Source organism: Desmodus rotundus, chromosome 5 (genome assembly GCF_022682495.2).
Source record: "Desmodus rotundus isolate HL8 chromosome 5, HLdesRot8A.1, whole genome shotgun sequence".
Lineage (NCBI taxonomy): Eukaryota > Metazoa > Chordata > Mammalia > Chiroptera > Phyllostomidae > Desmodus > Desmodus rotundus.
The window spans coordinates 10,674,185-10,738,040 of NC_071391.1; the positions used below are offsets into that span (position 1 = coordinate 10,674,185).

At 39.6% G+C, this 63,856-nt stretch overlaps 6 protein-coding genes and 1 non-coding gene across 8 annotated transcripts in view; all 7 read right to left on the reverse strand.

Annotated features, from left to right (window-relative positions):
• The window catches only part of LOC128779158 (olfactory receptor 5AP2), a 3,578-nt gene extending 774 nt beyond the window's left edge, over positions 1–2,804 (reverse strand). The window contains exons 1-2 of the mRNA XM_053925402.1: positions 2,760–2,804; positions 1–1,622 (exon numbers count right to left, since the gene is read on the reverse strand). The exon at positions 1–1,622 is cut by the window's left edge and continues 774 nt beyond it. Coding sequence (XP_053781377.1) covers positions 259–1,197 — 939 coding nt within the window. The 5' untranslated portion in view covers positions 1,198–1,622; positions 2,760–2,804 and the 3' untranslated portion in view covers positions 1–258. The remainder of the gene's footprint in view (positions 1,623–2,759) is intronic.
• An 8,907-nt stretch (positions 2,805–11,711) lies between these two features.
• Positions 11,712–12,545, reverse strand: LOC128780806 (olfactory receptor-like protein OLF2). Its single transcript, XM_053923680.1, has one exon. It carries the CDS (start codon positions 12,543–12,545, stop codon positions 11,712–11,714), a length of 834 nt encoding a protein of 277 aa, XP_053779655.1.
• A 10,268-nt stretch (positions 12,546–22,813) lies between these two features.
• Positions 22,814–26,646, reverse strand: LOC128780990 (olfactory receptor 5AP2). 2 transcript variants are annotated; one of them, XM_053924982.1, is made up of 2 exons: positions 26,544–26,646; positions 22,814–25,405 (listed from the first exon to the last, which is right to left on the reverse strand). In XM_053924982.1, the coding sequence occupies exon 2, from the start codon at positions 24,978–24,980 to the stop codon at positions 24,045–24,047; it is 936 nt and encodes a 311-aa protein (XP_053780957.1). In that variant the 5' UTR covers positions 24,981–25,405; positions 26,544–26,646; the 3' UTR covers positions 22,814–24,044. The 2 variants fall into 2 exon arrangements, with proteins under 2 accessions (XP_053780957.1, XP_053780958.1); XM_053924983.1 differs by lacking the exon at positions 26,544–26,646 and adding an exon at positions 26,365–26,395.
• Positions 26,647–34,815: 8,169 nt separating this feature from the next.
• LOC112302684 (uncharacterized) lies at positions 34,816–38,575 on the reverse strand. The gene is made up of 3 exons (XR_008426927.1): positions 38,451–38,575; positions 37,161–37,310; positions 34,816–35,275 (listed from the first exon to the last, which is right to left on the reverse strand). It is a non-coding gene; the product is annotated as an uncharacterized protein (transcript).
• LOC139440236 (olfactory receptor 5AP2-like) lies at positions 35,298–37,146 on the reverse strand. Its single transcript, XM_071221617.1, has one exon. It carries the CDS (start codon positions 36,883–36,885, stop codon positions 35,950–35,952), a length of 936 nt encoding a protein of 311 aa, XP_071077718.1. The 5' UTR covers positions 36,886–37,146; the 3' UTR covers positions 35,298–35,949.
• Positions 38,576–46,236: 7,661 nt separating the features above from the next.
• LOC128780831 (olfactory receptor 8U9-like) lies at positions 46,237–47,161 on the reverse strand. Its single transcript, XM_053923853.1, is given in 2 exon segments — positions 46,237–46,942; positions 46,944–47,161. Coding segments are annotated over 2 exon segments (924 nt in total).
• Positions 47,162–56,786: 9,625 nt separating this feature from the next.
• LOC112302683 (olfactory receptor 5AP2) lies at positions 56,787–60,607 on the reverse strand. The gene is made up of 3 exons (XM_024558235.4): positions 60,432–60,607; positions 59,143–59,288; positions 56,787–58,897 (listed from the first exon to the last, which is right to left on the reverse strand). Exon 3 carries the CDS (start codon positions 58,877–58,879, stop codon positions 57,941–57,943), a length of 939 nt encoding a protein of 312 aa, XP_024414003.2. The 5' UTR covers positions 58,880–58,897; positions 59,143–59,288; positions 60,432–60,607; the 3' UTR covers positions 56,787–57,940.
• Between the last annotated feature and the right edge of the window lie 3,249 nt (positions 60,608–63,856).

Here is a 63,856-nt window from a genome sequence, read left to right on the forward strand (position 1 = left end):
TCTGTGGGATATATTTCCATGAAGAGAGCAGAGTAATACATAAAGACCTTCTTTACAAAACTAAGAGTAAACCTATTACGTGTCTTTAGTTTGAAGAGATCAAGATTAGTGATGACTATTCTCTGCATTCAATTTAGGCAAAAAAGTGAATAAAATAACGTTCAGAATTATATTTGTGAGACTACTGAAAACTGTGTCATACTGCCTACATTTTAATTCTCAACAACTCTAAGTAAATATTTTTTGGTGAACATGTTTTCACTGAGAACATAATTTAGTGAAAATGACTTTTTTCAGGGCACCGTTTACATCCTTATTCCTCAAACTGTAGATCAATGGGTTTAACATGGGGATGACAACTGTGTAGAAAACAGAGGCCACTTTGTCTGTGTCCATTGAATAACTCGAGTTGGGTCGGAAATACATGAAGAGGAGTGTCCCATAAAATATAGCCACAGCGGTTAAGTGGGAGGCACAAGTAGAGAAGGCTTTGCGTCTGCCCTCAGCTGATGTCATGCGAAGGATGGTAGTTATGATGTAGCTGTAGGAGAGGAGGACAGTGATGACGCTGGACCCCACAACACAACTACAGGAAACAGTCAATGCTATTTCACTGGTGGTTGTCTCTGAAGCAGAAAGGGCAAGTAAGGGTGGGATGTCACAGAAAAAGTGATTGATGATATTGGAATTGCAGAATGATAATGGGAAAGTACAAGAGGTGAAGATTGCCATATCTATAAAACCTGCAGTGTAGGCAGTGGCCACCAGCTGGAAGCACACTCTCCTGGACATGGTCACTGTATACAGAAGGGGATTACAAATGGCTACGTAACGGTCATAGGCCATGACAGACAGCATGACACATTCCACAGCTGCAAAGGCACCAAAAAAGAACATTTGAACCAAACACAAATTATATGGGATCCACTTTTGCTCAGATAAGAAATCAGCCAGCATCTTGGGGGAGACAGTGGAGGAGTAGCAGACATCACAGAAAGACAGACTGCTCAGGAAATAATACATGGGCGTGTGGAGCCGGGGGTCCATGCTGATCAGCAGGATCATCCCTAGGTTGGCGATCACAGTGGTGCCATAAACCAGCAGGAAGAGCACAAAGAGCCCCTGCTGCACATCCCGCCTGCCAGAGAGTCCTAAGAGTATGAAGTCCGTGAACATGGTGCAGTTCTCAACAGCCATCGCTCAGGTTGGCAATACCTGGTTGTGGAGGAAGGAAATGCAAGTGGAGAGCAAAAGCATCTTACTGTGTTAGCAGTTAAACTGCTGGTTCTTTCTATTTGTCAGCAGTTAGAAAAAGAGCTCAACAATGTACATTCTCTTTAAGTAAACTGACTCTGCAATGTTTCCAATTTAACATGAATTGATAAATTGATAATGAACAGCTTACATTTGTATTGCACTATACAGAATATGTAGCACACTTTGATCCAAATTAAATAATTTTATTTCTATAGCAAACTATGTAGTGTTTTTCCATCTTATAGATTAAGAGATTGATGTCCTCAGAGTCAAGCAAGTTGTTCTTAGAAGTATTTGGTCCAGAAAACCCACATCATATTACAAGGTTGTTTCTGTTCCTGATGTAGTATAAGTGTTGTTATATTCTGAAATAAAAGTGCATAGAGAAGTGAGAGATGCAGGTAGCAAAAATATTTCATTCTCTCCTCATTATCCAATATTGTAAGGCAGGCAGATCATGGGCTTCTTTCTTCATGTATTGAGTGCCCACTTCCCCATTATTCCCTTGTCCTGTCCAGACTCAGTCACCAAGGGATAAATGTAGTCTGTGATCCAGGACTCCCAGAGCAGGGAGCATCGGTAGAGGAGAAGTTGGAGGGGTCTCCGTGGGCAGTGGGTTACAGGTCACAGGCTGGAATATGTAGGGCTAACTGTGTGCCCTCTGATAGCACTACTTGGGGAGGTGTGTTGGGACCCGACAGTAGGCATCCTGGTAGCGCAGGTGACCCAGAGGCAAGTGTGGATTGCTGTGTGAGACCCTCCACTCTAATCTGCTAGAACCCACTGAATCTATTCACCAAAAGATCAGATGTGCAGGATACAAGGTAATGTCTCATGTGTGCACAGTCCCATAACCTCAGAGAAACTTCCATCTGAACTGGGCCCCATCCAACTGTCTAGACATTGTGACATTGCTTGACTCTGTTCTTGACCCCCTTTCTCTTGAGAATCTCTGAAATCTGCTTTCCTTTGGTTAAAAAAGTCGGTCCTTGGAAGACCAATTAAATTCTATGTTCTAATGTTATATTCTACACAAACCAGGCATATCATATATAATATAATATGTGACCTTTTCTATTCTGTGGAAATCTGAGAAAATGGAGCAGAATGTAGAATAGAGAAAGAATCACATCTGAATAACGATGTAGTGATCCACATGCAGGTCTCCAAAATTCCCCTCTGGACTCATCTAATTATCTGTGCTTGTAGAGACATTTCTTTCAAAAAAATTCATTTTCAATAAAAAATATTTATAAAATATGTAAAAGTACAGGTAAGAGAGTAAAAACAAAAAATGTCCAAACACTTTCATAAATAATACATTTTATTCTTCCTTGCCATTTATGAATGTCTTTAAAATAATGAGATTGATAGAAGTAAGGAAAAGTTTGTATACTATTTCTTACTCTCCATTAGTTTTATAACATGCCTTATGTCAAATAAAGATAAAAAACTAAAGAAATCTAAAATAGAAATGAGAAAACCACAATAAAATCCTCTACCTGTTCCATATCCCAGACTTCTTTGTTGCCTGCTTTTTGTCTGCCAGAGGGTTCAGCACTGTCCCTTCAGTGACCTGGCTTATATCACCCTGGCTGTGTGTGGACCTGGGTGCTGGTCTCTCAGGTACAAGGGACAGGTATAACAAGATGTTGTATCATCTGTTATTCCCTACAGGCTGGTGATTGAGAAAGAAATATGGACCTTTTGAAAATGTTGCTTTTGTTCCTCCCTACCGTATTGCCTTGTGTTGTACTTAGCAATAGTAAAATGAGTGTATTGAGGGCTCTTTGCATCCAGCTCAACAAATCTTGTCCAGGTATATGGTTTCCATCTCATAATTATCAAAAACATCCACTCAAGTTACACACAAAGACACACATATACAAACACTCTCATTAAATATTTTTACAAAATAAACATTTTTGTAAATATAGACAAAAATGACTATAATCATAGTGCTTAGGGAAAAACAAATTTTGTCTATTATAGGATTTTTAATATTCAAATAAAAATTACAGCAGGATAAATATTGTTCATATGCAAATAGTTATTCTGAAAAATGACAATGCAGACTTTTTTACATTAATTATTCATTTTTTTTTGCTAATATCCTCTAGGTTTACAGAGAATCTTTATACCATAAAATTTTGGTATGTATAATTAAACATATATAATTTACCATAGCTAGGTTCTTCTTTAAAATAAATTGTAAGAAATGAACTTTAAGAGCATATAAATATGACATTAAATAAAGCCCATTTTAGTCTTTTTAACAGAGTGAGATGTTTTATGTTGTGTAATAATCACTGTATATTACATGTTTTGATACATACATCCTGAGTTGTTTCTAATAAACTCAGTATTTGATACAGAAATTGAAACCTAGAGGTAATAAGTAGAGTTTTTTACAAATTTTCATTAAACTCATAAAAGTTGCTCAAAATAGGTGTCTTTTGAATGTTTGGTAAAATTCACCTGTGAAGCCATCTGGTCCAGGACTTTTGTTTGTTGGGAGATTTTGGTTACTGCTTCAATTTCCCTAGGTGTAACCTGTCTATTCAGATTCTCTGATTCTTCCTGATTCAGTCTTCCAAGATTGTGTGTTTCTAGGAACTTATCTATTTTGTCCTGATTGTCCAATTTTTTAGCATATAGTTGTTTGTACTACTTTCTTACACCATTTGTATTTTTCGGTATGGAGAAGAGGGATATCTCGGGCACTATTGGTGAGCTTGCATATTGGTGCAGCCATGGTAGAGAGCAATATGGAGTTAAGTAAAACAATAAAAATAAAGCTGCTGTATGACCCCGAAATTCCATTTCTGGGAATTTATGCTTGGTAATGGCACCAAGGGAAATGAGGTTCACTAGTCTCCTTGTTCCTGGAAACAATATTAGAAGTGGCAACACATTAAAAGTCCTAGAGGAAAACAGGCAGGAAAATCTCAGATATCCATACAGCAATATTTTTACCTACATCTCCGCTAGAGCAAAGGATGGCAAGGAAAGAATAAACAAATGGGACTTAATCAAAATAAAAAAGTTCTGCACGGCTAAAGAAAATATCAGCAAAATGAAAAGGGAACCTACCACATGGGAAAATGTATTTACAAATGATACCTCAGACAAGGGATTGATCTCAAAAATATATAAATAATTCTCAAGACTCTACTTGAAGAAGACAAAGAACCTAATTAAAAAATGGGCCAAGGACCTGAACAGATAATTCTCCAAACAGGACATACAGAGGGCCCAGAGACACATGAAAGGATGCTAGCCATTAGAGAGATGCAAATTGAAACCACAATGAGATACCACTCCACACCAGTGAGAATGGCCACCATAACCAATCAGCAAACAGGTGCTGGTGAGGTTGTGGAGAAAAGGAAACGCTAGTGCACTGTTGGTGGGAATGCAGACTGGTGCAGCCACTCTGGAAAACACCATGGAATTTCCTCAGAATAGTAAAAAACGGAACTGACTTTTGACCTGACAATTCCACTGCTGAGGTTATGCCCTAAGAATCCTGAAAGACCAATTCAAATGAAACTATGCACCCCAATGATCGTAGCAGTACAATTTACATAAGCCAAGTTTCAGAAGCATCATAAGTGCCTATCAGTAAATGAGGGGATCAAAAAAGCATAGTACATCTACCCAATGGAATACTATGCAGCGGAAAGAAAGAAGGAGCTCCTACTCTTCATGACAGCATGGATGGATCTGGAGAGCATTATGCTAAGTGAAATAAGTGAGCCAGTGAAAAACAAATACCAGATGATGTCACCTGCAAGTGGGACATAATCAACAATACAGACAAACAAGCAAAATATAACCAGAGACATTGAAATAAAGAACAAACTGTCAGTAACCAAAGGGGAGGGAGGGGAGGAATAATGGGGGAAATTGGGGAATGGTCACCAATGAACACATATGAAGAATACATGGACAGAGCCAAAAGGGGTAGGATCAGGGTGGGGGGAGGTGAGGGGCAGACTGGGAGGGAGTTGTGGGTTGAAAATGGAGACAACTGTACTTGAACAACAATAAAAAAGAATGTTCATATTTTGAATAAGACATATTTTCTTAAAAAATACAGTAATCATTTATAAGCAAAGAGACACATTTTCACAGAAATATTCCTTAAAAGTTGCTCCATTATTTTACAAGAATATACTGAACTTTATGGTAGACAAGGCAGACTGGAAATAAGCATTTTATAATAATAAATTTCTGAAGATTCTTATAATCTAATGGTGCATACATTGATTTGTTTTTTGGAGAACCTTTTTGATATGCAATGTACATGATATTATTTAAATTATAAGTATATAGCAAGATATATTTAAAAATAAATACCCTAGTAACCAGGACCAGAACAATAGACAGAACACTGCCAGAATCACCAAAGCCTTCTACTCAAGGATGTCCTTTTTAAAAAAAAATTATTGATTTGTGTTTAGAGAGAGGGGACAGGAGGGAGAGAAAGAGGTAGAGAAACAAGCTGTGAGAGGGAATGAGCAGTTGGTTGCCTCTTGTACTCACTCCAACAGGAGACTGTACTTGCCACCTGTGTCCCTGAATTGGAATCAAACTGGCAACCTTTCACTTTGCAGGTGACACCCAACAAACGGAGCCCCATCCATCAGGGCACCAGAAATCCTCTGAAGTCTCTAGTCTCTTCAAGAGAAGGAGTAACTACATTTTTGGTTATTATCACGTTAGATTAATTTTAAACCAAGCACAAGCAGACACCTAAAGCATGTGCTGCTGTAGTCAGTTACACACTTGTTCACGTTGTTGCGTTCAGTTGCAAAGATGGATCCCATTGATGTACAGCATAGTTTTGTACAACTATATCGTTATTTTTTCATCTACTTTAACGTGCATGGTAGGCAGTTGAATTGTTTTCTCCTCTGTTATTACCAATAATTTTAGTGTGAACACCTTTGTAATACCCTTCAATAGACACCAACACCCATTTATCTCTATATAAAACCAGGAGTTGAAAATGTGTGTGGGTGTGTATGTAAAATTTATATTTATTAAATATCATCATACAGTTTTCTATGAAGTCTGCCAATCCACCTGGCAGTAACACACTGCCCTTGTGTGAGTCCCTTGTTGAACATCCTCACCAGAAACTAAGAGGATCTTTTCCTTTAATTGCACCCATTGTTTGGAGTATTTGATATTCCCGACAACTAATAGAGTTGAATATTCACTTTTATAAAGTGTGTCTCCTAGTGCAAATTCAGAATTGAAGGCCTGTTAAGGAGACCAGCTTGGTGGTAGTGGGACTCCCGCATCCCAAACTCTCTGTCTGTCTGCCATCACTGCCACTTCCAGTTCAGGTCTGACTGGCCCACAGCTGTAATGCATTCCCCTGGTATGAGTGTGTTCCCTGACATCTGCCATTGTCTCAATCATGCCCAGTGGGTATGTGCACTGATAGACTCATGTTACTATAATCCAGGATGCAGTGACTTGAATCCAGAATTGAGATCATTCATTTTTAAACTCCTCATTTGATAGAGTGGAACCTGAGGTCCAAAGGGAAGATTGGTTTGTTGAAGGTCACAGGTAGAGTGAGTAGGGAGGAGACACCCTGGCTGAATATTGTAATTGCTTCCATGGTTCTGAGTGTGTTTGTGCAGAAGATTTCAAGCTCAGTTGAGTAAACTGCCTCTTCATATGGAGCCACATGCTTATAGATACCATGAGAATTATTTCAGTTTTGAGTTAACAAATTTTGCTAAGCAGATTTTTTACCACACAGAGCTGTTTGCTTGGATTATTATACATAGACCCTTTGTCCTTGGTAGTGATTGTGTTTGGAGGTATTGATGCCTGAGCGGAAATAAACAGGTATAGTTAAGGATTTGACATGTAACACCGATTAATTACACACATCACTGAGGGAGACTATGCTCAGGAGCCAGACATGGGAAGAGAAACCTACAGATGTTGGGACGACAGTGTGGTTGTCTTCTGGGGAAACAACCCTACTGAAGTTAGGACTGTAAGTTGAAAGAAAGTATATCTAGTGTGTCTGAAAAGAGTCCAGCCATTATTAATATAAGAATATTTTGTGTCACATCAATGTAACTTGTCAGTGAAGGAGCTTGGACTGGAATGGACATGACTGAACAATGACCAGTTCCCTGCACTAGTCAGTGGGGCAGTAGATGCCACTGAGTGAGCATGTGTGCTTTTGGCCATCACATTCAAAGTGACTGAGCCAGTAGAGCAAAAAATCTGCATCAGATTTCATGTTAAGCTGATCATTCCTCTGTGTTAACAGTTCAGATGACTGTGAAGGCTGCAGCTATGGGCAACAGGTGATTGGCAGCTGCATCATGAAAATGTGGCCCCTGGTGCATGATGTAGTGCATCATGCAGAGTTGTTTGACTAAACATCTGACCCCTCCAGCCCTGATTTGACACCCTGCGACTTACGGATTTTCCCAAAACTAAAATCGTTTGAAATGGAAGAGATTTCAGACCCTCAAAGAGATTCAGGAGAGTATGAGAGGGCAGATAATGGCCATTGGGAGAAATGTGTGAGGTCCTAAGGTGCCTGCTTCGAAGGGAATTGAGACGTCACTGTTGTATGTACAGTGTTTCTTTTATCTTGTGTCTTCTTCAGTAAATGTCTCTATTTTTCATATTCCATGGCTGGACACATTCTGGGCAGACCTTGTACACCTCAGGAGAGTTTGTGTAGAGGGAGAGAGGCTGGAGTAGTGAGGAAAGCCTTCTGATAGTGAACATGTATGTTGGGTTATAATCTAGATTACAGTACCCTTCAATGCAATGGAAGCTAACTTTCCAAACAGGGACTTGTCTGTGTAGATCAGTGGTGAGGTCAGGCTCTGGCCAAAGTGAGGTTTCAATAGAGAAGAATGGAATGGTGACCTGTGAGGGATGAGAATCAAATGTTTTTTTCTAAACCCTGAGCAGAAAATGTCCAGAGTACATGAGTTCATTGTAATAGATAAATACTGGTTCCTCTGTAGCTAATTGTGTCATTATAGGCACAGTCCTTGGGATGGGGACAAACAGAACACCATGAAGTGAGGTCCACTGGGAGTAATGATCTGAGCTCCTTTCTTGGCAGTGTGGGGTCTGGGATCAGACTGGTAGAGTAGGTGCAGGGATTTGGCCTGCACATGGGAATGGAGTGGCCAGCAGAGGTGGCCATGAGAAAACCTCTACTCAGCTCAAAGAGTGAAGGCAGGGTCAGGAAAGGCAAGTTCTGAGGTGGATTGCAGAGAGCCCCACACTCGCTGAGGCAGGGTGCACACAGGAGTCTGACCGTGGGGTGAGCAGGCTCCACTGCAGATGAGGGTGGAGCCTGGAGACTTCCCTTCCTGACACGAGGCCAGGAAGGACACGGTCTCTTCTTTCAGCACCAGGGCTTTAGCTCCTGATGAGCAGATGGTTGGCTCTGTATGATCTTAGAAACTCTTTTCAACAATCATAAATGTCTGTTTTTAAATATATTTCCCCTCATAATGTATATATTAAGCCTGTGATAAAAAGATGAGGAATTTTATTGTTGTTCAAGTACTGTTTTCTGCCTTTTCCACCACCCTAGCCATCCCACCTCCTCCTCTGTTTCCACTCCCCCTTTTTTTTGGTCCATATGTCCTTTATAGTTGTTCCTGTAAATCCTTCCCCCTTCCCCCCCACTCCCTTTATCCCCACCCCTGTCTTCTCTGGTTACTCTCAGTTTGTCCCAGATCTTATCTTAACCTGTCTCCCATTTGATCATTCTCTTAAAATGAAAATAAGACACAAACGGAAACAAAAATTCAGATTTGCTGACTATGTGTAAAAGATATTATTTCAGTATCTTTAAAGAAAAAGATAAATTAAAAAAGCATGGGATTTTTTCCCCCTTAAACATATATGCAAACTATGACCAACAAATCTAATTTCATACAACACAAATAGATATTAATACATTTAGTAAGTTTTTAATAAAGTAGTTGACAGTGGAAGGTGTTTGGACAAAGATTGGAAGGTCCTGATGTGTTACATATTCTATGAACAACAACGAGATTATTTGGTTTTATAGAAGAAAAGAATTAAGAGTAATAAATATTTTTGTCTTAAAACTCTGTCCAATTTTAATTGAAGGCAAGTTACCTGCTGAAAATTGCAGGCATTTAATGTACTGTTTTCTTCTTATCATGCTCGGAAGCACTTGACACTTAGCACTTCTCATACATTGCAGGGGAGATAACACTGGGGATGAGGACCTGGATGGAAGTCTTCTATCACCCAGTGCTCTGTCCTTCTGGACCCAGAAGAGATATTCTCATTCCCTTCCTGGCAACAAGATAACAATAAATAAGCACTCACTGGAATCTGAAATTGTGTTTTGTTTTTCATAGCTGGTAATTGTTAATTGACTGCAAGGAGAACAGCATAAGCAATTAATTTAATTAAGTGATTGGAATAGCGATGACATATTCAGAGATGACCATTATTAAAGTTGTGTGTAAAATACGGTTTCAGGTTATTACACAGATAAACAGACAGCAAATGTAAATTGTTACAAGTGAAACACTATTTTTTCTTATTTTGGTATTGGACAAATATTTTTGTTTATAACTATGCCTTTACAATTTACCCTGTGTCAATTGGGCAATTCAGTTTTTAAAATTTTGTTTTAATTAGTGTGGTGCTCTGAGCATATCAGATGCAGTTTTCTTCTCCAGTGACCTTGAGGAGGTCCTGGTGTTATTAAGCCCAACTTCCATTCCTGCATTTCTGTACCTGTATCAATAGGGTCACGTCTGTTCTCCACGGTGAGGGCAAGAGGGGAATCCATAGGCTGAGGTGCATACTCTGAGGTGCAATATGAATCTACAGCTCCTGATCCTTTGGATATTTGTTAATAAATTTGGGGCAGAATGATGAGAAATAGAGGTTTCAGAGAGTTCTCTGTATGTGATCCCTGTGCCTGAAACTTATTCAGCCTAGGCTGAAAACCAAGGAGCACTGATGAACTTTGTCTAAGACGCACATACTAGCATAGAATAAAGTAAAATACAGGGAGGTCTGTATTTTAAAAAATTTTGCATCACTTTTGCAGAGGACACTCAGTCATTCATTCAACAAATGTATTTGAGTAACATCCTGGAACAGGGCATTGTCAATAGCAAGGCAGAAATATTAGTGAACAAGACCGGGAAGGGTCATGCATTTATGCAACTTTCAGTTCAGGCTAGAGTTCTTTTGTAAATTCTTATTTACTTACTACATATAATTCTATGTGTAATGATGAAATATTTATAGGGTGATACAGGTGCATAGGAATAAGACAAAAACATATTTTAACACTTAAACTCCTGAATGAGCAAGTTTATTATATCCATTCTTTAAAAAAAAAGGAACCTTGGGAGAGTGAGTTGACCTGAGAGGGGTGGAAGGGTTGCTCTGCCTGTGATGTCTCCCTGGGACTTACCCATGAATACAGAAGGAGGGATAAAAAAAGTCCTCTTTGAAAAATATTAAAGTAAACATATTACTAGTCTCCCTTAGTGTGGGAGGGGGGAAGATTATGATCAGTAATGGCTGCTCCCCACATTTCATTTAGACACAATAATCAGTAATGAGAAACATCTAAAAAGGGCACTGGTGAGCCAATAGAAATGTATGTCAAAATGCCTAAAAATGGAACTGCTTTTTGACCCAGCAATTCCACTGCTGGGCTTACACTCTAAGAATGCTGACACACCAGTTCAAAAGCACCGATGCACCCCAATGTTCATAGCAGCACAATTTACATGAGCCAAGCGTTAGAGGCAACCCAAGTGCCTATTAGTAAATGAGTGGATCCAAATACTATGGTACACTTACACAATGGATCACTACATAGCAAAAGGAAAGAAGGAGCTCCTAACCTTGGCAACAGCATGGATGGATCTGGAGAGCATTATGCTAAGTGAAATAAGCCAGATGGTGAAAGACAAATGCCATATAATCTCATCTATAAGTGGAATCTAACAAACAAAATGAACAAATGAGCCAAATAGAAACAGAGAATAGGAAATAAAGAACATACTGACAGTGACTGGAGGGGAGAGGGGAGGAGTATAAGGGGAGAAAGAAGGGGAAGGAGCAAGCAAAGGAACAGGAATAGAGGATTCAGGGGCATGGGAAATGGGGGGGCATTGACTGTGGAGTAGTGGGGAATAGGGAAGAGGAGAGCAATAGGGAAAAAGGCAAAAAAACCCAAACCCCAAACAACTATAACTGAAAAACAATAAACTAAAATACCTGAACCTTAGCTCTCAGGATCTTCACATAAACGCTTTCGGGGAAAGCATGGCTTCAGTCAGAAATAATTGAGTGGCAACTGCTTTTTTCAGGACATCTTTCACATCCTTATTCCTCAAACTATAGATGAGTGGGTTTAGCATGGGGATGACAACTGTCTAGAAAACAGAGGCCACTTTGTCCGAGTCCATGGAGTAACTGGAGCTGGGTCGGAAATACATGAAGAGGAGTGTTCCATAAAACATAGCCACAGCAGTTAAGTGGGAGGCACAGGTAGAGAAGGCTTTGTGTCTGCCCTTGGCTGATTTCATTCTAAGGATGGTAGTTATGATGTAGCTGTAGGAGAGGAGGACAGTGACAATACTGAACCCCAGAACACAGCTACTGTAGGTGAACATCACTATCTCATTGATGGTTGTGTCTGAGGTGGAGATGGCTAGTAAGGGTGGGAAGTCACAGAAAAAGTGATTGATGATATTGGACTTGCAGAATGACAATCGAATTGTGCAATAAGTAAAGACTGCAGAGTACAGCAGGCTTTGGATGTACACAATGGCCACTAGCTGGGCACAGACTCTTCTGGACATGGTCACTGTATACAGAAGGGGAGTACAAATGGCTACGTAACGGTCATAGGCCATGACAGACAGCATGACACATACCACATCTGCAAAGGCACCAAAACAGAACATCTGAAGGGCACATAAATTATATGGGATCCACTTTTGCTCAGATAAGAAATCAGCCAGCATCTTGGGGGAGACAGAGGAGGAGTAGCAGATATCACTGAAAGACAGATTGCTCAGGAAATAATACATGGGCGTGTGGAGTCGGGCGTCCATGCTGATCAACAGGATCATCCCTAGGTTGGCGATCACCGTGATGCCATAAACCAGCAGGAAGAGCACAAAGAGCCCCTGCTGCACATCCCGCCTGCCAGAGAGTCCTAAGAGTATGAAGTCTGTGAACACGGTGCAGTTCTCAACAGCCATCAGTCATGTCTGGAAATTCCTGGTTGTGGAGGAAGGAAAAGGATGTGCAGTGTTAACATCATCTATCTTATCAGTTAAATTGCTGATTCTCTCTATTTCTCAGTCATTAGGAAAACAAGAAAACAATGCTAGAACTCCATGAGGAAATGACTCTTTGTAAATACTTGCATTATAATGTAAATCAGTACAGGTGAATGATAATATCTCTTACATTTATATAGCATTTTACTAAGTTTGTGGCATACTTTTTCATTAAATCATGCTATTTCCGTACCAGCCTATGTAGTATTTATGGTAATTTTTGTAACTCCTTTCTTAGAGATTAAGAAGTGATGTTCCCATAGCTGAGGCAATTATTCTTAAATTAATTAGTTGAGTAAGCCACATCTTCTGATAAGATTGTTGCTGTTTTCAGTATTGTGGAGCCTGTGTTATATGCTGTAATTGAGAAACATAGTTAGTTGAGAGGTTCAAAGAGTGAATATGTTGTTTTGTTTTCCTCCATTGTTAGAATTGTGGACGGGCAGAGACATGGTGGTGTCTGGATAGAACATTCCCCTAAACCTTACTCACCCCTCATGTCTTTCCAGTCTGCACAGACAGGGAGAAAGATAGTCTGTGATTCAGGAACCCCTGGAGCAGGAGGGTGGTGGTGCTCGGGAAGAGGCTGGAGGGTCGCCATGGCCGAGAGTTAGACTGGAATAGGCCTGGGCTGACCATGCTCCCTCTGACAGCGGCAGCTGTTCAGCAGAGCTTCTGCAGAATGTTTGGGACCTGACTCCCGGCTTGCTGGTCTCAGGGGTGACAGAGAGGTAAGAAAGGGTTGATGTATTTCTGTGCGAGTCACTTTCCTCTAACCAACTAGAATCCACAGCATGCATTCACCAACAGAACAGATATGTCAGTTGCAGGATAAAAGTCCTCATGTGTCCACAGCCCAGTAAATTCAGAGAGATATCATGTTGAACTATGTCTCCATTTCCCTAAAATTGAAATATTGCTTATTGTTTTCTTTTTGTTTAAAGCTTTTTATTTATGCACATTTCAAAGGTAGAGTATAAGATTGAGAAAGGATTGCAAGTTAAAATTCTGGTGAGTTCTACACATTGGAATGTTTTTTTCATTGTTTTTCAAGTACTGTTGTCTCCATTTTGCCCCCATGACTCTCCCCTACTCCGCCCACCTCCCACCTTCCAATTTCTTTCCTCCCCCCTGTCGTCTTTGCCCATGGGTCCTTTATACATGTTCCTTGACTTGACCCTTACCCTTCTTTTCCCCGTCATTCCCCTTCTCCCTCCCCCATCCTTTGTGGTCACTGTCAGGTTGTTCTTTATTTCCATGTGTCTGATTCTATTTGGCTGGTTTATTTTGTTGATTAGGTTCTGCTTATAGGTGAGATCATATGGTCTTTCACCATTTTGCCTCTCTCACTTAGGATAATATTCCCCAGTTCCATCCATGATGTTGCAAAAGGTGAGTTCCTTCTTTCTTTCTGGTGCATAGTATTCCATTATGTAAATGTACCTCGTTTTTTTGATCCACTCATTTGCTGATGGGCACTTATGTTGTTTCCAGCACTTGGCTCATGTGAATTGTGCTGCTGTGAAGACTGAGGTGTATAAGTGCTTTTCAATTGGTGTTGTAGGATTCTTAGGATATAATCCCAGCAATGGAAATGCTGGGTTAAAAGGCAGTTCCATTTTTAGTTTTCCAAGGAAAGTTCTTATTGTTTTCTTTGATTCCTATTTTCCTTGAGTAGCTCTGAAATCTGCCTGTCTTTGCTTTAACAGAATTGGTCTTTCGGAGGTCAATTGAGTTCTATGTCCCAGTGTTCTAATTTACCCAATCAATATATTATGTATATCATAGGTGACCCCTTCTGTTCTGTGAGAATATAGTGACAGTGGAGTGGAAGGCAGGAGAATAGAAAAGGACAATCTGTTTACTGATCTAGTGATCAACGTGCAGTTCTCCAAACCCTTGGCATAAACCCATTTGAATATCTGTTCCTGTAGACAGCTGTTTAATGAAAAGGAGATATTTCTTTTAAAAATATACAAAGTATAGGAATAGAGAAGCCAAAGAACTTATATGTATGACCCATGGGCATGAACTAAAGGTGGGTGTGGGGGGAATGTGGGTGGGAGAAGGTTTGCAGGGTGGAGGGGAATAAAGGGGTAAATTGGGACAACTCTAATAACATAATCAATAAAATATATAAATAAATAAAATGAGTAAATAACATGTCCATAGAGAAAAATTAAAATAAAAACATAAAGAGTATACAGGTAAGAGATTAAAAATAAAAAAATTCTCCCACCTCCTCAATCCATGCTTGCATTTCATTGTATTTCCTGTCATTTATGCGTATGTCTTTAAAATTAGATTGATAAAAGTATTTAAAATTTCGTATAACATTTCATACCCTCTATAGATTTCCTAGCATACATTCAGTCCAATGATGATAAAAACTAGAGAAATCATACACAGACATCAGACGAACAGCAAGTCCAGGTGCACTGACTTCCATGCTCCACCCAGTCTGTCTGCAGGAGGGCTCAGCCCTGCCTCCCCACTGAGCTGGGTTATATCACCTTTAACATGTCTGCTCACTGGGCGTAGAACACAGTCTCTCAGGAATACGGGACAGATACAATTAGTTATATATTTTGTCATGTGGTATTTTTCTACAGGCAGAGTGATTGAGAAAGAACTACAGACTTAAAAGAAATGTTAGGTGTGTTGAAAAACCACCTAAGTATTTTTCCACCAGGCAAACACAAGAGAGTGCTGTACGTGTGGAACAGAAGAGCTCCACTATCGTTGTCTTATTTCCTTGGCGTGTGTGTGGAGGAGGCAGAGTCCTCCTTGGTCATCTCCTTCAGATTCCTCCCCACCCTCCTTTTCCCCTCAGGTGCTCCCTATTTCCAGGGATGCCAGCTACTGCAGGCCGCACCCCCTTTAAGCAGGATCCAAAGGTGATCTTCAGAAACTGGGAGCCCCTGTAGTGTAACTCCCACTCCCCATGACATCCAGAGGATGGAGAGCAACATATGGTCAAAAAGTCGATAATTTAAATTCATTCCCAAAGGTTTTATGTTCTAATAGAATGGCTTTCTTTAACTACATGTGGAGCGGGGAAGATTCACAACGCAAGTTAAGACTCCAGAGCAAACAAGGGAGAAAAGATTTTCTATGTCTACAGGGCTGTCCTGAGATCCCAGGCGACCCCACACCCAGTGCTGCAGAGAAGAGAAAAGTCTACTCATAATCTCTTCCTTCCAGATAATGGATGTTTGGCCCTGAGGCCTGGGTCTCTATCAAACAGTGCAGAGCTTGACAAAGCCACCAAGGAAAACCAGTTCAGTAAGGCTTCCTGGGTCAGGAATAAGGAAAGTAGTGACTGGAGGCTGCTAAAAATACCTCTGATATATATCAGTGAGGTAGCACTTTCTGATGACAGAAGACAATCATTTAATGAAATAGTTTATATGGAAGTCATATTCTTCGCTAATTTTACAATAATATTTTGAAAATGTGTGTATAAAGAAACTGTTAGTGATTTAAAATCTCTAATAGGTTTCACAGCATACTTTCAGTCCAATAAAGATAAAAATGAGAGAAATCTAAAACAGAAATCAGACAATTGCCTACAATCTTATAGTAAATAGTGTTTGATTTTTGAAAACTTTTTAAAGATACATATATGTTAATTTTAAAATGTACGTTTTTGAAAGTTCAAATGTGCCTTCATCCAAACCCTGAACAACAATCAGAAAACTAGCCTTTCAGAGACTGTTTATGGACCGTAACACAATTGATTCCAAAATGGGAAATCATTGTGTATGTTTTTATAAAGTGTACAGAATTAGAGTCTTCTGCTTTCCCCCCTCATGTCTGCATGCTTTCGTTAAGCACTGTGTATGTGAGATTCCCCCGCTGTTCCAGGTGAGGATAGTTATTCATTCTCTTTGCTTGTAGGATTGCAATGAATAATCACACGGAATATTTTTGTGAAATCCCAAATCATGCTACATTGATCATTTTTGTACAGCCTTTGCATGTACATACTTTCTCATTTCTGATGGGTACAAAAGTACTAGGGGGATTTGGGGTCGGCTGCAACAGAAAGCTGCCATTGAGTTTAACAAAGTTGAACTCAGGTTTGAATTCCGTCAGTGGGTGAGAGCTGTAGATGTTCCACATTCAGGCAGGTACTTGGTGTTAATATTGAGAATCTTTCTCATGGTAGCTGATCTTAGGTGCAGCACATACATACAGGAAATATGTAAGTGCTAAGTATACAACTTGTTTTAAAAAATATCCTCGTAATCACTATCCAGACCAAGAAACAGAACATTATTAGAATCACTAAAGCCTTCTACATTCTCCCTTCTTTTTAGTTCTCTTTAGTTCACACATTAGACTCAGATCTGTTTAGAGTAGCTAGAAACTTATGCAGTCTGATTTTAAACACATTTCCGTTGTGTTACAGGGGAACAGTGTGCCAGCTGGATGCTGTTATCGTTCTGCTTTCAGGGTCCACACCCATCTGTGCTTGGGCTTTGTCTAGGTCAGTTGCACTCCTGCCACGTTGCTGTTCAGGATACGACCCAGGTCAGAGGTAGAACTTCCAAGGCCATGGGTTAAAATGGACATATCATTACTACAAGAAGCATCTCCTGTTGTTTTTCTACTGTATTGTGTCTCAGAATCCCAGCAACAATACCATCCTACAGAACAGAGCAGTGTCCTTTTCCTCCTTGGGTTTCCCTAGCAATCTGGAATGTTCTCACTCAAAAGCATTTTGTAACTGCACCTACATATTGAATGACTTCTGGTTTTGTGTAACTGTGGCAAAAATTTAAGATTGCCCTTGCTTCTTGTGTGGTCCTTCAAATTCATGTCCTTGTGCCTGTTTACTAAACAAGCCACTTCCTGTAATTTGACCATCTACAAGGTTGAGCAGAGGCATGTGAAGTTATCAATTATCTTGATAATTGCTGCTTGGTGTATTTGTTCTCCAAATAATTTCTCTGCCTGTCTTTAACATTCCCTTATTTTATCACCCACAACCACTTTATGTTCTTGCATAGGAGCTACAAAAAATGAATTGAAGGCACACACTGGTCTGTCGGTGAATTTTTTCTGCCTTATATGTAAAAGCATTCTGTAATGATGTATATTTTTGATATCTTTCTTTCAGGTGCTATGCTAGTGTTTGGGTAAAGAAACAGAATGCACAGTCCTGAGTCTCAGAGTGCTTGAAACCCCACATTGATGGTAGTGAATAGGGAACAGAGTCATGGATTCATCAAAGTCCTAAGCCACATGATGGTGTATGGACCAACGTAGAGAGTGGTGCAGGGAAGGACAGCCCCTGGAGGATGCCAATGAATTGTGAATTGCAGCCCAGGGATTGAGTCATGAGGCCAGTCCCCTTTGCTTTTTATACCTTAGCCACGCTGGTCTGCATTAAGCTTTTACATCCCAGAGAAAAGACATGGTTTTGTCCAATCAAGGCCTCTCTAATAGCTGATCCATCTGCCTAGAATGCTTCTCTAACTACTTGAAGCCCTCACTTAATTCCCACTTATCTTTTTGATCGCAGGTAATTGTGTTCATGTCAGGAAACATATTTTATCTTCCTTCCCTCTATTTGCTCAATATGCTTTGGATGTTAGTGCCCAGTCCTTTTTCATATGGCATCATTATAGTTTATTATAAATAATTTGAATGATCATTTATCATAATTTGTCACTTCCTCTAGATGATAAGCTTTCTCATTAGAAAAGCTGCAGGAGTTGCTGTGGAATAAAAAGCACAAAGAACTGAACAGAGACTTTGGAAACTCTCAGTAAGTTTTAGAAAATTAAATTAATGCACAAATGAAAGATCAATGTAATAAAAGTTTGGTAAGTAGAAGTCGACAGCATTTCCACAAATAAAGAGTAGCACATATAAATTCAAGGCATAAAAGAAAGCATGGACTATTTAGTAAATGACACATTTTGGAGTGGCTGAAACATGGTATAAATAGTTATTGGTTCATACCAAATGAATCAAAAACAGTTTGTTTTTTGGAACATATATGTAACGTTTGGATATATATTGTAATGTATAACTTTTCAATGGAGCCATTTTTTGTTTCTAAGTTTTTCCAGGTCCTCTTTCACATCCTTGGCTTACAAGGTATAAGTCCCAGGGTTTAGCATAGGAATCACAAGGATGTAAAACAATGAGTTCACTTTGTCCTATGAAGTAGGAACAAACTTGGTCTGAAATACATGAAGCTCGAGTCCCCTGGGAAATGGCCACAACAGTTAAGTAGGAGGTGCTGGTGGAGGAAGCTTGACCCTCCCCTCAGCACAGTTGGTCTTCATCAGTGCCAGGATATATAACAATTAGCACAAAAAATCCTGACACAGTAATCAGTTAATGAAGCGCAGAATTGTGAATATGTCCAGCTGATTGAGCTGAGAATCATCAATATAGCAGAAGGCGAGGTGGGCCATCACAGAAGAAGTGGCTAGTCTCATTTGACCCAAAGGAACATAAGCAGCATATTAACATTGTATTTCCTGAAGCATCCGTAATTCCCACCGTGTGCTCCCCAGCCATGAGCAGGGCGCATACTCTGCTGGACATGGGGAATGTAAAGAGGAAGGGGTTGCCACTGGCCTTGTGCCCATCCAGGGCCATCACCACCAACCTCAGACACTCAGACTTTGTGAAGGTGCAGAAGATCAAGCATTGCAGAGAGCAGCCACTGAAGGGGACTGACTTCTTGGCAAGGAAACCTATCAGCGTTCTGGGTCCAGTTGCTGTGCTGTAGCAGAAGTCACTGAAAGAGTGGTCGCTGAGGAAAAAATACATTGACGTGTGCACCTAGAACCAGGCCAAAAGAAAAAGAACATTACTAGCATCTCAGAAATTGTACCCATACCCATCACAAATTGATGTCCAGTATGCTTAATCAGTTTGTGCGTCTTTGAGGTTTATAGTAGTGAAACCATGTAATTTTTTACACATCTTTGTCAGGCTTGTTCATTCAACATTATGTCTGTAAAATTTCTCCATGCTGTTGCATGTGGAAGCAGTTCATTCATCGTCATTGCTGTGTAGTTTTTGAATGTACGAACTTATCATGAAGTCATTTTCCAAATCTAGACCACGGGTCAGCACACTATGGCACGTGAAGTGTTATTGAAGCTGCGATGCACCATTTCTTTTTTTTTTTTCCCATGGCTTGAGGTACATTTATTTATTTATTCCAATTATTATTGTTATTCAATTACAGTTGTATGCCTTTTCTCCCCATCCTTCCACCCCACCCCAGCTGACCCCACCTCCCTCTCCCACCTCCACCCTCCCCCTTGATTTTGTGCATGTGTCCTTTAGAGTAGTTCCTGTAATCCCCTCTCCTCAGTGTCTCCTCCCCAATCCCACCTGGTTATTGTTAAATTGTTCTTAACTTCAATGTCTCTGGTTATATTTTGTTTGCTATTTTGTTCTGTTGATTATGTTCCAGTTAAAGGTGAGATCATGTGGTATTTGTCCCTTACTGCTTGGCTTATTTCACTTAGCATAATGCTCTCCCGTTGCATCCATGCTGTTGCACCATTTCTTTACACATAGTTGATGGTTTCTTTTATGAAACAAAGGCCAATCTCAGTGCTTGTGGAAAAATTTTATAGCCCACAAATCTTAAAAATGTGCAATACTTATCACTGTAAGGAAAAGTGTGTCAGCTCCTGATTTAACGTGTTGAGGAAAAAATGAGCTGTTTTCAATTTTATACTATTGCAAATAATTCAATGGTGAATATTCTGTACATGTGTTTGGGTGAACATATTCATTGGTTTCCCTGGAGTATAATTCTAAGATTGTTGTTTGGGTCATAGGCTAAATATCTGAGTAACATCCATGAAGTGCTTCAAATGGCTTAGGCAGTCTTCTCAGCATTCATTTAGTTAATCACGTAACAATCAGTGACACAGGTAGTATATTCTCCCCATTTCACAGATAGTTAACTGAGGCATAGAAAAATCAAGTAACTTATTCAAAGTGCCTTTCAATAGCTGGGTACAGAGCTGGCAGATGAATCAAGAAAATTTGGCTCCTTCCCTCATCCAGGAATCTACGCTTTTGAAAGGATAACCTATACATGATCACACACATATATTTCTGAGGTATTTACTATATCCTTTAACTTTAAACAGTGATTTTAAGCTTTATATGTTTTCTTATACATTGGGGAAATAAACTGCATTGGACTATGAGAAAAAGGAGGGTTTGATGAAATTCTTGTGAGAGAAGTTGTGTGTGTGCTGGTAAGGCTGTTGTGCTTTCCCAGTTAGAGCTTCGAATTAGGGAATTAGACACATCTTGGAAAGTTGTATCTCACAAGGAATCTGCCTTCAGTCCTGTGGCTTTCCTAGTGGTGCCGTTTACGTATTTGTTGGTCAAACTGTAAATCAGCAAGTTCAGCCTGAGGATGACCATGGTTTAGAACTGAGATAAATTTATCACTATTGGGAGAAGACTCCCCTGATGGGTGGCCACCGACACCAGGCGAGAGGCCCATAGAGAGAAGGTGTTTGTCCTCCCAGTGGTAAAGCGGATCTTTAATTCTGAGAAAATGGTGAAAAAGTAGGAGATGATGATGTGATAAAACAGATCATTTCCACTGAGCTGCCCTCGGTGGAGGGAAGCCACTCATTTATTGGTGTGTTTGTGCAGGCTAGCTTCACCAGGGGAGGGCATCACAGAAAAAATGATTCATAACCTTTTTTGTCACAGTATTTCAGAATAAATGCAGAGGATTTGTGAACCAAGGAACGCTTGTTTTCTCCCATGTGTGACAAGACACCAGCTTTCTTAACTTAACTGTATTTCAAAATAATCAGTATGCCAAAGTGGCATTTTGGGGGGTAGTATAACTGCTCTTCTTTCATGGTACAACATTGAATTCTCCAGGTACACACATTTTGTAATTTACATATATATGTGTGTGTATGTATTTGAAATCTATCATTCTATCTATATAATCTATATGGGTATAGATATGTTTTTCTACTTTGTCACAATCCTTAAAATAGAACTGATATGAATAATGACTCAGTAAATGTGTGTTTTAAGTATTTTTCTCTGGTTAGGCTGGTGGATAGTCAACTCAGTGTAGAAATAAACAGCCATGAAAAGCTCCTTCTGCTAACATAGTTCATTTGCATGAAGGTATTTTTAGTAGTTTATTTTTTATGGTATTTTTCATTACCATTTATCACCCTTATACTCTTGTCCACTTCTACCCACTCCATGGGTATGATATTTTATAAAATATATGTTTATGGATGCTTTAAAAAATACAATGTATTTTACTATACTGTTGCTCATAGTATAGTTCCGGTGGAAACTTATTTTATGGAGCAGAGATAGATGAAATCGACAAATCTGAGGAATGTTCCGAGGTGAATGCCCTTTACGTAGAGTGTAAGTGTCATGTGGGTCTTTACAGATCCATCACTTAAGTGCCCAAAACCATTCATGTACTTTCTGGAGGGTGATGGAATGTGCATTGCCAAGCCTCATACCCTGAGATTGTTGTTTTAGTGACATCTAACAGGAGGTAAAATGTTATCTAACACTTCATTTTAGTATCTATTTGTCTGTTTTGTCATTTGGTGTCACTGACACCATGCAGGTGCTTTGGATAATAGACATGGAATGCTCAGTGCTTGAGCTAAGAACACGCACAATGTCATCTTGGAGATGGTGATATAGTAACAGATGATATTAGTACAATGCTTAAAGGAGATATTTGCCTGTGATTTAAGAATGGGGCATTTAACCAGAGCAGAGAATTCTGTGGTTTCATTTTTAGGATGTTTGAAGTAGGTACATTAAGCACACTTTATACATTAAAGAAAGTGGTGTGTGTGTGTGTGTGTGTGTGTGTGTGAGTATAAAGAGAAGAGGACCTAAGTGAGAAGCCTTGTGCAGTCCACTACTCTGTCCTCCAGGGAGAAGAATAAAGTGCCCCCAGGTTTTTTTTACAGCATGGCAGCCTTAAAATTAAATGAACATTCTGAGATTCTGAAACTATATAATGTTTTTTATTGTGTATTAATAGTTATTCAATAATATTGGAAATGTCAGGTACAATTACCTTAAATTATTAAAATAGATTTTGGCATTATTAACATCCAAGCCCTAAGCAATGACCACTAGCAATATTAAAATTGTAGTTAGACTAAGGTTTCAGTTTATTTCACAGATTGACAGATAACCAATTTAAGGCATTACTACTGGAATAATGCAGTAATTAGTATTTTACTAATGTAAATACTATTTGGTTGTTTGTTTTTTTCTCCATTGAACATAAGTTTTTGTTAATAACTCTTGAACTTCAACTACATCAGTTGGGAATTTCATGTTTTTTGTAAAGTTAATCAGTATAATGCTATGAACATTTTGTGAAGGGATGTAAAGTACATCCATTAAGCACACTTTCTACATTAAAGGGATAGTGGCTATTACTGCAGTTAAAGGTCCTATACCCCCAAGCACTGTTCATGCACTTTGTGTTCAGTTGTTAAGAGCAGGTGTCTGTTCCCCAGAGCGAGGGCAAGAGGGGAAATCCACAGTCTGAGGTGAAGGCTGTGATGTGCCAAATAAATGTAGAGCTGCTGACGCTGCTGACCCCTGGGGTAGCACGATCAGAAACAGAGGATCTGAGAAGTTGTCTACATCACATGAACTGTGTCCCTGATGGTTACCCAGCCTTGGGCAAAGAAGAAATACAGGTGGGTTTTGTGTAAAATGAACATGCAAGAATAAAACAAAACAAAGTTATTCTCTTTTTCATACACAAAATCTGCCTTTTCCTTCTATCTTGCAGGGGGACACAACATTCATTGCACAAATGATTTTAAATGGCATCCTGAAAATGAGCATTGTAAATAACAAAGTAGAAATACGGGGGAGCCAGATAGACAAGACCCTTGCAGTTATGTAACTTTGAACTAAGGCAGGACAGTTTTAATTTACTCTTACTCATTCATTTACTACTTATTACTTCTAAGTGTTGTGATGGGACATTTATAGGGTGATACAAGCACATAGGAAGAAGACAACAAAAGCTAACTTAAACCACTAAAACTCCCTTCTGGCTCAGCAAGTTTATTAAAATCATTTGCTTAAAAAATGGAACTTTAAACATGGAGGAACATGGTACTATGCCCATATCTCTCTGAGATATATACCCATGAATAGAGCAGAGTAATACATACAGACCCTCTTTACAAAACTAAGAGTAAGCCTATTACGTGTATTTACTTTGAAGAGATGAAGATTCATGATGACTATTCTCTGCATTTAATTTAGGCACACAGGTGAATAAAGAAATATTCAGAATTTGTGAGACTGCAAAATCTGTGTCAAATGCCTAAATTTTAATTCTCAACAACTCTAAATAAATATTTTTTGGTGAACATGTTTTCACACAGAACATAATTTAGTGACAACAACTTTTTTCAGGGCACCTTTCACATCCTTATTCCTCAAACTGTAGATGAGTGGGTTTAACATGGGGATGACAACTGTGTAGAAAACGGAAGCCACTTTGTCCGTGTCCATGGAGTAACTCAAGTTGGGTCTGAAATACATGAAGAAGAGTGTCCCATAAAATATAGCCACAGTGGTTAAGTGGGAGGCACAGGTAGAGAAGGCTTTGCGTCTGCCTGTGGCGGACTTCATGCGAAGGATGGTAGTTACGATGTAGCTGTAGGAGAGGAGGACAGTGATGATGCTGGACCCCACTACGCAACTACAGGAAACGGTCATTGCTATTTCATGGGTGGTTGTGTCTGAGGTGGAGATGGCTAGTAAGGGTGGTAAGTCACAGAAAAAGTGATTGATGATGTTGGAATTGCAGAATGACAATTGAAGTGTGAAATAGGTAAAGATTGCCATATCCATAAAACCTGTGGTGTAGGCAGTGGCCACAAGCTGGATGCACACTCTCCTGGACATGGCTGTTGTATAGAGAAGGGGATGACAAATGGCTACGTAACGGTCATACGCCATGATGGACAGCATGACACATTCCACACCCCCAAAGGCACCAAAAAACATTTGAACCATGCAAAAGTAATATGCAATCTTCTTTTGCTCAGATAAGAGATCAGCCAGCATCTTGGGAGAGACAGAGGAGGAGTAGCAGACATCACAGAAAGACAGATTGCTCAGGAAATAATACATGGGCGTGTGGAGCCGGGCCTCCATGCTGATCAGCAGGATCATCCCTAGGTTGGCGATCACAGTGATGCCATAAACCACCAGGAAGAGCCCAAAGAGCCCCTGCTGCACATCCCACCTGCCAGAGAGTCCTAAGAGTATGAAGTCTGTGAACACGGTGCAGTTGTCAACAGCCATCAGTCAGGTTGGCAATCCCTGGTTGTGGAGGAAGGAAATGCAAGTGGAGGGCAAAAGCATCTTACTGTCTTAGCAGTTAAACTGCTGGTTCTTTCTATTTGTCAGCAGTTAGAAAAAGAGCTCAACAATGTACATTCTCTTTAAGTAAACTGACTCTGCAATGTTTCCAATATTACATAAAGTGTAAAAATGATAATGAACTGTTTACATTTGTATTGCACTATACAGAATATGTAACAAACTTTGATCCAAATTAAATCCTTTCATTTCCATACCAAACTATGTAGTGTTTTTCGTTCTTATAGATTAAGAAATTGATGTCCTCCGAGTCAAGTTAGTTGTTCTTAGAAGTATTTGGTCCAGAAAACCCACATCTTATTACATGGTTGTTTCTGTTCCTGATGTAGTATAAGTGTTGTTATATTCTGAAATGAAAAAGCATAGAGAAGTGAGAGATGCAGGTAACAAAAATATTTCTTTCTCTCCTCATATCCAATACTGTCAAGCAGGCAGATCACTGGCTTGTTTCTTGATGTATCGAGTGCCCACTTCCCCATTATCCCCTTGTCCTGTCCAGACTCAGTCACCAAGGGATAAAGATAGGCTGTGATCCAGGACTCCCAGAGCAGGGAGCGTTCAGTAGAGGAGAAGTTGGAGGGGTCTCCGTGGGCAGTGGGTTACAGGTCACAGGCTGAAACATGTAGGGCTAACTGTGCGCCCTCTGCCAGCACTACTTGGGGAGTTGTGTTGGGACCTGACAGTAGGCATCCTGGTAGCACAGGTGACCCAGAAGCAAGTGTGGATTGCTGTGTGAGACCCTGCACTCTAATCTGCTAGAACCCACTGAATCTATTCACCAAAAGATCAAGTGTGCAGGATACAAAGTAATGTCTCATGTGTGCACAGTCCCATAACCTCAGAGAAATTTCCATCTGAACTGGGCCCCATCCAACTCCCTAGACATTGTGACATAGCTTGACTGTGTTCTTGATCCCCGTCCTCTTGACAATCTCTTAAATCTGCAATCCTTTGGTTAAAAAGAGTTGGTTCTTGGAAGGTCAATAAAATTCTATGCTCTACCGCTATATTTTACACAAACCAAGCATATCATATATAATATAATACCTGACCTCTTCTATTCTGTGTGAATATGAGAAAATGGAGCAGAATGTAGAAAAGAGAAAGAATCACATCTGAATAATGATGTATGATCCATATGCAGGTCTCCAAAATTCCTAGTCTGGACTCATATAATTAACTGTGCTTGTAGACACATTTCTTAAAAAAATTCATTTTCAATCAAAAATATTTATAAAATATGTAAAAGTACAGGTAAGAGAGTAAAAACAAAAAATTTCCTAACTCTTTAATAAATAATACTCACATTTTATTCTTCTTTTCCATTATGAATGTCTTTAAAATAATGAGATTGATAAAAGTAAGGAAAAGTTTGTATACTATTTCTTACCCTCCATTAGTTTTATAACATGCTTTATCAAATAAAGGTAAAAGAACTAAAGAAATCTAAAATAGTAAGGAGAAAACCACAATAAAATCCTCTACCTGTTCTGGATCCCAGACTTTGTTGTCTGCTTTCTGTCTGCCAGAGGGTTCAGCACTGTCTCCTCAGTGACCTGGCTTATATCACCCTGGCTGTGTCTGGCCCTGGGTGCCAGTCTATCAGGAGCAAGGGACAGGTATAACAAGTTGTTGTATCATCTGTTATTCCCTACAGGCTGGTGATTGAGAAAGAAACATGGACCTTTTGAAAATGTTGCTTTTGTCCCTCCCGACCTTATTGCCTAATATTGTACTTACTTAGCAATAGTAAAATGAGTGTATTGAGGGCTCTCTGCGTCCAGCTCACCAAATCTTATCCAGGTATATGGTTTCCATCTCAAAATTAGCAGAAACAACCACGCAAGTTACACAGAAAGACACACAGATACAAACACTCTCATTAAATATATTTACATAATAAAGATTTTCGTAAAAACAGACAAAACTGACTATAATCATAGTGCTTAGGGAAAAGTAAGTTTTGTTGTCTAATATGGGATTTTTAATATTCAAACAAAATTTACGCCAGAATAAATACAGCTTATGTGCAAATAGTTATTCTGGAAAATGACAATGCAGCCTTTTTTACATTAATTTATTCATTCTTCTTTTGCTAATATCCTGTAGGTTTATAGAGAACCTTCAGACCTTAATAATTTTGATATGAGTACAATTACACATACATAATTTTCATAGCTAGGTTCTTCTTTAAAATAAATTCTAAGAAATGAACTTTAAGAGCATATAAATTTGACAGTCAATTTTGGCATTTTTAATAGAGTGAGATGTTTTATATTGTGTTATAATCACCATATATTATCATATATGTTTTGATACATACATCTTGAGTTGTTTCTAATAAAGTCATTATTTGAAACAGAAATTGAAACCTAGAGGTAATATGTAGAGTTTTTTACAAATTTTCATTAAACTCATAAAAGTTGCTCAAAATAGGTGTATTTTGTTTTTTTAAAAATTTCATTTTTATTGTAATTCAATTACAGTTGTCTGCATTTTCTTCCCATCCCTCCATCCCACCCCATCTGACCCCACCTCCCTCCACCGCCTCCATCCTCCACCTGGATTTTCTCCACGTGTCCTCTATAGTAGTTCCTGTAAACCTCTCTCCCTATTGGCCCCTCCCCACTCCTCTCTGGCTATTGTTAGATTGTTCTTAACTTCAATGTCTTTGGTTACATTTTGTTTGATTTTTCTTTTGTTGATTAAGTTCCAGTTAAAGGTGAGATCATATGATATTTGTCCCTTACTGCTTGGCTTATTTCACTTAGCATAATGCTCTCCAGTTCCATCCATGCTGTTGCAAAGGGTATAAGCTCCTTCTTTCTCTCTGCTGCATAGAATTCCATTGTGTAAATCTGCCTTTTCTCCACATCCCTCCATCACACTTCAGCCAAACCCACCTCCCTCCCCCACCTCCACCCTCTCCCTTGATTTTGTCCGTGTGTCCTTTATAGTAGAATGGTTTTCTTTTAACTATACCTTGCGGGGGAAGATTCACAACAGAAGTTAAGACTTCAGAGCAAACAAGGGAGAAAAGATTTTCTATGTCTACAGGGCTGTCCTGAGATCCCAGGTGACCCCACACCCAGTGCTGCAGAGAGAGCAGTGTACTCATGATCTCCTCCTTCCAGATAATGGATGTTTGGCCCTGAGGCGTGGGTCTTTATCACAAAGTGCAGAGCTTGACAAAGCCACCAAGGAAAACCAGTTCAGTAAGGCTTCTGGGTCAGGAACCGGGAAAGTAGTGATGGGAGGCTGCTAAAAATACCTCTGATATATCAGTGAGGTAGCACTTTCTGGTGACAGAAGACAATCATTTAATGAAATAGTTTATATGGAAGTCGTATTCTTTGCTAATTTTACAATAACATTTTGAAAATGTGTGTATATAAGAAACTGTTAGTGATTTTAAATCTCTGTAAGGGGTTTAATAGCATACTTTCAGTCCAATAGAGATAGAAATTAGAGAAATCTAAAACAGAAATCAGATCACTGCCTACAATCTTATAGTAAATAGTGTTTGGTTTTTGAAAACTTTTTAAAGATACATATATGTTAATTTTAAAATGTATGTTTTTGAAAGTTCAAATGTGCCTTCATCCAAACCCTGAACAACAATCAGAAAACTAGCCTTTCAGAGACTGTTTATGGACCGTAACACAATTGATTCCAAAATGGGAAATCATTGTGTATGTTTTTATAAAGTGTACAGAATTAGAGTCTTCTGCTTTCCCCCCTCATGTCTGCATGCTTTCGTTAAGCACTGTGTATGTGAGATTCCCCCGCTGTTCCAGGTGAGGATAGTTATTCATTCTCTTTGCTGTGTGGTATTGCAATGAATAATCACACGGAATATTTTTGTGAAATCCCAAATCATGCTACATTGATCATTTTTGTACAGCCTTTGCATGTACATACTTTCTCATTTCTGATGGGTACAAAAGTACTAGGGGGATTTGGGGGACGGCTGCAACAGAAAGCTGCCATTGAGTTTAACAAAGTTGAACTCAGGTTTGAATTCCGTCAGTGGGTGAGAGCTGTAGATGTTCCACATTCAGGCAGTTGCTTGGTATTAACATTGAGAATCTTTCTCATGGTAGCTGATCTTAGGTGAGGCCTGGTGCAGCACGTACATACAGGGAATACGTGAGTGGTAAGTGTACAACTTGTTTTAAAAAATATCCTCGCAATCAGTATCCAGACCAAGAAACAGAACATTATTAGAATCACTAAAGCCTTCTACATTCTCCCTTCTTTTTAGTTCTCTTTAGTTCACACATTAGACTCAGATCTGTTTAGAGTAGCTAGAAATGTATGCAGTCTGATTTTAAACACATTTCCGTTGTGTTACAGGGGAACAGTGTGCCAGCTGGATGCTGTTATCGTTCTGCTTTCAGGGTCCACACCCATCTGTGCTTGGGCTTTGGTCTAGGTCAGTTGCACTCCTGCCACGTTGCTGTTCAGGATACGACCCAGGTCAGAGGTAGAACTTCCAAGGCCATGGGTTAAAATGGACATATCATTACTACAAGAAGCATCTCCTGTTGTTTTTTACTGTATTGTGTCTCAGAATCCCAGCAACAATACCATCCTACAGAACAGAGCAGTGTCCTTTTCCTCCTTGGGTTTCCCTAGCAATCTGGAATGTTCTCACTCAAAAGCATTTTGTAACTGCACCTACATATTGAATGACTTCTGGTTTTGTGTAACTGTGGCAAAAATTTAAGATTGCCCTTGCTTCTTGTGTGGTCCTTCAAATTCATGTCCTTGTGCCTGTTTACTAAACAAGCCACTTCCTGTAATTTGACCATCTACAAGGTTGAGCATAAGCATGTGAAGTTGTCAAATATCTTGATAAATGCTATTTGGTTTATTCATTCTCGAAATAATTTCTCTGCATGTCTTTAACATTCCCTTATTTTATCATCCACAACCACTTTATGTTCTTGCATAGGAGATACCAAAAGTGAATTGAAGGTACATACTGGGCTCTCGGTGAATTTTTTCTGCCTTAGATGTACAAGCCTTCAGTAACAATGAACATTTTTGGTATCTTTCTTTCAGGTGCTATGCTAGTGTTTGGGTAAAGAAACAGAATGCACAGTCCTGAGTCTCAGATTGCTTGAAACCCCACATTGGTGGTAGTGAATAGGGAACAGAGTCATGGATTCATCAGTGTCCTAGGGCACATGATGGTGTGTGGACCAATGTGGAGAGTGCTGCAGGGAAGGAGAGCCCTGGAGGATGCCAGTGAATTGTGAATTGCAGCCCAGGGACTGAGTCATGAGGCCAGTTCCCTTGCTTTTTATACCTTAGCCGCTAAGTCCCAGAGAAATGACATGGATTTGTCCAACTCAAGGCCTCTCTAATAGCTGATCCATCTGCCTAGAATGCTTCTCTAACTACTTGAAGCTCTCACTTAATTACCGCTTATCTTTTTGATCACAGGTAATGTGTTCTTGTCAGGAAGCACATTTTATCTTCTTTCTATCTATTTGCTGAATATGCTTTGGATCTTAGTGCCCAGTCCTTTTTCATTATGGCATTATTATAGTTTATTATAAATAATTTGAATGATCATTTATCATAATTTGTCACTTCCTCTAGATGATAAGGTTCCTCAGTAGAAAAGCTGCAGGAGTTGCTGTGGAATAAAAAGCACAAAGAACTGAACAGAGACTTTGGAAACTCTCAGTAAGTTTTAGAAAATTAAATTAATGCACAAATGAAAGATCAATGTAATAAAAGTTTGGTAAGTAGAAGTCGACAGCATTTCCACAAATAAAGAGTAGCACATATACATTCAAGGCATAAAAGAAAGCATGGACTATTTACTAAATGACACATTTAGAGTGGCTGAAACATGGTATAAATAGTTATTGGTTCATACCAAATGAATCAAAAACAGTTTGATTATTTGGAACACAGTATATGTAATGTTGGGATATATATTGCAATGTATAACTTTTCAATGGAGCCATTTTTTGTTTCTAAGTTTCTCTAGGTCCTCTTTCACAATCTTGGCTTACAAGCTATAAGTCCTAGGGTTTAGCATAAGAATCACAAGGTATAAACAAATAAGTTCACTTTGTCCTATGAAGTGGGAACAAACTTGGCCTGAAATACATGAAGCTCGAGTCCCCTGGGAAATGGCCACAACAGTTAAGTAGGAGGTGCTGGTGGAGGAAGCTTGACCCTCCCCTCAGCACAGTTGGTCTTCATCAGTGCCAGGATATATAACAATTAGCACAAAAAATCCTGACACAGTAATCAGTTAATGAAGCGCAGAATTGTGAATATGTCCAGCTGATTGAGCTGAGAATCATCAATATAGCAGAAGGCGAGGTGGGCCATCACAGAAGTGGTTAATCTCATTTGACCCAAAGGAACATAAGCAGCATATTAACATTGTATTTCCTGAAGCATCCGTAATTCCCACCATGTGCTCCCCAACCATGAGCAGGGTGCACACTCTGCTGGACATGGGAATGTAAAGAGGACGGGGTTGCCACTGGCCTAGTGTTCATCCAGGGCCATCACCACCAACCTCAGACACTCAGACTTTGTGAAGGTGCAGAAGATCAAGCATTGCAGAGAGCAGCCACTGAAGGGGACTGACTTCTTGGCAAGGAAACCTATCAGCATTCTGGGTCCAGTTGCTGTCACTTCCAGCAGAAGTCACTGAAAGAGAGGTGGCTGAGGAAAAAGTACATTGGCGTGTGCACCCAGAACCAGGCCAAAAGAAAGAGAACATTACTAGCATCTCAGAAATTGTACCCATACCCATCACAAATTGATGTCCAGTATGCTAGATCAGTTTCTATATTTTTGAGGTTTATAGTAGTGAAACCATGTAATTTTTTACACATCTTTGTCTGGCTTGTTCACTCAACATTATGTCTGTAAAATTTCTCTGTGCTGTTGCATGTGGCATTAGTTCATTCATCCTCACTGCTGTGTAATTTTCGAATGTACAAACTTATCATGAAGAAATTTGCCAAATCTAGACCACGGGTCAGCAAACTACAGCACGTAAAGTGTCATTGAAGCTGCGATGCACCATTTCTTTACATATTGTCGATGGTTTCTCTTATGAAACAAAGGCCAATCTCAGTGGTTGTGGAAAATTGTAGAGCCCACAAATCTTAAAAATGTGCACTACTTATCACTGTAAGGAAAAGTGTGTCAGCTCCTGATTTAATGTGTTGAGGAAAAAATGAGTTGTTTTCAGTTTTATACTGTTGCATATAATTCAATGGTGAATATTCTGTACATGTGTTTGGGTGAACATATTCATTGGTTTCCCTGGAGTATAATTCTAAGATTGTTGTGTGGGTCATAGGCTAAATATCTGAGTAACATCCATGAAGTGCTTCAAATGGCTTAGGCAGTCTTCTCAGCATTCATTTAGTCAATCATGTGACAATCAATGACACAGGTAGTACATTCTCCCCATTTCACAGATAGTTAACTGAGGCATAGAAAAATCAAGTAACTTATTCAAAGTGCCTCTCAGTAGCTGGGTACAGAGCTGGCAGATGAATCAAGAGAATTTGGCTCCTTCCCTCATCCAGGAATCTACGCTTTTGAAAGGATAACCTATACATGATCACACACATATATTTCTGAGGTATTTACTATATCCTTTAACTTTAAACAGTGATTTTAAGCTTTATATGCTTTCTTATATGTGGGGCAATAAACTACATTGGACTATGTGAAAAAGGAGGGTTTGTGAAATTCTTGTGAGAGAAGTTGTGTGTGTGATGGTAAGGCTGTTGTGGGTTGCCAGTTAGAGTTTGGAATTAGGGAATTAGACACATCTTGGAAAGTTGTATCTCACAAGGAACCTGCCTTCAGTCCTGTGGCTTTCCTAGTGGTGCCGTTTACGTATTGGTTTGTCAAACTATAAATCAGCAGGCTCAGCCTGAGGATGACCATGGTTTAGAACTGAGATAAATTTATCAATATTGGGAGAAGACTCCCCTGATGGGTGGCAGCAGAAAGCAGGCAAGAGGCCCATAGAGAGAAGGTTTTTCTTCTCCGAGTGATAAAGAATATCTTTAATTCTGAGAAAAGGGTGAAAAAGTAGGAGATGATGATGCGATAAAACAGATCATTTCCACTGAGCTGCCCTCAGTGGAGGGAAGCCACTCATTTATTGGTGTGTCTGTGCAGGCTAGCTTAACCAGGGGAAGGCATCCTAGAAAAAATGATTCATAACCTTTACTGTCACATTACTTCAGAATAAATGCAAAGAATGTGTGAACCAAGGATTTCTTGCTGCCTCCAATGTATGACAAGACACCAGCTTCCTTAAGTAACTGTATTTCAAAATAATAAGCATGGCAAAATGGCATTTTGGGAGGTAGTATAAGTGCTCTTCTTGCATTGTATAACATTGAATTCCCCTGGTACAAAACTTTTATATTTTACATGTATGTGTATGTATGCATTTGAAATCTGTCACTCTATCTATCTATTCTATATGGGTATAGATATTTTTTTCTACTTTGTCACAATCATTAAAATAGAACTGATATGAATAATGACTCAGTAAATGTGTGTTTTAAGTATTTTTCTCTGGTTAGGCTGGTGGATAGTCAACAAAGTGTAGAAATAAACAGCCATGAAAAGCTCCTTCTGCTAACATAGTTCATTTGCATGAAGGTATTTTTAGTAGTTTATTTTTTATGGTATTTTTCATTACCATTTATCACCCTTATACTCTTGTCCACTTCTACCCACCCCAGGAGTATGATATTTTATAAAATATATGTTTCTGGATGCTTCAAAAATTACAATGTATTTTAATATACAGTTGCTCCTAATTTAGTTCCGGTGGAGACTGGAGCAGAGATAGATGAAATCAACAAATCTGAGGGATGTCCCAAGGTGAATGCTCTTTACTTAGAGTGTAAATGTCATGTGGGTCTTTACAGATCCATCACTTCAGTGCCCACAACCATTCATGTACTTTCTGGAGGGTGATGGAATGTGCATTGCCAAGCCTCATACCCTGAGATTGTTGTTTCAGTGACATCTAACAGGAGGTAAAATGTCATCTAATACTTCATTTTAGTATCTATTTGTCTGTCTTGTCATTTGGTGTCACTGACACCATGCAGGTACTTTGGATAATACACATGGAATGCTCAGTGCTTGAGCTAAGAATGCTCACAATCTCATCTTGGAGATGGTGATATAGTAAGAGATGATATTAGTACAATGCTTAAAGGAGATAGATGCCAGTGATTTAAGATTGGGGCCTTTAACCAGAGCTGAGAAGTGTGTTTTTTCATTCTTAGGATGTTTGAAGTAGGTACATTAAGCACACTTTATACATTAAAGGGAGAGGGGTGTGTGTGTGGGTGTGAGTGTAAAGAGAAGAGGACCTAAGTGAGAAGCCTTGTGCAGTCCACTACTCTGTCCTCCAGGGAGAAGGAGAGAGAGCCTCCAGGTTTTTCTGCAGAATGGCAACCTTAAAATTAAATGAATATTCTGAGATTCTGAAATTATATAATGTTTTTTATAGCAGTATTAATAGTTATTCAATAACAGTGGAAATGTCAGGTATAATTACCTTAAATTATTAAATAGATTTTAGCATTACTTAACATCCAACCACTAAGCAATGACCACACTGAAAATTGTGCTTAGACTAAGGATTCAGTTTATTTCACAGATTGACAGAGAACCAAATTAAGGCATTACAACTGGAATACTAATGTAAATACTATTTGGTTGTTTGTTTTTTTCTTCATCTAACATAAATTCTTTTTAATAACTCTTCAACTTAAACTACATGAATTGGAAATTTCATTTTTTTAAGTTAATTAGTATAATGCAGTGAACACATTATAAATGGAAATAAAGTACATACATGAAGCACACTTTATACATTAAAAGGATAGTGGCTATTACAGGAGGTCAAGGTTTATACCCCCAAGCACCATTCATGCAGTTTCTGTTCAGTTGACAAGAGCAGGTGTCTGTTCCCCAGAGCGAGGGCAAGAGGGGAAATCCACAGTCTGAGGTGAAGGCTGTGATGTGCCAAATAAATGTAGAGTTTCTGATGCTGCTGATCCTTGGGGTAGCATGATCAGAAATAGAGGATCTGAGAAGTCGTCTACATCACCTGAATCGTGTCCCCGATGGTTACTCAGTCTTGGGCAAAGAAGAAGTACCGGTGGGTTTTGTGTAAAATGAACATGCTAGAATAAAACAAAACAAAGTTATTTTCTTTTTCATTCACAAAGGTTGCTTTTTCCATCTGTCTTTCAGGGGGCACATCTTCATTCATTGTATAAATGTTTTTGAATGGAATCTTGAAAATGAGCATTTTAAATAACAAAGTAGAAATACTGGTGAACAGGACAGACAAGAGCCATGCACTTATGGGATTTTGAGCTAAGGCAGAATAATTATAATTTACTCTTACTCATTCATTTACTACTTATTATTTCTAGGTGTTATGATGGGAAATTTATAGGGTGATACAAGCGCATAGGAAGAAGAAAGCAGAAGGTAACTTAAACCACAAAAACTTCCTTCTGGCTCAGCAAGTTTATTGAAATTGTTTGTTTAAAAAATGGAACTTTAAACACGGAGGGAGCTGGTACTATGCCCATATCTCTGGGGTATATACCCATGAATAGAGCAGAGTAATACATACAGACCCTCTTTACAAAATTAAGAGTAAGCCTATTACGTGTCTTTACTTCGAAGAGATGAAGATTCATGATGACTATTCTCTGCATTTAATTTAGGCACAAAAGTGAATAAAGAAACATTCAGAATTGTATTTGTGAGACTACAAAAAACTGACTAAGTGACTAAATTTTAATTCTCGACAGCTCTAAATAAATATTTTTTGGTGAACCTGTTTTCACTCAGAACATAATTTAGTGACAACGACTTTTTTCAGGGCACCTTTCACATCCTTATTCCTCAAACTGTAGATGAGTGGGTTTAACATGGGGATGACAACTGTGTAGAACACAGAGGCCACTTTGTCCGTGTCCATGGAGTAACTGGAGTTGGGTCGGAAATACATGAAGAGGAGTGCCCCGTAAAATATAGTCACAGCGGTTAAGTGGGAGGCACAGGTAGAGAAGGCTTTGCGTCTGCCTGTGGCGGACTTCATGCGAAGGATGGTAGTTACGATGTAGCTGTAGGAGAGGAGGACAGTGATGATGCTGGACCCCACAACACAACTACAGGAAACGGTCATTATTATTTCACTGGTGGTTGTGTCTGAGGTGGAGATGGCTAGTAAGGGTGGTAAGTCACAGAAAAAGTGATTGATGATATTGGAATTGCAGAATGACAATTGATGTGTGAAATAGGTGAAGACTGCCATATCCATAAAAGCTGTGGTGTAGGCAGTGGCCACGAGCTGGATGCACACTCTCCTGGACATGGTCACTGTATACTGAATGGGATTACAAATGGCTACATAACGGTCATACGCCATGACAGACAGCATGACACATTCCACACCCCCAAAGGCACCAAAAAACATTTGAACCATGCATAAATTATATGCAATCTTCTTTTGCTCAGATAAGAAATCAGCCAGCATCTTGGGAGAGACAGTGGAGGAGTAGCAGACATCACAGAAAGACAGACTGCTCAGGAAATAATACATGGGCGTGTGGAGCCGGGGGTCCATGCTGATCAGCAGGATCATCCCTAGGTTGGCGATCACAGTGATGCCATAAACCAGCAGGAAGAGCACAAAGAGCCCCTGCTGCACATCCCGCCTGCCAGAGAGTCCTAAGAGTATGAAGTCTGTGAACATGGTGCAGTTCTCAATGGCCATCAGTCAGGTCTGGAAATCCCTGGTTGTGGAGGAAGGAAATGCAAGTGGAGAGCAAAAGCATCTTACTGTGTTAGCAGTTAAACTGCTGGTTCTTTCTATTTGTCAGCAGTTAGTACAAGAGCTCAACAATGTACATTTTCTTTAAGTAAACTGACTCTGCAATGTTTCCAATATTACATAAATTGTAAAAGTGACAAAGAAAGCTTACGTTCGTATTGCACTATATAGAATATGTATCATATTTTGATCCAAATTAAATCATTTCATTTCCATACCAAACTATGTAGTGTTTTTCAGTCTTATAGATTAAGAAATTGATGTCCTCCGAGTCAAGCAAGTTGTTGTTAGAAGTATTTGGTCCAGAAAACCCACATCTTATTACAAAGTTGTTTCTGTTCCTGATGTAGTGTAAGTGTTGTTATATTCTGAAATGAAAAATATAGAAAAGTGAGAGATGCAGGTAATAAAAATATTTCTTTCTCCCCTCATTATCCAATATTGTAAAGCAGGCAGATCATCGGCTTGTTTCTTGATGTATCGAGTGCCCACTTCCCCATTATTCCCTTGTCCTGTCCAGACTCAGTCACCACGGGATAAATGTAGTCTGTGATCCAGGACTCCCAAGCAGGGAGCGTTCAGTAGAGGAGAAGTTGGAGGGGTCTCCGTGGGCAGTGGGTTACAGGTCACAGGCTGGAACATGTAGGGCTAACCATGAGCCCTCTGATAGCACTACTTGGGGAGGTGTGTTGGGACCTGACAGTAGGCATCCTGGTAGCACAGGTGACTGAGAGGCTAGAGTGGATTGGTGTGTGAGACCCTCCACTCTAATCTGCTAGAACCCACTGAATCTATTCACCAAAAGATCAAATGTGCAGGATACAAGGTAATGTCTCATGTGTGCACAGTCCCATAACCTCAGAGAAACTTCCATCTGAACTGGGCCCCATCCAACTCCCTAGACATTGTGACATTGCTTGACTGTGTTCTTTACCCCCTTCCTCTTGACAATCTCTGAAATCTGCTTTCCTTTGTTTAAAAAGAGTTGGTCCTTGAAGGTCAATAAAATTCTATGTTCTGCTGTTATATTCTACACAAACCAGGCATAATATATATAATATAAAATGTGACCTCTTCTATTCTGTGGGAATATGAGAAAATGGACCAGAATGTCAAATAGACAAAGAATTACATCTGAATAAGGATTAGTGATCCATATGCAGGTCTCCAAAATTCTTGGTCTGAACTCATCTAATTATCTGTGCCTGTAGACACATGTTTTTTAATAAACTTTCTTTCCAACCAAAAATAGTTATAAAATTTGTAAAAGTACAGGTAAGAGAGTAAGAACAAAAAATGTCCAACCACTTTTATAAATAATACTCACATTTTATTCTTCCTTGCCATTTATGAATGTCTTTAAAATAATGAGATAGATAGAAGTAAAAAAGTTTGTATACTATTTCTTACCCTCCATTAGTTTTATAACATGCTTTATGTGAGATAAAGGTAAATACATCTAAAGAAATCTAAAATAGAAATGAGAAAACCACAATAAAATCCTGCACCTGTTCCGAATCCTGTACTTCTTTGTTGCCTGCTTTCTGTCTGCCAGAGGGTTCAGCACTGTCCCCTCGGTGACCTGGCTTATATCACCCTGGCTGTGTGTGGACCTGGGTGCTGGTCTCTCAGAAACAAGGAACAGGTATAACAAGATGTTATCATCTGTTATTCCCTACAGGCTGGTGATTGAGAAAGAAACATGGACCTTTTGAAAATGTTGCTTTTGTCCCTCCCTACCTTATTGCCTAATATTGTACTTACTTAGCAATAGTAAAATGAGTGTATTGAGGGCTCTTTGCGTCCAGCTCACCAAATCATATCCCGGTATATGGTTTCCATCTCCAAATTATCAGAAACAACTATTCAAGTTACACACAAAGACACACATATACAAACACTCTCACATAAATAATTTTACAAAGTAAATATTTTCATAAATACAGGCAAAACTGACTATAATCATAGTGCTTAGGGAAAAGTAAATTTTGTTGTGTAATATAGGATTTTTAATATTCAAACAAAATTTACACCAGAATAAATACAGCTTATGCGCAAATAGTTATTCTGGAAAATGACAATGCATCCTTTGTTACATTTATTTATTCATTCTTCTTTTGATTATATCATTAGGTTTATAGAGAATCTTTATACTCTAAAATTTTGATGTGAGTATAATTATACATACCTAAATTGTCATAGCTAGTTTCTTCCTCAAAATAAATTCTAAGAAATGAACTTTAAGAGCATATAAATTTGACAGTAAATAAAGACAATTTTGACCTTTTTAACAGAGTGAGATGTTTTATGTTGTGTAATAATCACCATATATTATCATATATGTTATGATGCATACATCCTGAGTTATTTCAAATACAGTCATTATTGGTACAGAAATTGAAACGTAGATGTACTAAGTAAGGTAGAGTCTTTTAGACATTTTCATTAAACTCATAAAAGTTGCTCAAAATAGATGTTCTCAAATGTTTGGTAAAATTCCCCCATGAAACTGTCTGGTCCATGACTTTGGCTTGTTGAAAGTTTTTGGTTACTGCTTCAATTTCCCTAGTTGAAACCTGTCTATTCAGATTCTCTGATTCTTCCTGATTCAGCGTTGGAAGATTGCATGTTTCTAGGAACTTATCTATTTTGTCCTGATTGTCCAATTTGTTAGCATATAGTTGTTTGTACTATTTTGTTGCACCATTTGTATTTTTTGGTATGGAGAAGAGAGATATCTCATGCACTATTGGTGAGCTTGCAGATTGGTGCAGCCATGGTAGAAAGCATTATGGAGTATATATTAAACAATCAAAAATAAAACTGCTTCATGACCCCGCAATTCCATTTCTGGGAATTTATGCTTGGTAATGGCACAAAGGGAAATGAGGTTCACTAGTCTCCTTGTTCCTGGAAACAATATTAGAAGTGACAACACATTAAAAGTCCTAGAGGAAAACATAGGGAGGAAAATCTCAGATATTTCATGCAGCAATATTTTCACCTACATCTCCCCTAGAGCAAAGGACATTAAGGAAAGAATAAACAAATGGGACATAATCAAAAGAAAAAGCTTTTGCACGGCTAAAGAAAACATCAACAAAATAAAAAAGGGAACCTACTGTGTTGGAGAAATGTATTTATAAATGATACCTTGGACAAGGGTTTGATCTCCAAAATATATAAAGAATACTCAAGACTCTACTTGAAGAAGAAAAACAACCCAATAAAAAAATGGGCAGAGGACCTGAACAGACAATTCTCCAGACAGGACATACAGAGGGCCCAGAGACATGAAAGGATGCCAGCCATTAGAGAGATGCAAATTAAAACCACAATGTGATACCACTCCACACCGGTCAGAGTGACCATCATAAACAAATCAACAAACAAGTGCTGGTGAGGTTGTGGAGAAAAGGAAACCCGAGTGCACTGTTGGTGGGAATGCAGACTGGTGCAGCCACTCTGGAAAACACCATGGAATTTCCTCAGAAAAGTAAAAATGCAACTAACTTTTGACCCAGTGATACCACTGCTGGTTGATACCTGAAGAATGCTGAAACAGCTATTCAGAAGAAGCTATGCACCACAGTGTTCATAGCAGCACAATTTACAATAGTCATGTGTTGGAAGCAACACAAGTGCCTATCAAGAAATGAGTGGACCAAAAATTATAGTATATTTACACAATGTAATACTACGCAGCAGAAAGAAAGAAGGAGCTCCTACTCTTTGCAACAAGATGGATGGGTCTGGAGAGAAGTATGGTAAGTGAACTAACCAGGCAAGACAAATACCATATGATCTCACCTATAATTGCATCTATCAAAGAAACAAGTAAGCAAAACATAACCAGAGACAATGAAATAAAGAACAAACTGACAGTAACCGAAGGGATGGGGGAGTGTAATAATGGAGTAAAATAGGGGAAGGGGAATCAATGACCATACATGAAGGACACATGGAGAAAACCAAAGGGTAGGATTGAGGGTGGGGGGAGGGGATTGGAGAGGCGGGCGGGAGTAGTGTGGGAAAGTGGAGACAACTGTATATGAACATCAATAAAAAAACAAAGTGTTCATATTTTGAATAAGACATATTTGCTTAAAAAATACAGTAATCATTTACCAGCAAAGTGACATATTATCACAGAAATATTCCTTAAAAGTTGCTCCATTATTTTACAAGAATATACTGAACTTTATTGTAGACAAGGCAGCACTGGAACTAAACATTTTACAACATTAAATTTCTGAAGTTTCTTAGAGTCTAATGGTGCATACATAGGTTTGCTTTTCGGAGAACCTTTTTGATAAGTAATGTACATGATATTACTCAAATGATGAGTATATAGCTAGACAAATTTAAAATAAATACCCTTGTAACCAAGACCAGAACAATAGATAGAACACTGCCAGAATCACCAAAGTCTTCTATTCAAGGATATCCTTTTTAAAAGAGATTTTATTGATTTGTGTTTAGAGAGAAGGGAAAGGAGGGAGAAAAAGAGGCCGAGTACATGTTGTGAGAGGGAAAGAGCAGTTGGTTGCCTCTCATACACGCCCCAACAGGGGACTGAACCTGTCACCCATGTCTGTGCCCTGATTGGGAATCAAACTGGCAACCTTTCACTTTGCAGATGACACCCAACAAACTGAGCCACATCCGTCAGGGCACCAGGAATCCTCTGAAGTCACTAGTCTCTTCATGCAAAGGAATAACTACATTGTTGGTTATTATCACGTTAGATTAATTTTGAACTGAGCACAAGCAGACACCTAAAGCATGTGCTGCTGTGGTCAGTTACACACTTGTTCACATTGTTGCATTCAGTTGCAAAGATGGATCCCATTGGTGTAAAGCATAGTTTTGTACAAGTATATTGTTACTTTTTGATCTACTTTAATGTGCATTGTAGGCAGTGGGGTTGTTTTCTCTTTTGTTAGTAGTACTAATATTAGTGTGAAAACTCCTGAAATACCTTTTAGTAGACATAAACACTCATTTATCTTGTATATAAGACCAGGAGTTGAAAATGTGTGTGGGTGTGTGTATAAATTTTATATTTATTAAATATCATCATACAGTTTTCTATGAAGTCTGCCAATCCACCTGGCAGTAACACAGTGCCCTTGTGTGAGTCCCTTGTTGAACATCCTCACCAATAGCTAAGAGGATCTTTTCCTTTAACTCTTGACATTATTTGGAGTATTTGATATTCCTGACAAGTAACGAAGTTGAATATTCACTTTTATAAAGTGTGTCTCATAGTGCAAATTCAGAATTGAAGGCCTGTTAAGGAGACCAGCTTGATGGTAGTGGGGCTCCCGCATCCCAAACTCTCTGTCTGTCTGCCGTCACTGCCACTTCCAGTTCAGGTCTGACTGGCCCACAGCTGTAATGCATTCCACTGGTATGAGTCCTATTCCCTCCCATCTGCTGTTGTCTCAATCATGCCCAATGGGTATGAGCACTGAGAGCCTCATGTTACTATAGTCCAGGATGCAGTGACTTGAATAAAGAATTGAGATTATTCATTTTTAATCCCCTCATTTGATAGAGTGGAACCTGAGGTCCAAAGGGAAGATTGATTTGTTGAAGGTCACAGGCAGAGTGAGATGGGAGGGACACTGACTGAATATTGTTGTCATTGCCTCCGCAGTTCAGAGTGTGTTTCTGCAGAAGATTTCAAGCTCAGCTGAGTATGCTGCCTCTTCATATGGAGCCACACACTTATAGATGTCATGAGAATTATTTCAGTTTTGATTTGACAAATTTTGCTAACCAGATTTTTACCACACAGAGCTGTTTGCTTGGATTATTATACATGGACCCTTCATCCTTGGTAGTGCTTGTGTTTGGAGATAATAATGCCTGAACAGAAATAAAGAAGTATAGTTAAGGATTTGACATGTAACACTGATTGGTTATACAAATTACTGAAGGAGACTATGCTCAGGAGCCAGACATGGGAAGAGGAAACTAGAGATGGTGGGACGACAGTGTGGTTGTCTTCTGGGGAATGAACCCTACTGAAGTTTGTAGTGTAAATTAAAAGAAGGTATAGTAGTCATGTCTGTAAAATGTCCACCTATTGTTATATAATGAAAACTGTGTGCCACATTGCTGTAATTGTCATCCAAGGAGAGTGGAATAAAATTCGTCTGTGTGAACGATGACCACTCCTTGAAAGATATACAGACAGCAAAGGTAAATCATTACAAATGGAATACTACTATTTTTCCTTATTTTTCCATTGAACACATTTTTTTTTTTTTGGTTATAACTATGCCTTTACAATTTACTCTGTGTCAATTGGGCAATTCATTTTATAAATTTTGTTTTAACTAGTGTGGGCCTCTGAGCACATCTAGATGCAGTTTTCTTCTCCAGTGACCTTGAGGAGGTCCCGCTGTTATTAAGCCCAACTTCCATTCCTGCATTTCTGTACCTGTATCAATAGGGTCATGTCTGTTCTCCACAGTGAGGGCAAGAAGGGGAATCCATAGGCTGATGTGCATACTCTGAGGTGCAATATGAACCTACAGCTCCTGATCCTTTGGATATTTGTTAATAAATTTGGGGCAGAATGATGATAAATAGAGGTTTTAGGAAGTTCTCTATATGTGATCCCTGTGCCTGAAACTTATTCAGGCTAGCCTGAAAGACAAGGGGCACTTATGAACTTGGTCTAAGACGCACATACTAGCATAGAATAAAGTAAAATAAAGGGAGCTCAGTATTTTTAAAAAAAAATTAGAAAGGCTCTTTGTTGCTTCAGTTCGCAGAGGACACTCATTCAGGGATTCAACAAATAACAACCTGGAACGGGGCGTGGTCAGTAGTCAGGTAGAAACATTTGTGAACAGGAGAACCAAGATGGCGGCGTAGGTAGACACACTGTGCCTCCTCGCACAACCAGAACTGACAGAGAATTGAACAGCAAGGGGGACTGACACCAAGGAAATAGAAAATAAACATTCATCCAGACTGGTAGGAGGGGCGGAGACGAGCACCAGGGTGGAGAGGACTCACGTGGCTGTGGCGGGACTGAGACTGGCGGAGTGTGGGACAAACGGTGCAGGCAGTCCGAGCACTAGCAGACCCTGCGGCCCCACATTTGCACAGATAAACCCAGAGGGCCGGACTCAGAGTGGTGGAGAACGGGGCAGGCAGAGCAGCGGGTAGCACCCCACGGCACCACATTCACCCACAGACAAACCAGACGAACGGCGGGGACCGAAGCAGACTGTGCAACCCAGGGCTCCAGCACGGGGGGAAATAAAGTCTCAAACCTCTGATTGAAAACGCCCATGGGCATTGGGGCGGCAGCAGGAGAGACTCCCAGCCTCACAGGAGAGGTTGTTGGAGAGACCCACAGGGGCCTAGAGTGTGCACAGGCCCACTCACTCGGGAACCAGCAACCAGAGGGGCCCAGTTTGATTGTGGGTAGCAGAGTGAAAGATTGAAAGCCACAGGAGAGTGAGGAGGGCGCCATTGCTCCCACTCGCGCCTCCCCTACGTACAGCATCACAGCCCAGCGACCACCATTACCCCGCCCCGGTGAACACCTAAAGCTCCGCCCCTTAAAGTAACAGACGCGCCAAGACCAAAAAAAAAAAAAAAAAAAAAAAAAAAAAAAGGCCCAAATGACAGAACACTTCAAAGCTCCAGAAAAAATACAACTAAGCGAGGAAGAGATAGCCAACCTATCGGATGCACAGTTCAAAACACTGGTTATCAATATGTTCACAGACTTGGTTGAATCTGTTTGAAAAAACAGATGAAAAAATGAAGCCTATGCTAAGAGAAACAAAGGAAAATGTACAGGGAACCAATAGTGATAAGAAGGAAACTGGGACTCAAATCAATGGTGTGGACCAGAAGGAAGAAACAAACATCCAACCAGAAAAGAATGAAGAAACAAGAACTCGGAAAAATGAGGAGAGGCTTAGGAACGTCCCGGACGCCTGGAAACGTTCCAACATCCGAATTATAGGGGTGCCAGAAGGAGAAGAGGAAGAACAAAAAATTGAAAACTTATTTGAACAAATAATGAAGGAGAACTTCCCTAATCTGGCAAAGGAAATAGACTTCCGGGAAGTCCAGGAAGCTCAGAGAGTCCCAAAGAAGCTGGACCCAAGGAGGAACACACCAAGGCACATCAAATTACATTACTCAAGATTAAACGCAAGGACCTACATCCAAGATTACTGTATCCAGCAAAGCTATCACTTAGAATGGAAGGGAAGATAAAGTGCTTCTCAGATAAGGTCAAGTTAAAGAAGTTCATCATCACCAAGCCCTTATTATATGAAATGTTCAAGGGAGTTACCTAAGAAAAAGAAGATCAAAAATAGGAACAGTAAAAATGACAGCAAACTCACAGTTATTAACAACCACACATAAAACAAAAACGAGAGCAAACTAGGCAAACAACTAGAACAGGAACAGAACCATAGAGATGGAGATCACATGGAGGGTTGTCAATAGGGGTGTGGGAGGGGGAGAGGGGGGAAAGGTACAGAGAATAAGTAGCATAGATGATAGGTGGAAAATAGACAGGGGGAGGGTAAGAATAGTGTAGGAAATGTAGAAGCCAAAGAACTTATAAGTATGACCCATGGACATGAACTATAGGGGGGGAATGTGGGAGGGAGGAGGTGGGCAGGATGGAGTGGAGTGGGGGAGGGAAATGGGACAACTGTAATAGCATAATCAATAAATATATTAAAAAAAAAGAAACATTTGTGAACAAAATGGAAAAGGTCATGCAGGAATGAAACTTTCAGTTAGGGCCAGAGCGTTTTTAAAGTTCTTATTTATTTGTTTACTACTTATATTTGTAGGTGTTATGGTGCAATATTTATAGAGAGAGACAATTACATAGGAATGAGACAAGCAAACCCATTTTATCCCATAAACTCCCCCTGAATGAGCAAGTTTATTACAACCATTGTTCAAAAAAATGGGCCCTTGGGAGGTTGAGTTGATTTGACATGGGCAGAGGGGTTCTCAGCCCATGATGTCTCACTGGGACTTACCTATGAATGGAGAAGGGAGGGATAAAATCCTCTTTGAAACACAGTGAAGTTTATCTATTACTAGTCTCCCTTAGCTTGGGGAGAAGATTAAGAACGATAATGACTGTTCCCTGTGTTTAATTTAGAAACAAGGATAAGCAGTGAAAAATACTTATCACTAGGCTCTGGTGAACACATAATAATGTATATCAAATACCTGAACTATAGCTGTCAGGATCTTCCAATAAACACCTTCGGTGAAAACATGGCTTCAGTCAGAACATAATTTATTGCCAACTACTTTTTTCAGGGCATGTTTCACATCCTTATTCCTCAAACTGTAGATCAGTGGGTTTACCATGGGGATGACAACTGTGTAGAAAACAGAGGCCACTTTGTCCATGTCCATGGAGTAACTGGAGCTGGGTCGGATATACATGAAGAGGAGTGTCCCATAAAACATAGCCACAGCGGTTAAGTGGGAGGCACAGGTAGAGAAGGCTTTGCGTCTGCTCTCAGCTGATTTCATGCGAAGGATGGTGGTTATGATGTAGCTGTAGGAGAGGAGGACAGTGACAATACTGAACCCCAGAACACAGCTGCTGTAAGCGAACATCACTATCTCATTGATGGTTGTGTCTGAGGTGGAGATGGCTAGTAAGGGTGGGAAGTCACAGAAAAAGTGATTGATGGTATTGGACTTGCAGAATGACAATCGAATTGTGCAATAAGTAAAGATTGCAGAGTACAGCAGACTTTGGATGTACACAATGGCCACTAGCTGGGCACAGACTCTTCTGGACATGGTCACTGTATACAGAAGGGGATCACAAATGGCTACGTAACGGTCATAGGCCATGACAGACAGCATGACACATTCCACATCTGCAAAGGCACCAAAACAGAACATCTGAAGGGCACATAAATTATATGGGATGCACTTTTGCTCAGATAAGAAATCAGCCAGCATCTTGGGAGTAGCAGACATCACTGAAAGACAGATTGCTCAGGAAATAATACATGGGCCTGTGGAGCTGGGCATCCATGCTGATCAGCAGGATCATGCCTAGGTTGGCGATCACCGTGATGCCATAAACCAGCAGGAAGAGCACAAAGAGCCCCTGCTGCACATCCCGCCTGCCAGAGAGTCCTAAGAGTATGAAGTCTGTGAACATGGTGCAGTTCTCAACAGCCATCAGTCATGTCTGGAAATTCCTGGTTGTGGAGGAAGGAAAAGGATGTGCAGTGTTAACATCATCTATCTTATCAGTTAAATTGCTGATTCTCTCTATTTCTCAGTCATTAGGAAAACAAGTAAATAATGCTAGAACTCCTTGAGGAAATCTGACTCTTTGGAAATACATGCTATATAATGTAAATCAATACAGGTGAATGATAATATCTCTTACATTTACATAGCATTTTACCACGTTTGTGGCATACTTTTTCATTAAATCATGCTATTTTCATACCAGCCTATGTAGTATTTATGGTAATTTTTGTAACTCCTTTCAAGAGATTAAGAAGTGATGTTCCCATAGCTGAGGCAATAGTTCTTAAATTAATTAGTTGAGTAAGCCACATCTTCTGATAAGATTGTTGCTGTTTTTCAGTATTGTGGAGCCTGTGTTATATGCTGTAATTGAGAAGCACAGTTAGCTGAGAGGTACAAAAAGTGAATATGTTGTTTTGTTTTCCTCCATTGTTAGAATTGTGGACGGGCAGAGACATGGTGGTGTCTGGATAGAACATTCCCCTAATCCCTACTCGCCCCTCTTGTCCTTTCCAGTCTCCACAGACAGGGAGAGAGATAGTCTATGATCAGGACCCCCTGGAGCAGGAGGGTGGTGGTGCTCGGGAAGAGGCTGGAGGGTCCCCATGGGTGAGAGTTAGACGGGAATAGGCCTGGGCTCACTGTGCTCCCTGTGATAGACTCTGTTGTTCAGCAGAGCTTCTGCAGAATGTTTGGGACCTGACTCCAGGCATGCTGGTCTCAGGGGTGACAGAGAGGTAAGAAAGGGTTGATGTATTTCCGCGTGGGTCACTTTCCTCTAACCAACTAGAATCCACAGGATGTATTCACCAACAGAACACATGTGTCAGTCACAGGATAAAAGTCCTCATCTGTCCACAGCCCAGTAAATTCAGAGAGAATTCATGTTGGACTATGCCTCCATTTCCCTAAAATTTGAAATATTGCTTATTGTTTTCTTTTTGTTTAAAGCCTTCTATTTATGCAGATTTCAAAGGTAGAGTATAAGATTGAGAAAGGATTGCAAGTTAAAATTTTGGTGAGTTCTACACATTGGAATGTTTTTTTCATTGTTTTTCAAGTGCAGTTGTCTCCATTTTGCCCCCATGACTCTCCCCTACTCCGCCCACCTCCCACCTTCCAATTTCTTTCCTCCCCCCTGTCGTCTTTGCCCATGGGTCCTTTATACATGTTCCTTGACTTGACCCTTACCCTTCTTTTCCCCGTCATTCCCATTCTCCCTCCCCCATCCTGTCTGGTCACTGTCAGGTTGTTCTTTATTTCCATGTCTCTGATTCTATTTGGCTGGTTTGTTTGTTTTGTTGATTAGGTTCTGCTTATAGGTGAGATCATATGGTCTTTCACCATTTTGCCTCTCTCACTTAGGATAATATTCTCCAGTTCCATCCATGCTGTTGCAAAAGGTAAGAGTTCCTTCTTTCTTTCTGCTGTGTAGTATCCCATTGTGTAAATGTACCTCGGTTTTTTGATCCACTCATTTGCTGATGGGCACTTATGTTGTTTCCAGCACTTGGCTCATGTGAATTGTGCTGCTGTGAAGACTGAGGTGTATAAGTGCTTTTCAATTGGTGTTGTAGGATTCTTAGGATATAATCCCAGCAATGGAAATGCTGGGTTAAAAGGCAGTTCCATTTTTAGTTTTCCAAGGAAAGTTCTTATTGTTTTCTTTGATTCCTATTTTCCTTGAGTAGCTCTGAAATCTGCCTGTCTTTGCTTTAACAGAATTGGTCTTTCGGAGGTCAATTGAGTTCTATGTCCCAGTGTTCTAATTTACCCAATCAATATATTATGTATGTCATAGGTGACCCCCTCTGTTCTGTGAGAATATAGTGACAGTGGAGTGGAAGGCAGGAGAATAGAAAAGGACAATCTGTTTACTGATCTAGTGATCAACGTGCAGTTCTCCAAACCCTTGGCATAAACCCATTTGAATATCTGTTCCTGTAGACAGCTGTTTAATGAAAAGGAGATATTTCTTTTAAAAATATACAAAGTATAGGAAATAGAGAAGCCAAAGAACTTATATGTATGACCCATGGGCATGAACTAAAGGTGGGTGTGGGGGGAATGTGGGTGGGAGAAGGTTTGCAGGGTGGAGGAGAATAAAGGGGGTAAATTGGGACAACTCTAATAACATTATCAATAAAATATATAAATAAATAAAATGAATAAATAAAATGTCCATAGAGAAAAATTAAAATAAAAACATAAAGAGTATACAGGTAAGAGATTAAAAATAAAAAAAATTCTCCCACCTCCTCAATCCATGCTTGCATTTCATTGTATTTCCTGTCATTTATGCGTATGTCTTTAAAATAATTAGATTAATAAAAGTAATTAAAATTTCATATAACATTTCATACCCTCTATAGATTTCCTAGCATACATTCAGTCCAATGACGATAAAAATTAGAGAAATCAAACACAGACATCAGACGAACAGCAAGTCCAGGTGCACTGACTTCCATGCTCCACCCAGTCTGTCTGCAGGAGGGCTCAGCCCTGCCTCCCCACTGAGCTGGGTTATATCACCTTTAACATGTCTGCTCACTGGGCGTAGAACACAGTCTCTCAGGAATACGGGACAGATACAATTAGTTATATGTTTTGTCATGTGTTATTTTTCTACAGGCAGGGTGATTGAGAAAGAACTACAGACTTAAAAGAAATGTTAGGTGTGTTGAAAAACCACCTAAGTATTTTTCCACCAGGTAACCACAAGAGAGTGCTGTACGTGTGGGACCGAAGAGCTCCACTACCATTGTCTTATTTCCCTGGGGTGTGTGTGGAGGAGGCAGAGTCCTCCTTGGTCACCTCCTTCAGATTCCTCCCCACCCTCCTTTTCCCCTCAGGTGCTCCCTATTTCCAGGGATGCCAGCTACTGCAGGCCACACCCCATTTAAGCAGGATCCAAAGGTGATCTTCAGAAACTGGGAGCCCCTGTAGTGTAACTCCCACTCCCCTTGACATTCAGAGTATGGAGAGCAACATATGGTCAAAAAGTAGATAATTTAAATTCATTCCCAAATGTTTTATGTTCTAATAGAATGGCTTTCTTTAACTACATGTGGAGCGGGGAAGATTCACAACGCAAGTTAAGACTCCAGAGCAAACAAGGGAGTAAAGATTTTCTATGTCTACAGGGCTTTCCTGAGATCCCAGGTGCCCCCCCCCCCCCCACACACACACCCAGTGCTGCAGAGAGAACAGTCTACTCTCAATCTCCTCCTTCCAGATAATGGATGTTTGGCCCTGAGGCCTGGGTCTTTATCACAAAGTGCAGAGCTTGACAAAGCCACCAAGGAAAACCAGTTCAGTAAGGCTTCCTGGGTGAGGACAAGGAAAGTAGTTTCTGAAGGCTGCTAAAAATACCTCTGATTTATCAGTGAGGTAGCACTTTCTGGTAAAGAAAAAAAAAAGACAATCATTTAATGAAATAGTTTATATGGAAGTTGTATGCTTTGAATTTTACAATAATATTTTGAAAATGTGTGTATATAAGAAACTGTTAGTGATTTTAAATGTCTGTAATAGGTTTAATAGCATACTTTCAGTCCAAAAAAGATAAAAATTAGAGAAATCTAAAACAGAAATCAGACCATTGCCTACAATCTGATAGTAAGTAGTCTTTGGTTTTTGGAAACTTTTTAAAGATACGTATATGTTAATTTTAAAATGTACGTTTTTGCAAGTTCAAATGTGCCTGCATCCAAACCCTGAACAACAATCAGAAAACTAGCTTTTCCGAGACTGTTTGTGGACCGTAACTCAATTGATGCCAAATTGTTCAATAGTTGTGTATGTTTTCATAAAGTGTATGGAATTACAGTCTTCTGCTTTTATCCTCTCACATCTGTATCCTTTCATTCAGTATTATGTATATGAGGTTCCCTCAAGCTGTTACATATGAGTGTATCAGGGTTCAGCCAAGAGGGCGGCCCCACATAGGGATTTGTAATGGGGTCTAGAATTCAAGGTGTCCAGGAAATATTAGAACAATATATATAGGATGTCCTCAACCCCACAAGCCTGAGATGGGGGATGGGACACGTGGAGCAGGGCCATTCAGAGTTGTTTTGTACAGCAATAGCTGTGCAGCTAACCTCTGGCATGGTCATTTAACATATCTATAACCTTTAACTGGTTTCACAGATACATTCAATAGCTGTGGCCCTGCTTTGAGCCAGGGAGATGGCAGTGACTTCCACCCAAGATGTAACTGGGAGGCATCTCCCCCTGGTTCCAGCGCCTCTGTGAGAGTTTGGAGGAGATTAACTCCATGCCAAGGGGACACACCTGCCCACACCTTACTATGGCAGCCCAGGAAAGCTGGAAGAATCCTGGAACGCTGGCAGGTGTAACTGATTATAGGAGGAGTAGGAAATGGGGCTGCAGAGGAAGACTGGCGCCGAGATTTAAACCCAGGGGCAGCAGCTGTTGTAGAGATAAGATCAGGTGGTTTTGGCAGAGAAGAGGGAGAGAGGACCATGTGGCTTTGGCAGAGTGGGCACCCTGTGGCAGAGACACAGTTAATGTTGCCGGGAGCCTGAGTCACAGATTTCTACTTCTTTTTCTCAGATATGGTACCCTGGACTGGGCAGAAGGAGATGCATCTGTGGGTATTCTAAAGAACTTCAGTATTTTAATGAAGACATTAAGTCATGACTCTAAGTATATAACTTTTTTTTAAAATATATTTATTGATTATGCTATTACAGTTGTCCCATTTCCTTCCCCCACTCCACTCCATCCTGCCCACCTCCTCCCTCCCACATTCCCACCCTATAGTTCATGTCCATAGGTCATACTTATAAGTTCTTTGGCTTCTACATTTCCTACACTATTTTTACCCTCCCCCTGTCTATTTTCCACCCATCATCTATGCTACTTATTCTCTGTACCTTTCCCCCCTCCCCCTCCCCCTCCCTTAATGACAACCCTCATGTTCTAGTTGTTTGCCTAGTTTGCTCTCGTTTTTGTTTTATGTGTGGCCGTTAATAACTGAGTTTGCTGTCATTCTTACTGTTCCTATTTTTGATCTTCTTTTTCTTAGGTAACTCCCTTGAACATTTCATATAATAAGGGCTTGGTGATGATGAACTTCTTTAACTTGACCTTATCTGAGAAGCACTTTATCTTCCCTTCCATTCTAAGTGATAGCTTTGCTGGATACAGTAATCTTGGATGTAGGTCCTTGCGTTTAATCTTGGGTAATGTAATTATGATGTGCCTTGGCGTGTTCCTCCTTGGGTCCAGCTTCTTTGGGACTCTCTGAGCTTCCTGGACTTCCCGGAAGTCTATTTCCTTTGCCAGATTAGGGAAGTTCTCCTTCATTATTTGTTCAAATAAGTTTTCAATTTTTTGTTCTTCCTCTTCTCCTTCTGGCACCCCTATAATTCGGATGTTGGAACGTTTCCAGGCGTCCGGGACGTTCCTAAGCCTCTCCTCATTTTTCCGAGTTCTTGTTTCTTCATTCTTTTCTGGTTGGATGTTTGTTTCTTCCTTCTGGTCCACACCATTGATTTGAGTCCCAGTTTCCTTCTCATCACTATTGGTTCCCTGTACATTTTCCTTTGTTTCTCTTAGCATAGGCTTCATTTTTTCATCTGTTTTTCAAACAGATTCAACCAAGTCTGTGAGCATATTGATAACCAGTGCTTTGAACTGTGCATCCGATAGGTTGGCTATCTCTTCCTCGCTTAGTTGTATTTTTTCTGGAGCTTTGAAGTGTTCTGTCATTTGGGCCATTTTTTGTTTGTTTGTTTGTCTTGGCGCGTCTGTTACTTTAAGGGGCGGAGCCTTAAGTGTTCACCTGGGCAGGGTAATGCTGGTTGCTGCACTGTGATGCTGTACGTCGGGGAGGGGCCCAGTGGGAGCAATGGCGCCCTCCTCACTCTCCTGTGGCTTTCAATCTTTCACTCTGCTACCCACAATCAAACTGGGCCAACTCTGGTGCTGGTTCCTGAGTAAGTGGGCCTGTGCACACTCTAGGTCCCTGTGGGTCTCTCCAACAACCTCTCCTGTGAGGCTGGGAGTCTCTCCTGCTGCCACCCCAACCCCCACGGGCGTTTTCAATCAAAGGTTTGAGGCTTTATTTCCCTGAGCTGGAGCCCTGGGTTACGCGGTCTGCTTCGCTCCCCGCTGTTCCTCCGGTTTACCTGTGGGCGAATGTGGTGCCGTGGGGTGCTACCCGCTGCTCTGCCTGCCCCGTTCTCCACCACTCTGAGTCCGGCCCTCTGGGTTTATCTGTGCAAATGTGGGGCCGCAGGGTCTGCTAGTGCTCAGACTGCCTGCGCCATTTGTCCCACACTCTCGCCAATCTCAGTCCCGCCACAGCCACAGGAGTCCTCTCCACCTGGTGCCGTCTCCGCCCCTCCTACAGGTCTGGATGAATGTTTATTTTCTATTTTCTTGGTGTTGGTCCCCCTTGCTGTTCGATTCTCTGTCAGTTCTGGTTGTGCGAGGAGGCACAGTGTGTCTACCTACGCCGCCATCTTGGTTCTCAAGTCTATATAACTTTTAAATAAATAATTCCTTTCCTTTTCACCAATGTCTTGCATTGAGAGACGTCTCTCCCTGGTGGTGGGCTAGGCGAACCTAGTAGCAGGGGGGACCCCCAGGAAGAAAGTGGCGGATCCCTTGGAAATAGTATATGGGTCATCCCCCCACCCCGTCTGTTCTGCAACATGAGGATAGTTATTCATTCTCTTTGCTGTGTGGTATTGCAATGAATAATCACACTAAATATTTTTGTCAAATCCCAAATCATGCTACATTGATCACTTTTGTACAGCCTTTGCATGTACATACTTTCTCATTTCTGATGGGTACAAAAGTACTAGGGGGATTTTGGGGACGGCTGCAATAGAAAGCTGCCATTCAGTTTAACAAAGTTGAACTCAGGTTTGAATTCCGTCAGTGGGTGAGAGCTGTAGACCTTCCACATTCAGGCAGGTGCTTGGTATTAATACTGAGAATCTTTCTCACAGTAGCTGATCTTAGGTGAGGCCTGGTGCAGCACGTACATACAGGGAATATGTAAGTGCTAAGTATACAACTTGTTTTAAAAAATATCCTCATAATCAGTATCCAGACCAAGAAACAGAACATTATTAGAATCGCTAAAGCCTTCTATATTCTCCCTTCTTTTTAGTTGTCTTTAGTTCACACATTAGACTCAGATCTGTTTAGAGTAGCTAGAAACTTATGGAGTCTGATTTTAAACACATTTCCGTTGTGTTACAGGGGAACAGTGTGCCAGCTGGATGCTGTTATCGTTCTGCTTTCAGGGTCCACAACCATCTGTGCTTGGGCTTTGGTCTAGGTCAGTTGCACTCCTGCCACGTTGCTGTTCAGGATACGACCCAGTTCAGAGGTAGAACTTCCAAGGCCATGGGTTAAAATGGACATATTATTACTACAAGAAGCATCTCCTGTTGTTCTTCTACTGTATTGTGTCTCAGAATACCAGAAACAATACCTTCCTAGAGAACAGAGCAGCGTCCTTTTCCTCCTTGGGTTTCCCTAGCAATCTGGAATGTTCTCACTGAAAAGCATTTTTTTTCAAGGATCTGCATTTTTTATTTAGTATTTTTAAATTTATTGATTTATTTTGATTTTTTTTATTGCTATTCAATTACAGTTGTCTGCATTTTCTCCCCATCCCTCCACCCCACCCCAGACAAACCCAAATCCCTCCCCCGCCTCCACCCTCCCCCTTGGTTTTGTCCATGTGTCCTTTATAGTAGTTCCTGAAAACCCCTCTCCCCACTGTCCCCTCCCCACTCCCCTCTGGTTATTGTTAGATTGCTCTTAACTTCAATGTCTCTGGTTATATGTTGTTTGCTTTATTCTTTTGTTGATTAGGAAAATCATTTTGTAACTGCACCTAGATATTGAATGACTTCAGGTTTTGTGTAACTGTGGCAAACATTTAAGATTGGCCTTGCTTCTTGTGTGGTCCTTCAAATTCATGTCCTTGTCCCTCTTTAGTAAATGAGCCACTTCCTGTAATTTGGCCATCAACAAAGTTGAGCAGAGGCATGTGATGTTGTCAAATGTCTTGATAAATGCTGTTTGGTGTATTTGTTTTCCAAATACTTTCTCTATATGTCTTTAATATTCCCTTGTTTTATCATACACTTTCCTAAGTAACTGTATTTCAAAATAATCAGCATGCCAAAGTGGCATTTTGGGGGGTAGTATAACTGCTCTTCTTTCATTGTATAACATTGAATTCCCCTGGTATACAACTTTTATAATTTACATATATATATGTATGTATGTATTTGAGATCTATCACTCTATCTAATCTATATTTGTATAGATATGTTTTTCTACATTCTCACAATCCTTAGCATAGAATTGATATGAATAATGACTCAGTACATGTGTGTTTTAAGTATTTTTCTCTTGTTAGGCTGGTGGATAGTCAACAAAGTATAGAAATAAACAGCCATTAAAAGCTGCTTCTGCTAATATAGTTAATTTGCATTAAGGTATTTTTAGTAGTTTATTTTTTATTGTGTTTTTTCATACTCTTGTCCATTTCCACCCACCCCAGGAGTATGATTTTTTTATAAAATATATGTTTTTGGATGCTTCAAAAATTACAATGTATTTTAATATACAGTTGCTCATAGTTTAGTTCCGGTGGAGACTGGAGCAGAGATAGATGAAATCGACAAATCTGAGGGACGTCCCAAGGTTAATGCTCTTTACTTAGAGTGTAAGTGTCACGTGGGTCTTTACATATCCATCACTTCAGTGCCCAAAACCATTCATGTACTTTCTGGAGGGTGATGGAATGTGCATTGCCAAGCCTCATACCCTGAGATTGTTGTTTCAGTGACATCTAACAGGAGGTAAAATGTCATCTAATACTTCATTTTAGTATCTATTTGTCTGTCTTGTCATTTGGTGTCACTGACACCATGCAGGTACTTTGGATAATACACATGGAATGCTCAGTGCTTGAGCTAAGAATGCTCACAATCTCATCTTGGAGATGGTGATATAGTAACAGATGATATTAGTACAATGCTTAAAGGAGATAGATGCCAGTGATTTAAGATTGGGGCATTTAACCAGAGCTGAGAAGTGTGTGGTTTCATTCTTAGGATGTTTGAAGTAGGTACACTAAGCACATTAAAGGGAGGTTTGTGTGTGTGTGTGTGTGTGTGTGTGTAAGGAGAAGAGGATCTAAATGAGAAACCTTGTGCAGTCTAGTGCTCTGTCCTCCAGGGAGAAGGAGAGAGAGCCTCCAGGTTTTTCTGCAGAATGGCAACCTTAAAATTAAATGAATATTCTGAGATTCTGAAATTATATAATGTTTTTTATAATGGTATTAATAATTATTCAATAATAGAGTATCAGGTACAATTACCTTAAGTTATTGAAATAGATTTTAGCATTACTTAACATCCAACCACTAAGCAATGACCACTATTACAATTGTGTTTAAACCAAAGTTTCAGTTTATTTCACAGATTGACAGAGAACCAAATTAAGGCATTACAACTGGAATACTAATGTAAATACTATTTGTCTGTTTGTTCGTTTGTTTTTCATCAAACATAAATTCTTGTTAATAACTCTTGAACTTCAACTACATCAATTGGGGATTTCATGTTTTTTTTTAAAGTTAATTAGTATAATGCTGTGAACATGTTGTAAAGGGAGATAAAATACATACATTAAGCACACTGTATACATTAAAGGGATAGAAGCTATTAGAGGAGGTCAAGTTCCAACACCCCCAAGCACTGTTCATGCAATTTCTGTTCAGTTGTTAAGAGCAGGTGTCTGTTCCCCAGAGCAAGGGCAAGAGGGGAAATCCACAGTCTGAGGTGAAGGCTGTGATGCGCCAAATAAATGTAGAGCTGCTGATGCTGCTGACCCCTGGGGTAGCACAATCAGAAATAGAGGATCTGAGAAGTTGTCTACATCACATGAGCTGTGTCCCTGATGGTTACCCAGCCTTGGGCAAAGAAGAAACACAGGTGGGTTTTGTGTAAAATGAACATGCTAGAATAAAACAAAACAAAGTTATTTTCTTTTTCATACACAAAATCTGCCTTTTCCTTCTATCTTGCAGGGGGACACAACATTCATTGCACAAATGATTTTAAATGGCATCCTGAAAATGAGCATTGTAAATAACAAAGTAGAAATACGGGGGAACCAGATAGACAAGACCCTTGCAGTTATGTGACTTTGAACTAAGGCAGGAGAGTTTTAATTTACTCTTACTCATTCATTTACTACTTATTACTTCTAAGTGTTGTGATGGGACATTTATAGGATGATACAAGCACATAGGAAGAAGACAACAAAAGCTAAATTAAACCACGAAAGCTCCCTCCTGGCTCAGCAAGTTTATTAAAATCATTTGCTTAAAAAATGGAACTTTAAACATGGAGGAACATGGTACTATGCCCATATCTCTTTGAGATATATACCCATGAATAGAGCAGAGTAATACATACACACCCTCTTTACAAAACTAAGAGTAAGCCTATTACGTGTCTTTACTTTTAAGAGATGAAGATTCATGATGACTATTCTCTGCATTCAATTTAGACACAAAAGTGAATAAAGAAACATTCAGAATTGTATTTGTGAAACTACAACAAAACTGCATCAAATGCCTAAATTTTAATTCTCGACAACACTAAATGAATGTTTTTTGGTGAACATGTTTTCACCCAGAACATAATTTAGTGACAACAACTTTTTTTAGGGCACCTTTCACATCCTTATTCCTCAAACTGTAGATCAGTGGGTTTAACATGGGGATGACAACTGTGTAGAACACAGAGGCCACTTTGTCCGTGTCCATGGAGTAACTAGAGTTGGGTCGGAAATACATGAAGAGGAGTGTCCCATAAAATATAGCCACAGTGGTTAAGTGGGAGGCACAGGTAGAGAAGGCTTTGCGTCTGCCTGTGGCGGACTTCATGGAAAGGATGGTAGTTACAATGTAGCTGTAGGAGAGGAGGATAGTGATGACGCTGGACCCCACAACACAACTACAGGAAACCGTCATTGCTATTTCACTGGTGGTTGTGTCTGAGATGGAGATGGCTAGTAAGGGTGGAAAGTCACAGAAAAAGTGATTGATGATATTGGAATTGCAGAATGATAACGGGAAAGTGCAAGAGGTGAAGATTGCTGAATCTATAAAACCTGTGGTGTAGGCAGTGGCCACGAGCTGCATGCACACTCTCCTGGACATGGTCATTGTATACAGAAGTGGATTACAAATGGCAACGTAACGGTCATACGCCATGACAGACAACATGATACATTCCACAGCCGCAAAGGCACCAAAAAAGGACATCTGAACCACGCATAAATTATATGCAATCTTCTTTTGCTCAGATAAGAGATCAGCTAGCATCTTTGGAGAGACAGTGGAGGAGTAGCAGACATCACAGAAAGACAGACTGCTTAGGAAATAATACATGGGCGTGTGGAGCCGGGCTTCCATGCTGATCAGCAGGATCATGCCTAAGTTGGCGATCACCGTGATGCCATAAACCAGCAGGAAGAGCACAAAGAGCCCCTGCTGCACATCCCGCCTGCCAGAGAGTCCTAAGAGTATGAAGTCTGTGAACACGGTGCAGTTCTCAACGGCCATCGCTCAGGTTGGCAATCCCTGGTTGTGGAGGAAGGAAATGCAAGTTGAGGGAAAATCATCTACTCTCTTAGCAGTTAAACAGCTTGTTCTTTCTATTTGTCCGCAGTTAGAAAAAGAGCTCAGCAGTGCACATCTCTTTAAGGAAAGTGACTCTCTGCAATATTTCCAATTTAATATAAATTGATAGAATGATAATAATACAGCTTACATAGAATAGGTAGCACATTGTGATCTAAATTAAATCATTTTATTTCCATACCTACCTATGTAGTATTTTTCCATGTTATAGATTAAGAAATTGATGTCCTCAGAGTCAACCAAGTGTTTTGTAGAATTATTTGGCTAAGATAACCCATATCTAATTACATGGTTGTTTCTATTTCTGATGTAGTATAAGTGTTGTCATATTCTGAAATGAAAAAGAATACAGAAGTGAGAGATGCAGGCAAGAAAAATATTTTTCCCCCTCATTATCCAATACTGTGAAGCAGGCAGATCACTGGCTTGTTTCTTGATGTATTGAGTGCCCACTTCCCTATTATTCCCTTGTCCTGTCAACACTCAGTTAACAAGGGATAAAGGTAGTCTGTGATCCAGGACTCCCAGAGCAGGGAGCGTTCACTAGAGGTGAAGTTGGAGGGGTCTCCATGGATGGTAGGATAAGGGCACAGGCTGAAACATGTAGGGCTAACCGTGCTCCCTCTGCCAGCACTGCTTGGGAAGGTATGTTGGGACCTGAGAGTACACATCCTGGTAGCACAGGTGACCCAGAGGCAAGTGTGGATTGCTGTGTGAGACCCTCCACTCTAATCTGCTAGAACCCACTGAATCCATTCACCAAAAGATCAAATGTGCAGGATACAAGGTAATGTCTCGTGTGTCCACAGTCCCATAATCTCAGAGAAATTTCCATCTGAACTGGGCCCCATCCAACTCCCTAGACATTGTGACATTGCTTAACTGTGTTCTTGATCCCCGTCCTCTTGAGAATCTCTGAAATCGGCAATCCTTTGGTTAAAAAGAGTTGGTTCTTAGAAGGTCAATAAAATTCTATGCTCTACTGCTATATTTTACACAAACCAGGCATATCATATATAATATAATACCTGACCTCTTCTATTCTGTGGGAATATGACAAAATGGACCAGAATGTCAAACAGACAAAGAATTACATCTGAATAACAATGTAGTGACCCACATGCAGGTCTCTAAAAACCCTGGTCTCAACTCATCTAATTAACTGTGCTTGTAGAGACATGTTTTAAAAATAAACTTAATTTCCAACGAAACATATTTGTAAAATATATAAAAGTACAGGTAAGGGAGTAAAAACAAACAATATCCGACCATTTTCAGAAATAAAATACTCACATTTTTTTCTTCTTTGCCATTATGAATATCTTTAAAATAATGAGATTGATGAAAGTAAGGAAAAGTTTGTATACTATTTCTTACTCTCCATTAGTTTTATAACATGCTTTATGTCAAATAAAGATAAAAGAACTAAAGAAATTTAAAATAGAAATGAGAAAACCACAATAAAATCCTGTACCTGTTCCGGATCCTGTACTTCTTTGTTGCCTGCTTTCCGTCTGCCAGAGGGTTCAGCACTGTCCCCTCAGTGACCTGGCTTATATCACCCTGGCTGTGTCTGGACCTGGGTGCTGGTCTCTCAGGAACAACGCACAGGTATAACAAGATGTTGTATCATGTGTTATTCCCTACAGGCTGGTGATTGAGAAAGAAACATGGATCTTTTGAAAATGTTGCTTTTGTCTCTCCCGACCTTATTGCCTAATATTATACTTACTTAGCAATAGTAAAATGAGTGTACTGAGGGCTCTTTGCTTCCAGCTCACCAAATCTTTTACAGGTATATGGTTTCCATCTCATAATTATCAGAAACAACTACTCAAGTTACATAGAAAGACACACAGATACAAACACTCTCATTAAATATTTTTACAAAATAAAGATTTTCGTAAAAACAGACAAAACTGACTATAATCATAGTGCTTAGGGAAAAGCAAATCTTGTTGTCTAATATGGGATTTTTAATATTCAAACAAAATTTACACCAGAATAAATACAGCTTATGTGCAAATAGTTATTCTGGAAAATGACAATGCAGCCTTTTTTACATTAATTTATTCATTCTTCTTTTCCTTATATCATTAGGTTTATAGAGAATTTTTATACCATAAAATTTTGATGTGAGTATAATTATACATACATAAATTATCACAGCTAGTTTCTTCTTTAAAATAAATTCTAAGAAATGAACTTTAAGAGCATATAAATTTGACAGTAAATAAAGACAATTTTGACCTTTTTAACAGAGTGAGATATTTTATGTTGTGTTATAATCACCATATATTATCATATATGTTTTGATACATACATCTTGAGTTGTTTCTAATGAGCTCATTATTTAATACAGAAATTGAAACCAGAGGTAGTAAGGTAGAGTCTTTTACACATTTTCATTATACTCATAAAAGTTGCTCAAAATAGGTGTATTTTGTCTTTTTAAAAATTTTATTTTAATTGTAATTCAATTACAATTGTCCGTATTTTCTCCCCATCCCTCCACCCCACCCCATCTGACCCCACCTCCCTCCCCCGCCTCCATCCTCCCCCTTGATTTTCTCCATGTGTCCTTTATAGTAGTTCCTGTAAACCTCTCTTCCCACTGTCCCCTCCCCACTTGCCTGTGGGAATTGTTAGATTGTTCTTAACTTCAATGTCTCTGGTTATATCATGTTTGCTATTTTCTTCTGTTGATTATGTTCCAGTTAAAGGTGAGATCATATGGTATTTGTCCCTTACTGCTTGGCTTATTTCACTTAGCATAATGCTCTCCAGTTGCATCCATGCTGTTGCACCATTTCTTTACACATAGTTGATGGTTTCTTTTATGAAACAAAGGCCAATCTCAGTGCTTGTGGAAAAATTTTATAGCCCACAAATCTTAAAAATGTGCACTACTTATCACTGTAAGGAAAAGTGTGTCAGCTCCTGATTTAAGGTGTTGAGGAAAAAATGAGTTGTTTTCAGTTTTATACTGTTGCAAATAATTCAATGGTGAATATTCTGTACATGTGTTTGGGTGAACATATTCATTGGTTTCCCTGGAGTATAATTCTAAGATTGTTGTTTGGGTCATAGGCATCTATATGGTTAACACCCATGAAGTTCTTCAAATGGCTTAGGCAGTCTTCCCATCATTCACTTAGTTAATCATGTAACAATCAGTGACACAGGTACTATATTCTCCCCATTTCACAGATAGTTAACTGAGGCATAGAAAAATCAAGTAACTTATTCAAAGTGCCTCTCAATAGCTGGGTACAGAGCTGGCATATGAATCAGGGAATCTGGCTTCTTCCCTCATCCAGGAATCAACCCTTGTGAATTGATAATCTATACATGATCACACACATATATTTCTGAGGTATTTACTATATTCTTTAACTTTAAACAGTGATTTTAAGCTTTATATGTTTTCTTATACATTGGGGAAATAAACTGCATTGGACTATGAGAAAAAGGAGGGTTTGTGAAATTCTTGTGAGAGAAGTTGTGTGTGTGCTGGTAAGGCTGTTGTGCTTTCCCAGTTAGAGCTTCGAATTAGGGAATTAGACACATCTTGGAAAGTTGTATCTCACAAGGAATCTGCCTTCAGTCCTGTGGCCTTCCTAGTGGTGCCGTTTACGTATTTGTTGGTCAAACTGTAAATCAGCAGGTTCAGCCTGAGGATGACCATGGTTTAGAACTGAGATAAATTTATCACTATTGGGAGAAGACTCCCCTGATGGGTGGCAGCAGAAAGCAGGCGAGAGGCCCATTGAGTGAAGGTTTTTCTTCTCTAAGTGATAAAGAAGATCTTTAAGTCTGAGAAAAGGGTGAAAAAGTAGGAGATGATGATGTGATAAAACAGATCATTTCCACTGAGCTGCCCTATGTGGAGAGAAGCCACTCATTTATTGGTGTGTCTGTGCAGGTTAGCTTAACCAGGGGAAGGGATCTCAGAAAAAATGATTCATAACCTTTTCTGTCACAGTATTTCAGAATAAATGCAAAGAATGTGTGAACCAAGGAACTCTTGTTTTCTCCCATGCATGACAAGACACTGGCTTTCTTAATTGTATTTCAAAATAATCAGCATGCCAAAGTGGCATTTTGGGGGGTAGTATAAGTGTTCTTCTTGCATTGTATAACATTGAATTCCCCTGGAACACAACTTTTATATTTTACATGTATGTGTATGTATGCATTTGAAATCTGTCACTCTATCTATTCTATATGGGTATAGATATGTTTTTCTACTTTGTCACAATCCTTAGCATAGAACTGATATGAATAATGACTCAGTAAATGTGTGTTTTAAGTATTTTTCTCTGGTTAGGCTGGTGGATAGTCAAAAAAGTGTAGAAATAAACAGCCATTAAAAGCTCCTTCTGCTAATATAGTTCATTTGCATGAAGGTATTTTTAGTAGTTTATTTTTTATGGTATTTTTCATTACCATTTATCACCCTTATACTCTTGTCCACTTCTACCCACCCCATGGGTATGATCTTTTATAAAATATATGTTTCTGGATGCTTCAAAAAATACAATGTATTTTACTATACTGTTGCTCATAGTATAGTTCCAGTGGAAACTTATTTTATGGAGCAGAGATAGATGAAATCGACAAATCTGAGGGATGTCCCAAGGTGAATGCTCTTCACTTAGAGTGTAAGTGTCATGTGGGTCTTTACAGATCCATCAAATCAGCACCCACAACCATTCATGTACTTTCTGGGGGATGATGGAATGTGCATTGCCAAGTCTTGTACCCTGAGATTGTTGTTTCAGTGACATCTAACAGGAGGTAAAATGTCATCTAACACTTCATTTTAGTACCTATTTGTCTGTCTTGTCATTTGGTGTCACTGACACCATGCAGGTGCTTTGGATAGTAAACATGGAA

Excerpts from the sequence above, each read along its gene's own strand:
- LOC128780990 (XM_053924982.1), bottom strand. The coding sequence starts at position 24,980 with ATGGCTGTTGACAACTGCACCGTGTTCACAGACTTCATACTCTTAGGA.
- LOC112302683 (XM_024558235.4), bottom strand. The coding sequence starts at position 58,879 with ATGGCCGTTGAGAACTGCACCGTGTTCACAGACTTCATACTCTTAGGA.
- LOC128780806 (XM_053923680.1), bottom strand. The coding sequence starts at position 12,545 with ATGGCTGTTGAGAACTGCACCGTGTTCACAGACTTCATACTCTTAGGA.
- LOC139440236 (XM_071221617.1), bottom strand. The coding sequence starts at position 36,885 with ATGGCCATTGAGAACTGCACCATGTTCACAGACTTCATACTCTTAGGA.